The sequence below is a fragment of the Myodes glareolus genome, chromosome 9 (assembly GCF_982192425.1).
Source record: "Myodes glareolus chromosome 9, mMyoGla1.1, whole genome shotgun sequence".
In the NCBI taxonomy this organism is placed as follows: Eukaryota; Metazoa; Chordata; class Mammalia; order Rodentia; family Cricetidae; genus Myodes; species Myodes glareolus.
The window spans coordinates 61114340-61186428 of NC_142034.1; the positions used below are offsets into that span (position 1 = coordinate 61114340).

Below are 72089 nucleotides of genomic sequence, written 5' to 3' on the forward strand. Positions count from 1 at the left end.
CCTACTATTCTTGTCCTCCATCCCTCCCTTCTCCACACTCTTTGTTTCAGAAAATCCACCAGAAACGCCAAAGCTGCTTCACTAGAGGGTAGCTTTTGAGAAGAGGAATCAGATTCTTCCAAATTATCTTCCATTAGTGGTCTCTCATGAGTTGCCAAGAGTAGGAATGGGCTCTTGGATGACTTGTGTTGCCCAAAGTTCTTAAGTTGGCGTCTCAGCCTTCAGTCCCCTTGTACTGTTCCCATGCTCCTTTCTCACCGTACTAATTTTTCTGCATCCTTTGAATGCCAGCTCCTGGTTTAAGCTTTGCCGGACTCAAAAGCCTAGAGTGCACAGCCTTCAGCATGACTTGCACTCGGTTTAGCCATTTGTTCTCCTTCCCAACACCATTTGTATCTTTCTCTTGGTTTAATTTATTTTTATTATTTGACAGTTTCATGTTTGCCTATGAAGAATTTTAATAATTTTCTCCTCTCTTTCCCTCTCTCATCTCCCTCCCTCTTCCACTACAAACTTCCTTTTTTCCCAATAAATCCCCTCCTACTTTCATGTAGGGGGGCACACACCCCACTGGGTTTCAACAGAGTGATCTGCAAGGGCATGAGTGAGATGTCATTTATTGTAGATGGACAACTTACCAGTGTCTACACCACTGAAGAATGTGAGACACCTCTGTCCCCAAAAAATCATTTATTGGCAACAGCACAGCAACGATTAGGACTTGATGGCCTTCCCTGGTCCATGATGAAATGCTGATGAGCCCAATCTTGTGTGGATAATCATAGTCATAGATATATTTGGATAATGGGTGAGTTCATCAGTGCCATGGCCATGTCATGTATAGATGATGTCTTTTGTGACATATCTCATTATCCTCCTGCTCTTACAATATCTCTCCCCTTTTCTGTGATGCCCTGGACCTCAGGGGAGTTGCCATAGCTGTCCCACTTAGGGCTGATCACGCCACTATCATCTAGTCTCAGCACTTTGCCCAGTTATGAGTCTCCACATTACCTACCACCCACCGAATAAGAAACTTCTCTGGGGAAGGCTGAGAGTAGCATCAATCTATGGATAGAAACGTGTATTTGGAAGGCATTTTGACAATGTGTCCATTTAGCAAAATGATATTAGAAGGCTTTCCCCTTACAGACTATGATCTCCCCAGCCATGGGCTCTTCTTGTCCAGGTTTATAGTACTAAGCATGAATACACTCCTGTAGACAGGCCTCAGATCCAATCAGAAAGACTTGGTTACCCCATAATACTCATGCCACTGTTACTCTAGTGGACATAGGCTGTCTAGTAGGTTATAATTGTAGTGTGCAAAGTCATCCACTGGGTAAGATGGTTGATGAAGTTTTCCTTCTGTAATGGTTGGTTTTAACTGTCATTTGAACATAACTTAGAATCATCTTGGAAGAGTCCCAATGAAGAAATGTTGAGGGATCAGGTTAGCCCATGAACAAGTCTGTGGGTGATTATCTTAATTGCCTTAATTGATGTAGAAAGGCCCAGCCTGGAAGTGGCTGGCACAAGTTTCTCTTTGGGGGTTCTGGACTATATAAGAATAGAGAAAACTCGCTGACTACTAAGAATGCATGCATTCATTTCTCTCAGCTCTCGACAGATGTGATAGAACTAGCTGCTTCAAGTCCCTGCTTCCTTTGACTTTCCCTGTGATAATAGGTTGTAGCCAGAAATTGTGATCTGAAACAAACCCTTTCTCCCCTAAGTTGCTTTTAGAACATACAATTGCAACAGGTAAAATAAAGCAAGGACCTTCCCCCCAAAATCTGCCCTTTATCTTCCTCATTACTTTAGCATTCATTTCAGCTGTGCTAAAATCTACACAACAGAAAAGTTTCCATCTTAGCCATCTTTATGATGCAATTGTCACTGTCATCCATCCTCGGACAACTTTGACCATAAAAAAATTGTACACACCTCCCCCACAGATTCCATGGAAATTATCATTCTACTTTCTGTCTATTAAATTCATTGCTTTAGGTCCATCATATAAATCAAATAACACAGCATATGTCCTCTGGTAAGTGATTTACTTCACCAAGACTCATTGATGCTGTAGTAGGTGTTACAAACTTCTTTAAAGACTAATATTCCCTTAAGTGAGCATGCTGCATTTTGCTTATTCATCCATTGATTGATGCTTGGGTTGCCATCTCTATTTGGACTATCATGAAGATATTGTTTTAAGCCTCATGAAGACTTTGCACCACTTCTCAGCAGTGGGCTTTCAATAAATCCATTGAGGTATTTTCTTTTAATTGGAAACAGATGTTTTTTACGCAATACATTGATTATGGTTTTCCCGCTCCCCATATCTCCCCATTTCACAGTTCATTGATGTGGGATTCCCCTCTGTATGCAGTGAATACCACTGGTTAATAAAGAAACTGTCTTGAGTCTGTGATAGAGTAGAACTTGTTGAAGGAACGGTGGGCTGCGTTTCTGCCTGAATCCCGGCTAGCTTACCCCCGAAAGAATTACACGGAAACTGTATTCATTTATACACTGTCTGGCCCATTGTCTCCAGCCCCTTATTGGCTAACTCTCACATATTAATTAACCCATTTCTAATAATCTGTATATCACCACAAGGTCGTGGTTTACCGGGAAGATTCTAACCCACGTTCATCTCGGAGAGGAGAGCCATGGTGTCTGCCTCATTTCCCTTCTTCCCAGCATTCTGTTCTGTCTACACCACCCACCTATGTTCTGACCTAACAGGCCAAGCAGTTTCTTTATTAATTAACCAATGAAAGCAACACATAGAAAGAAGACCCACCTACATCAAGAACAGAGCTAAGTTGGGGAAACTAAACTGAATGCTGGGAGAAAGGAGGTGGGGTCAGGGAGAAGCCATGGAGCTGCCACTGGAGACAGATATGGTCAGAATCTTGCCCATAGGCCACAATCCTTGTGGTAAAATATAAAATAATGGAAATGGATTAAATTAAAATGAAAAAGATAACCAATAATAAATTAGAGTTAATAGGCCAAGCAGTGATTTAATTAATAAAGTTTCTGTGTTGTTATTTCGGGAGTCTGGGTGGCTGGGAAATGAACAAGTGGCCTCCTACATTTCTCATTCCCCATCTCCCATCTGAATTCACACTCTTAGTGTCTCTCATAGAAAAGTTAACTAAGGAATAATATTAAAATAAAATGAAATGAAAGTAAACAAATTGGAATAAGACAACACAATCAAACAAGAAAAAGAACCAAAGAAAAAACACAAGAAATGTATAGAGACACCAGGACACACATGTTCACATATACAGGAATCCTATAACCACGAGTGTCTTTTAATCCTAGTGAGAACACCATTGCTTTCCCAGTTGTTGTTGTTTTTAATGAATCTAATAAAACAATACCCAACACCCAGAGCTTCTTACAATATATAAACATGTTTGGTCAATTTCATCTCCTGAAGCACACAGATTTTCACCTTTATGCTTCTCATGTGAGATTTCCTTGGGAGACATGATATACACACACCTCCTCATTCCAGATAAGCATCAAAGGCAGAAAAGCAATGACTACACCCAAGTCCAACTTGACAAACTGATGAATTTATTGGGGTGACTTACAGGGGGATGGATGAGGCATTAACTTACAGGAGCAGAAGTGACTCAAAGGCTGCTTCATCAACAAAAAACCCACCCCATAATGGGTGATGGTTGACAAAACTGCATTCCTAGAGCTCTCTGAAAGAGCTGATGGCAGCCTAACAGGTCAGAGGATCTTTTCCTATATAGCTTGGCTGGTCCAGAGAGTCCCCAGGCAGTTCAGTTCTGCCTCCTCTTTGAGCCTCTCTCTCTCTCTCTCTCTCTCTCTCTCTCTCTCTCTCTCTCTCTCTCTCTCTCTCTCTCTGCATCTAAATTATGTCACAGAACTTGAAACCATCCTGGAGTGTGTATCAGAGATCATTCACTGCCTCTGAGTTCAACATGTTGTTACTCTCCCGTTGTGTGTTTAAATGGACACAGAACATGCAGAAGCCTCCTTAGCAGCTTCTGGCCAGCGCAGACTGTAGGATTTGCTTCTGTCTTGTGTTCTGAGACCAAATGTTAAGTTTTTTATATGCTCAGACTATAATCACATTTTTACATTCTCTTTGGACATTTTCATGGTTTAAAAAACATCTGTAATCATCTGGGATTTCTGTTCAAATACAATTAAATGCAGTCAATCTCCTATGTCTTCCTAATAACCAGTTCTGGACTAACCTGTCTTTCCTTTGCTACTAAGAAACCATTTATTGGCTCTGCACATACATGTGACAAAGTTTGGGGGCATTTCCCATTGTACTTATTAACCTACCTATCCCAGTTTTAATTGCCATAGTTTAAGCATATTGCCTCTAGAATAATCAAATAAATGTGGCCAGAAGGTCTCTTGGAAAGAGATTTCTTACCTTTATAACTTTCATATTATTACCAAGTATTTCATCTCTCACCAGCTAATGATTCCTGCAATCTATTTAATTTCTAAGTCAGTATTACCAGGACAGGACTTCTCCTTGTTGAAGAAACTTCCATAAACCCCTCTCTGTGTTTTCTGACTGTTTCTTTTTGTTCACAGCCCATCAATCCATAACCCACACAACAGTTTCCTCCCTCCCTGGAGCTTTGTTACCTGGTTGCACTACCCAAAGAAAACAGTTAGGCATTAGCAGGGACCCTCTTCATGTCTTTCTTGTCTGCTTCTGATTTTCAACTCTCTGTGGTCCTTGCAGAATGTGGCCCTGGCCCAGCACTGCCTGGAGCCACCCTCATCCCTCCTTCCACTATCACCTCAGATCTTCAATGTTTTATCTGGTGGCAGATTCTGTCTTTTGCTCTTCGCTTTACGTGAGTGTAAGTCTACTGTATACTCTTCACCCCTGGAATGGAACTGGGGAACCCTGTACATGGAGCTTGGCCTTTCTCTCTCCATATCTTCAGTGCCCGAGGGAGAGGTGACTTATCTCACAGCCCGTGCCATCCAGAATCTTCAGAACGTTTTCACAGCTGTGCCTGTGGCAAATCAACGTCCTCCCAGTCTGAAATCAACCACCTGCCTTCCTGGGGACTTGCCAAACAGTTCCTCTCCTTGGGAGGCCACCATCGTCCCCAACCCCTCTGGCTCACTGCCTCCTGTGAGACCCTTCTTTCTTCCCAATGTAATTCCACTAGAAGAGCCTTCCTTCCTACTTCCTGTTTATCAGAAGCCTCGCCAGCTTTCTGCTGCCCACTAGATAAATCCAAATGTCTTATTCGAGCTCCTGAGTGGAGTGCGTACACAGCACATATCCTACGCACTGTGACCTTAACCAATACTCACGTTAAAAGGGACTGGATTTTAATCCAGGAGGTCCTGACTTCGTAGTAGCCGGATGAAATTCAGACTCATTATTTAGAATCCTTCCCACTAAACCCAAAGACCTAGTGGTGTCATGAGTGGGATTTCCCACGTGTGTCAAGGACGATGAGCCTGCAGTGATCAAGGCTTGTCAAGCACAGAGGCCGAGCGGGACACATTGCACAGCAGTGGGCTGGAACCTGTGTATTGGTTAGTGTTTGTCAACTTGTCACAAGCTGGAGTCATCTGGGAACAGGGGACCTCCACTGAGAAAAGACACGCCGTCAGATGCAAACCTGTGGGGCATTTTCTTGATTAATGATTGATATGGAAAGGCCCAGCGCATTGTGGGTGGTGCCAACCCTGGGAAGATGGTACTGGAGTGTATAAAAACGTAAAAGTGAGCGAAGGCGGATCAAGCCAGTAAGCTGTGTTCTCCCATGGTCTCTGGTTGGGTTCCTGATTCCGGGTTTCTGCCTTGAGTTCCCCCCGCCCCGCCTGACTTCCCTCAGTGATGAACTGTAAGCTGTAAGATCAGATAAACCCTTTCCTCCCCAAACGGCTTTCTGTCACAGCAGCAGAAAGCAGACTAGGCCACCTAGAAAGTGAACAGAACTCTCGCTTTGTATGTCTGCCCTCTTGAAGGGCAGGATGGGTGCGCTTTTCTTCTTGGCTCACAGATGTCATCAAATTATTTCTTCTTTTCTTACTACCATTCATTGGTGACCAATAGAATTATGTAATTTCTTGGAATCATCCAAGTATTTATTATATTTATTTGCTAGTCTATAAAACAGTTTCTACAAATAAAGTATTGTATATGAGCCCTGTTTATTGGATGGAGAAAAGACCACTAGGAAACAGTGGGTCTAGGGTCATGTAGGAGCTGTCCTCTTTGGGCTTCAGGACCTTGAACAACTGCTCAGCTTGGCTGAGCTTTGGTACCTTAAGCTTCCACATGCAACCCTGGTACGTTCAATAGCTACTCACGCCTGGTGGCTGCCGTTCTAGACAGAGACGATACAGAACATTAGCATCAATGCAGAAAGCTGATGGGGAGCGCCAAGGGAACGGAACGCCACAAGAAGGGCTCTGCAGCTGCCAGTGACATCACCGACCAGCATTTATGGGAAATGCACAGAACAGAAGCCTCGCAGACAATAGACTGAAGTAAGTGGAGGAGACAGCCCAGCTCCTCTGGGATGTGCTCCAGTGTGCCTGTGAAATCAGATTAGCGGGATGCAGACGGATAAAGAAAGCATCTCACTGCGGTCAGCTCGGTCCGCGGACGAGAAGAAAGAAGAGGGGAAATTTACCAGGAAAAGGCGGCCCTTCTTGATGCAGCAGCCTCTAATGTTCAAAGATAGGAAGCAATTCCAAAAGATATCGTGAGGCTTAAGATTGGATGGGTTACTTTCAGATCTCTGTGCTGGAAAGGCAAAATGGGGGAGTGGCGTTTGGCTCGGAGGACAGGAGGAAGCACGCGAGACAGTTTATCCCAATCAAGGTTCTTTATTAGATGAATATCCAGCCTTCCCCTGCTTTTCCAATGTCCTTGATATCTCCATCGTGTTACTTTTGATAAGCCCTTTGACTGGATTGGACATCAGTAGCCCCACTCCAGGTTCCTTGAGGGGAATAAAGATGTCGTCTGTTATTCATATCAAGACTACTGTGGTAAAGCTGTAGAGCTGGCTCAGGAGTTAAAGGCACTGGCTCCTTGTGGTGGTTTGAATAAATATAGCCACCACAGACTCAAGTTTGCATGCTCAACCCATGAGTGGGGTGGCCATGTTAAAGGAAATGTGTCACTGTGTGGCAGGCTATGAGGTCTTACATGCTCAAGTACACCCAGTGTGGCACACAGTCTCCTTCTTCTGGTTTCAGATCAAGATGTAGAACTCTCAGCTCCTTCTCCAGCACCATATCTGCCTGCATGCTACCGTGTCTTCTGCCATGATGATAATGGACTAAACCTCAGAACTGTAAGCTAGCCCCAACGAAATGGTCTTTCTTTATAAGAGGTGCCATGGTCATGGCGTCTCTTCACAGCAATAGAAACCCAGACTAAGATACTGCTCTACCAGAGAACCCAAGTTTGGTTTCCAACACCCACATCAGGCAACTGGGAATAGTGTGTAACTCTTAAGTTTTCGGGAAAGTTGATGCCTCTGGCCTGCAGCCTTCTCAAGTGCCTGCACTCACAGGCACATAGCCACATGTAAATACACACCTACACACAATTAACAAATAATAGCAAATCTTTACAAGCCATCACAGTGGTCTTTAAGGAGTTTAGATTTATGTCAAGATCAAATTCCTATTCCGGGACCAGCTATAATTAAAGGGCAGTATACAAAAACAATTGGGTCTCTTTGCTTAAAATCCAGCAAATGATGGTGTCGTCTCCAGGATCTAATACTGCACTAGCATATAGAACAGAGCCAATAAAAATTAATTTGCTGGGAGAAAATAGATGGCTGAAATACAGTTTTCCATACAACACATCCTCAGAGAATTAGCTAGTGAGGGCAAGAGGATGTTGACTCTGGAGCGGAACATACCACAATTCCCTATGCAAGTTTAGTTCCACCATGACATCTGACTCAGCCATCCAGGGAGATGAGACCTATGGGTCCACTGGGTGTGACAAGCCTGTGCATTCTTAGGGATCTATATTGATGGTTAGCATGTTTCTCAGAGTCTTACTATTTTTTGATCTCTGCCTATAAGGACATAAGATAGACTCCAAAAAATAAGTCATAAAAAAGTGGGCTTTTAAATCTTCTTTCCTTCTTTCTTGCTCTTTGTCTCTCTCTCTATCTATCTCTCTCTCTCTCTCTCTCCCCCCTCCTCCTCCCCTTGCACCCTCATGATTCGGAGGATACTGTGTATGTGCAGATATAGATGCAGGTGTGTACTGGCCACAAAGTGCTTGTGCAGTCAAAGGACAACTTATAGGAGTCGGTTTCTCTCTTTCCTCCAGTGTAGGCCTTGGGATTGAACTCAGGTCGTCAGGTTTGGTGGCAAGCCCCTTTACTCTCAGCCGTCTCGCTGGTGTCAGAGTGGATTTTACAGTAAGAATGTCTCACCCATTCGTGGCAGGGATTAACTCTGAGGAAAGAGACACTAGGGTGGCGTGAGAATGAGGAGAGAATTTAGCCTCTGCAGCAACATATTTGCATGTTATTGTATTTTTGTTTTATTTTGTATTTATCTTTATTCACTCAAAAATTTTGTTAATTTAACTTCCACTATTATAAGAATAGTCTAGAAAATTAGAAGCACATAAGAGTAAAGACAAAACAACAACAAACAAACAAACAAAACCATCCTAGCACGCTGCCTCTTGAGATAAGCCTTTGACCTTGGTGTGACACTGGCTTCCGGCCTATTTCTTTCAACTTTGTAGTCCCTAAAATATATTTAAACATAAAAGTTAATATGAATTTCACCTAAGACCACTACAAAAGCCATTTTTTCTTATTAAAAATGTTCCGTAAGGTAATTTTTAACATTTGCATTTGTTCTGTTGTATACTTTGACTACCTATTTTCAAAGGAAAACATGGCTCTGTGCTATCTTACAACTTCAAAGAATACTAAAATACAAAATATAAGTTACTTAAGTCATTCTCTTGACCATAAGATTTAAAACTCAAACTGTTTAAAGTTAGAGCCTCCAAAACCAAATGTACGCATATACGTTTAAGATGTACAGAAACATATATTTTAGCACATCTAACTGTTAAAAGTAAACTACTCGCTGAGTGGTGTCGGTCATGAACTCACTCTCCCGAGCTTGTCACCACCGGACCTTGTAGACTAGTATAACTAACAACCACTGGGTTGGTTTGGTGATGTGTTCTCGCACTGGCAGAGTGTGTCGAGAACACCAGTCTACCATCGGGGCATCACCAGCTACCTGCTCACCATGGGTGCACCTGTACAGTCCTAGAAAGCTGCCTTTGCCTCCCAGTTCTTCAGCATCACCGGCTGTGACTTGCATAGAGTCCATCAGCCACTACGGATAGTCCAGGATGGTAGCCTGCTGGCCCTTGTACTTTATTGTTGCCTTGTCGTTTGTATTATAGAGCATCAAGCTCCCTTTTCTCTATAAATATAATTAAACTACACTATCAAGTTATTCCCGTTGGTGTAAATGTATGTGTATGGTGCTACAAGTCAGGTCATTTTTTGATTTCCAAGAACCATATACTTTAAAAGTTATTTTCAAAGGAAATCAGGACTGTGGGGAGGGGGGGGTGTTCACCCTCTGATACAAGGGGACTGATCGAATGAGAGCTCACCAAGGCCAGCTGGACTGGGACTGAATGAGCATGTGATCAAACCGGAGTCTCTAAATGTGACTGACATGGGGGCTGACTGAGAAGCCATTGCAATGGCACTGGGTCTTGTTTTGTCTGCATGTACTGGCTTTCTGGGATCCTAATCTGTTTGGATGTTCACCTTCCTAGACCTAGAGGGAGAGAGGAGGTACTTGAACTTCCCACAGGGCAGGAAACCCTGACTGCTCTTAGGACTGGAGAGGGAGGAGGAGAGGGAGTGGGGGTGGGGAAGAGAGGGAGTGGGGGGAATGAGAGGGTATGGGGAAGAGGGGAGGAAGTGGAAATTTTTATAAACAAATAAATTAATTTTTAAAAAGTTATTTTCATAAGTTTAGTTTGCCTAAATGATCCAATTCCCCCATTATCTAGTGAACTGTTTTACTAGTATAATGAATGAATACCACCTCGTATTACTTTGCTCAATGGGTGCAGTCTTGCACTTCAGGCCCAAGTTGGCCATGAGCGCTACGATTTAAAGTATGGCTGTCATATACAGCAGATCTAAGCTGGACCCCTCTACCCCACTGCTGTGCTTACACTGCTTTGTAAAATAAGCCTCTGAAATGATCAGAGCCGTAGTCCAGTCTTGGCCTCCCATCTCCCCTCGAGGGTCCTGACTCTACTAGAGCGTAAACAACTCTGAGCAGCAGGACACAGATGTCCCCGCAGCAGGACACAGATGTCCCCGCAGCAGGACACAGATGTCCCCGCAGCAGGACACAGATGTCCCCGCAGCAGGACACAGATGTCCCCGCTGAACAGCAATACATTCCCACATGGCAGTAACTGGCCGAGGCCTATAACTGCAACCTCTCTCTGTGTGGGCAGGCACTTCGATTGCGTTGTGGGTCAGGTGATCACAGTCAGTTCCTCATTGAGGGAAGGGACTTCACAAAGATGTGGGTATGGCTGTTTTCCCTCGCCTTGGGGAGCAGGGAAGCTTGCCCACCCCGCCCAGCAGTGTTACATGACACTGACGCTTTAATCTCTCACAGCGTCCTGTATGAGATGCTCTTGGGTCTTGAGAGATAAATCTCTCTCCTCTTCTCTCTCTTAAGTTTGGTCTGTCTCTGCATCACACATGGGATGTGTTGGGGTCAAGGAATGAGGACAGCTGACTAGTGATGATTCCATGGCTAGTCCTCAAAACCAGACTTTTAATATTATAAATTATGTAGGTTTCTCTAGAGAGCAGGTTCTCAGGCAAACAGGGCCTCCTTTTGTGGACATCAACATGATGCCCTATGTCTGAGTGACCACAAGGCTAAAATGTCATGATAGCTTTCAAACTTCGTACAGAGATAAATCATGGCGAAATTGGCCTTTACATTATAGGGAGAGGAAATGGTTGAAATGGGTGTCCTTGAGGCTCTCAGTCTGTTCACACATGGGGGTCGGGGAGGGTTTCCTGAGACTAGTGGTGAAGCCCGTTGGTCCCCACCAGGCTCCTTTCCATGAAACCATGATGCCAATGGTATTGATTTTTGATTTATGATGATTTTCTAAAAGGAAAAAGTGGGCAGCAGGGAGAGTCTCCTGCTAGCTCCTTAGCAAAATCAAACAGCGAGGTTTCAGGGGATGGACCATCCATCACATCACACAACAGAATCCTCTGCTGTTGATAAATAAGGTCCTGAAGAATCCTGAGCCAATTAGAGAAGGAGGTAACTGTGGACATTCCGCCCTCTGGGATGCCTAGATTCATAAGGGTCTGAGTTCTTACAGGGCCTCAAGATCTTTCTCAGTTCAGCACCCCACATAATCCTTGCGGATGGCCGGGGGTGATCCCCAGAGTGAGGTCAATTTGTAGTCCCTGGTGATAAGCTTAAGCATCTTCTCTCTTCCCCATGAGTGCATGAATAATCATCAGGTTAGTTTTCTGAATTCACCATCAGCACCAGGCAAGAGTGGCTAGTCTTGGCAGTGGGAGGCGGCGTGACATGCACCCCTGCTAGGAACCATTAAGGGCTAAGGTTAGGAGAGGGGAGGCTGGAAGACTTGGATCACAAGATAAACAATAGTTCTCCTGCTCTAGATTAGCTTGTATACACAGGGAAGGAGTCCACCCCTGCTGTCAACACACACACACACACACACACACACACACACACACACGTAAATAATCCAATTTAAAATCAGCCCCCACTGTTCACCTATTTATAGCCTGAACTCGGGAGGCAGAAGTGCCAGGTGAGAGGTGTCTATAACAACATTCTCCAGAGACAGAAGTGGAAATTACTAAAATTACAGGCAGCTTGGCTATTTAGGGGCAATTACACATATTTCTAAATTTGAATGGTGCTGGGGTAAGTGAATGCCTTGGGCACCCAGGGACCCTCCCAGAGTCATAGCATATTAAAAACGGGTTAAACAGATAAAGGCAGGTCATGAGATATAGATCCTCCAGCCCCGAGACTCTTAAACATGAGCGTCCACTCTGCGTCTGGGCTGCTTGAGGACTTCCACACTGCAGCAGCTGTAACCATGAAGCAGCTACTACGCTTCAGACTAAAACCCAAATGTTTATTTACAGAATTTAGTCTTGCCCACAGTTTACCAAAATAAGAAAACGAGGCCTTTTCTGTCTGGGCTACATTTTTTTTCTTCCCGTCACATTCTCGTAATGCCAGAAATATAGACCAAGTCAAAGAATGGTGGAAGGTGGTATTCTTCAAATTAAAAAAAAAATACAATTCATGGAAAAAGAAAGATTTCCCACAAACATAAAGCGACCAAGAGACATATGAGTTTAGGCTTATAAATAAGAGGGTTGTAAAACTCATTAAACTATGGCATTTTATCTAACTCAATTGCGAGATGATTTAGTGGCATTGGGATATCTGGTTCCATCAGAAGCAAAAGGAACAAAACCAAACCTATAATTTGATTCTAAAATGATATTTTGAGGTCACAAAGATAGCTGATGTACAGGCTTATCATGCGTACATCAACCCTTCTGGCATTTGGAAATGTTCTGTGAAATTAGCTAACCAATATTCTAAGGAGAAAGGGCAAGAAGCAAGACCGAAAGATGGGGAGGCGGGGAGAACGTGAATTCCGGAGTTAATGGACAATGGTTAAAACAGGGCAAGCACACTGGGAGGTAGAGGGAGACACCAAGAGAAAGAGGAGAAAGTGAGGCGTGAGAAGGCCTCTCTGCTGTGGTCTCCCATTTCAGAGAGTGGCAAAGCTGAGGAATGGCCGAGAAGGAAAAGATACAGGATAAAAGTCATTTTCAAAACTGCACAGTCATTTTTAAAACCGCACCCAATGCTCTTAGGCTCTCCAATGCACTCACTCCAGAGCTCCCTATGTGTGTCCCACCACATCCCAACTGCATCAACTGAGGACAAAGACAAACACACAGATCTGTGGGGAACATGCAGCATTGATAACAAGATTAGGACTCCTGATCTGGTCACTTTAAGGATAAAATACCCTTCATTTTCAGCCCATTCATATTACATACAAAATGATGAGAACCGTTCAAACCCTCCTGTTTACCTTCTCTAGGGGATTGACTACATTTCCTTATTTCCTCTCCATAACCCAGAAAGCCAATACACAGAAAATTAAGGTCTAGACACAAATGAAAGGCCATTCAAGACAAGGGTGTGGTGTGTTTCTATCACAACAACCCTTTAATAATGACTATATTCACACTCATTTAGATGCTGGGGTATGGCTTTGCTTCTAGCATTATTTTAGGAGTTTGAAAACCATTCTTCCTGGGGTCCCTAGCAGAAGCCAACCAGCCGGAGGGTATTGGGGTAGCTTTTGCGCATGCTCATGCATTTCTCTTGGTCGATGTACAGGGTGTTGGCTTTCACAGCCAGGTCTTGCTCCAGGATGGTTTTGGTGTGGACCAAGGACTGCAGGGTGTCCTCCGAGTCCCTCAGGCGCTGCTGCAGAGTCTGGATGGTGTCGTCCACCTCATAGACCTCGTTAACAAGGCTGTGGGAGGGAAAGCATAGTCAGCTTAGGCGGACACACTCCTGCAGCCCGCCCTCAGCTGCATTAAAGGCTTGCATACTCATTGAGTTCTCCGGGAGAGGCATCTGGTGCAACGACCCTGTCAGAAGTACTTTTGATAGTCAGGGAATCGGCATCTATGCGTGATTCCAGTATCAAGCCAGGATCACCCCCATTGCCTACAGCTGTAGTTCATAGTCCAAATCACAAGATAAACATATTCCTGGGGTCACACACACACACACACACACACACACACACACACACACACACTCCCCTCTATACTCTGACATACATACTCATATGCACACACATAAATATATGATAAGTACAATATTCTAAAAGAAGGACAATTATAAACATTGATATTTTGTAAAAACAAACAAACAAACAAAAAACTCCAAGTATGGCGTGTGGGTGGGGGGAAGAACCTCAAAACTTAGCTGGAACTTCTTACCTTTTACTTTAGCCTTGAAAATCCGTTAGAAAGTTGAGGAGAGAGAACCTTTACTATTTAGAATTCTGCCCAACCTGTTATCGTTTCTCAGTGAGAGGCATGCTCCAAATTACAATATCACAGCGAGGCCCTAAGTAAAATCCTCACAGATCTAAAGTTAGCGTACTGTAATTTTCCAAACTCTAATGCAACATGAAGATGATGGCATGTGACTGTGTAACTCTGCAAACTGTGACCCCGAAACTGTCACAAATGCTCTTTCTGTGTACGGATGAAAAGTAGTCATGAGGACAGACAGAAAAACTACAGCATCATCCCAACGTGGGGCAGCTCCTTCTCAAGGATGCCGTCGGTGCAGTCTCAGTCTTCGTGGTTTTACATTGTTCGCAGACCTTTCCTAAATGCCTGGGCATCCTTTTGCATTTGGTGTCCAAGCTGCCCATCACTTTGCTGCTGGAGTACTCCTCCTTATCACCGCCGTTTGCAGAAGTAGGCATAACAATTAGGCTTGCTTCTGGAAATAGCAGCTGTGTGGTTTTTGTCATTTGCTTTTGGAAAACAATGTTCCAAAGTAACTGTTTGTCTTCTCATTTTGTTTTTGGTATGTTTGCTATGCTATGTTTTGCCGTACATAAGATTTCAGTGTTTGGTGACCCAGTTTCTCTCTTACCCCCTTTGAGATTTCTTCTACCATGTTTATGGTTAGAAAGTTTTTTCTTCCCAAGAGTAATTACCCACTGGTTTGACCAACAGTATCTCAAGGATGTACCTCTGTGCCACTCAGGGGCGAAGGTGGGCATAGGTTATAAAAGGAGCAGTAATCATTACTGTGACTTGTAAGTGCTGTTCTGAGTGCCATTCCGGGCTGACCAGCTTGCTCTTCCTAAGGACACCAGAAGCATCTCCACTCTCAGGTGAATAAATGCAGACATTGGGAGCCACCTACCAGCCACTTTTAATTACTCTCCTCCCATTCCAGTCAGTTGAGAACATAACTCAGAGTACAGTCACATCCCTGTATCCAAGGGTCTGCACAGGCATTCAGTAAGTCACGAATTTAAAATATTCAGGGAAAAAAATGCACCCATGCTAAACAAATCCCTTTATCTCCTTCTTAGTCCCTAAACACTATACTATCACAGCCGTTTACATAGCATTGGCATTATAAGTAATCTATCCATGAGCAGAAAGTTCACAGGGGTATGCATAGGTTATATGCAAATGCTGCTTCATTTTATAGAAGGGATTTCATGTTTGTGGATTTGGATATCCAAAGGAAATCTTAGAGCCATGCCCCAGGGATCCTGATGGATGTCCATCAAATCCTGATTGGTGATGCAAAGCTGAAACTGTCTTGTCTTCAAAGTTTCACTTAAAGAGGCATGGATTTAGTTAAAATATATATATCAGAAACTTTTCTGAATAGAACGGTGCCTATGGTCCTCTACGCATCCCTGGAGAGGAGAAAGACTTCACCATGACAGAAACACATCCAAACTACCTTAACGCCAGGACACAACACAACTGGAAAAGGGACATCAGGGGTCGTCAGGCCCAGGTCCCTTGTTTTACAGACGAGGAAGTTGAGCCCAGAGGATTGATGAGCTATCCTGTGCCCAGGCACACAGCCCACACGTGTTTATAAGCAATGGCAGGCCATCCCGGAATCTGGGAAGGAAATATAGAGTCTGGCTGGCTCTGCTAAGGAACAGGGTCCCATTTCCCGTCCCCACCCTCTCTATTCCTAGTAATAAAAGGGCAGAAGCAGAGACCCAGGAGGGTGGCTTCAGGACACAGGGTTCCTATGAGATGACCCATCTCACTATCTTTTATTTGTAATCCTCACAGACAATACACAGGATGCCTGCCCAGCTGGACGTCAATGTCAAGTAAACAAGTAATTTTTAGTGCCAAGTATTTTTTTTAGTCCTGGCACAAAACACACACTGTAAAGTTGACCATTTTAAGCATATTCACATGTAGCTCAGGATCGTTAAGTACATTTACATTGTGTAACTGTCTCCACCATCCATCCAGATGGAGATCGTTACAGAGATTTACAACTGACCAACATCCAGAGAATCAGGGACCAACTAGTACGTCTGTAAGAAGACCTCTACGTCTCTGGCTCAGGTAAAAACAGAAGAGGGAGAAAGATCACAAGAGCCACAAAGCCAGGATCCTAGCATGTTGCCAGACTGTGTTCTCTAGGCATCGTAGGGAAAATGCACCCATGAGATCCCAACCATATGATTTCTTGAACAAGACCAGCATGATTCTAACACCAACTGACATGCCAATATAGATTGGGAAAATACCACTTGGTTCCACCCTAGATGAGGAACTACAGGTGGCTTCTGAAACAGGGTGATCAGTATCTACTGAGAGATGATTAGTTTCCTTCAGGTACAAGCTCCCACATAGCTTATCCAACCCCAATTGTTCACCCCTGAACACATGTACATATGAGCAAAGTTAAATGGATTTAGTAGGTTGTATATACATATATGCATATGTATACAAATACATACATGTAAAATATAGTAATTAAAGAAGATACTACAAATCTGGAGGCGCCAGGGAGGAGTTTGAGGGGGGAGTTATACAGATATAGTGCCCATGTATGAAGTTCTCAACTTTTGAAGACTATGTGCTGGACAAAGAACCCCACCATATGCTGCTGCCCGAGAAAGTCACAGTCTAGACCTCTGTTTGGTGACGGAGGCAGACAGCAGAGTGCCCTCCTGTGAGTTTCTCCTGGATAGGATGGCAGGTGGAAGATCTGTGTTTATTGTTTACAGTTTTACTTTCTGTACTATTCTGGGTCTCTACCATAAATATGGTGAACAGGTCAACAATCAAAACAAAACAACAACAACAACAACAACAACAAAACCCCACAACTTTTCCCTCCTAAAACCGGAGACAATCAGTGGGTTATTTTTTGTTTTGGTTTTTGAGACGGGATTTCTCCTGTCCTGGAACTCACTTTGTAGACCAGGCTGGTCTCTGACTCAGAGATCCACCTGCCTCTGCCTTACAACCACTGCCTGGTTATTAGTGAGTCCTTTATCGATAGACTCAACTAAGCTCAGATAGAAAGTGTTGTGCTGTTTTTTTTTTTAAAAAAAATTTGCTCCTTCCTGAATATTCATACCTACTTTCTTAACTTTACTCCCTAAACAGCACCATACAGCAGCTGCTTATTTTAGTACCATTTTCACTGGATTAGGCTAATCTACAGATATTTCATGTATGTAGAAGGAAGTGTTCATGGCAAATACTATACCATTTAACATACAGGACTTGAACACCCATGGATTTTGACTTCTCTGAGGGGGTCCTAGACCTAATATCCCAAAATATCAAGGGGTTGCAATTAGGAGAGATTTTTTTTCTACTCTCTTTGCCTTTTTTAGAGGGGTAACCTGAAGGGGCCTGGCTAACAGATGGCACACTGACGCGAACATCTCCATGTCAAATGAAAATGCTCTCACAGTTTCCCCAGGGAAATCCCACCACACCCAGCCTCTGAGCTCCCCCTCCCGCATGCCTGCACTGGCTGGCAACAGGCTTTGAGACTGGCTGAGGTAGGGTGTGACAGAGTTACAGAGGCAGGTCCCTGGGTCATTATGCGTCCTGTCTCAGGTAAAGCTAACCTCATCTTTTGGGGTGCTAGACTAAAAACTTCTGACTGACTTTACCCCTTCTTCATGACTTCACCACACTCAGTCATAAAAGCTAGCCTTCTTCATTGCCAGCCACATTCAGAGTGTCCAGTTTGATCACATGCTCCATCACTCCCAGTCCAGCTGACTGAGAAGCCAAGGACAATGGCAATGAGTTTCGATTCTACTGCATGGACTGACTTTGTGGGAACCTGGTTTGTTTAGATGCTAACCTGGATGGAGGGGGGAAGACCTTGGACTTCTCACGGGGCATGGAAACCTGACTGCTCTTAGGGGAGGAGGAAATTTTTAATAAATAAATAAATAAATAAATAAATTTTTTTTTAAAAAAAGCTAGCCTTCTTGTCTTCCATACAACCCCTCCTACCCCTCCACCCCCTTTCCCATTCCCCCACTCCCCACTCCCATTCCTTTCCTCACTACAGTCTCTGACCTCAGGGCATTTCTTAGCTATCCCCTCAGCCGGTGTAACTTTTATCTGCCTCTGGAGCTCTCTAATGAAAGCCAGCTCCCAATACTAGCGGAAGACACACTCCAGTCCTTGGGACTCATTTATTGTCCAGTGTTAGGTTATACATGCCAAGAGGCCACTCCTTCTGTGGCCTTGGGCACTTGGAAATGTCTTCCCTACAGACATCAGGAAGCAATGTCATTCACCCAGAATAGTTTTGTTTACACCTGCATCCTACAGGCTCTCCCACAGCTTATAGACATACCAGACATGTGTGTCAGGTGAGGATCAACGTCTACACTCTAGGTTGGTGATTCTCAACCTGTGGGTTGCAATCCCTTTGGGGCCAACCAAGTCTTTCACAGTGGTTGCATATGTCAGATATCCTGCATATTAGATATTTACATTATAATTCATAACAGTAGCAAAAGTACAGTTATGAAGTAACAAAAAAATAATTTTATGGTTCGGGGTCACCAAACACAAATGAGGAACTGCATTAAAGGGTTGCAGCATTAAGAAAGTTGAGAACCACTGATCCAGGCAGAGGAGGCAGCCTTGGGAGGCAGGGAGATGCCAAAAGTTCTACATCCAAAGGATGCATCAAGAGTAAGACCCAGACGCAAGACAGTAAGGACTCAAGGCAGGAAGGAAATGGAAGAACCTACTTTCAACAGACCTGCATCCAGTCTGAGACAAGGAAAACACCAGTGAAGGGTGCTCACCAGCAGGCATGTGGGCACACCCCTGTAATTCCCGCCCTATGGAGGCAGAGGCAGAGACAGAGGCAGAGGCAGAGGATTCAGAGATTGAAGCCAGCCTGAGATACACAATGAACTGAAAAACTAAGCACCAAGGTGGGAGTCAGTGGTAGAGCTCGCTGGTGTTGCGTGTGCACCTCTCTGAGTTCCATCTCTGCCGCTGCAGGAAAAAAAAAAAAAGGCCCACAGCAGCTGGGGAAACATGTTAACATCTCACATCCCCTTCACCTAGAGACCATACTGTTCTCCCTGCCAATGGCATTCAAGATCCAGGGGTCAGGGGATGATAAGCAAAGAGTCTGCGAACTCATCTGGTGCGAGAAGTTTTGCTGTTTACAGCATATTGGGTTAAAGACAGCTTCTGTTTAAAATCCTGGGTATAAAGTGTCACCAGCTCTGCCGCGGCTGCTGGAGATGGTTGGATGTGGGACTTAGGACGGGGCTGTTTATCATCACCAGGACTGCCTCTGCCTCTGCTCTCCCAGACCTCCCTGACTTCAAAAGGAATCCTGAACCCAGATGTGTCTTTACAGCCGAACGCTCATCCCCTGGAAGCTTACCGTAAGGAATGGTGAATATAATACCTTAAAGTACCACTGTCAAAACAAGACATGTAAGATCTGGAGAAGGCAGCCACCGAGAGTCCTCTTTCTTGAAACTTTGAGGGCACAGAAGGGGACAGACAGCCTTCCCCCAGCTGCAGCCATCAGAAATCCACATGACTATCAAGGACACACGTCACTTCTACCTTCCGTGGTCTCAGCTGATTTGGGGGAACTATTTTGCTGACAGCATTCCAGTTCATTGTTGTTGTTGTTGTTGTTTAAATTACAGACTTGAAAATCATTTTGCTTCAAATACAAACATATCTACCCTAGAGTTTATTTTTTTTAGAATCAAGATTTAAGTCAAGCAAAGCCTTCTCTGGACTTCTACCAAAGATGCCAAGAAGGAACTTAGAACTGCTTTTGAAGGAGCCCACTTAGAATATTTTAAATATAAATAAAGTCTCAAAACGAAAACAGCATTTTTTTTCTATCCTCAACCCCCTACCCTAAGTTTGATCTTTCTCAATCTAGACAGCCCAAGGGTTGCTTTCACAGTGATTAATTTTGAGGGGAAGTTTTTTTTTTTTTTTCAAATAATAATGGCCTCGAATACCTTTGGCAAGGCTTTCTTCACAAAAAATATACACAGGTTCTGTTCTAATGGAAGCAGAGGAAACAGGCACAGCACAGGGAAGCAAGAGAAAAGCCACGCATATTAGCTTGGAAGTTCAGCCTCTCAGAGGGGCCGTAAGCATCTCTCCTTGCTTGGTGACTCCAGAGCCACACTAGGTTGTCACTCAAAATCCTTTTATGTACTGAGGAGATGGCTCAGTAGTTAAAGTGTTTGCCCTGCAAGCATGAGGAACAAAGATTAGATAGCCAGAACTCACTAAATGCCAGATAGGAGGCGTGGATGCTTGCCTATCATTCCAATCCAGGAAGACGGAAGTGGGGGAATCCTCAGAAATATGGTCAGCCATATCGGCAAGCTCTGGAGTTGATTGAGAGACCTTGCCTCAATGAATAAGGTGGAAGAATGATTGAGGATGATTCCAGACATCACACTCACATGCATACACATCCACAAACGTACAGAGTACATGGGTCATACACACACACACACACACACACACACACACACACACACACTTGGAAAAGGAAACTTTTATGGTTGGGATGTGGTTTCATAATAGAGCATACAACATTTCCAAAGGTCCCAGGTTCCAATTCCATCATCTAAAACAAACAAAAACAAAACCCTGTGTTTATCTAATAGCAGTCTGAAGAATTTTTCCCATCTCCATTTTTGATGACTCTGCAGAAATTGTTTTGGATCATGAGACTTCAGCTCAGCTTCTTCTAATAATATTTGCATCCAGAGGGCTGAGGAGAAGGCCAGGCTCAGCAGGTAAAGTGCTTGATGCATAAGCATGAAAACGTGAGTTTTGGTCCCTGGAACCAACGCAAAAGACTGGGTATGGCTGTGCACTCCTGTAATCCCAGAGCTGGGAGGTGGAGACAGTCACTGTCTAGACAACCTGGGGGCACTGTCTATACAGCAATCCCCAAATGGTCAGCATCAGCTTCAGTGAGAAACTTCACCTCAAAAAAAGAAAAGAAAGCAAGAAAGCAAGAAAGCAAGAAAGCAAGAAAGCAAGAAAGCAAGAAAGCAAGAAAGAAAGAAAGAAAGAAAACAATAGGAGATATACTGCCAGTCTCTGGCCCCCACGAATGTGCAAATGAGCGTATCCCTTGCTTCTATGCGTGAGTAGACACCCTCATCTCCAACACACAGCATATTTGCAAAAAACCACAACTCACTAACTAATCCTAACTGGCCCATGCCCGTTCTCTGACTGCAGGTTCTTCTGAAGCGAGAGACACACTTCAGATGGCCACCCAGGGACCTGTCTTGCCTCTGGTGTGAAGGGCAATTTATTTCAGACAATGGATTGTGTTGACAGAGCCCATTCTGAAGAGCATGCAGCCTGGGTGGCCACCTGTGTATTGGAAGCCCTCCCCCAAAGAAAAACACTACACTACTTGACACACAATTAAACTGAGAAGGTTGTCTATGCATGGGTGCTGCCCGATCTTATGATGGGTCATGTCCTAATGAACACGGTAAGCTGGAATGTGAAACGTGGTTAGTATATCTAACCTATTGATCATCATGGCTCAGCCTCCCCCGCCTTAACCAGACACAGGACGTTGACAGTAGCAAAACCATCAAGCTTCCAGGACAAAGGCTGTTTTAAAATAACATGTTCAACATCCCCTGTCACCCACTGAGCACTGCATTGAAAGGCAAGAGCAACATGGGAATGGACACAGTTTATGCCACCATAAAGTACAAAAAAGAAAAATCTTAAGTCAGGGTCTGTGTATTCTAGTGTATGTCTCAAACGCCGTCAAGGTCCATGCTATATGTGGAGAGTGAGTACAGCAATGATCCCCAGGTTTCCGGGCTCTGTCCTCTGTGTGAGACAGAGATAAGGCTACAACACTGGCTTCATCAACTCATCTCATACTGACATGAAGAATGCCCCAGCAGATCAGGTATATGGTAGGGGAAAGAAAAAGAGCCACACAGCCTGAAAGATGGAGGACACAGAATCAAGCTCCTTGTCAGGCATCTCCCTCCCACACGTCATCTGCGGTGACTGTTGTGGGAGTAACTTCCGCTGCCTCAACCAATAATCACTGAAGCAGGAGCCCACAGTGCAGCGGGGAGCGACTTCCGCTCCGTCAGCCAATAGCTGCTGAAATACCAGCCCACTGGGGCGTAGTATATTTCTCTCTTAAAAAGAGAAGCAGTTCCGGATAAGGCCCTCTTGGTTCCGGCTCTTGGTTCCGGTGCTCGGTCTCAGCTGCTGCTCCCGGCTCCTGCTCCAGCGACTAGGCTCCCTTCCTGACGGTTTATGGTGTATGTAAGTTTTACCCCCCGCCAAATAAATAACCCCTTAAAACATAACTGGTGTGGGATTGATTCGTTAATAGGTGACCCAGGCAAGAATTCAAGCTCCGGCTGCCTCTCACTGCCAGGTGTGATCTCCGTACAGCTGTAGGTGTCAGCGAGTTTCCATGTCAACTTGACCCAATCTAGAGTCACCCCAAAGGAGGGAATCTCGATTGAGAAGATGCCTCCACAAGATCCTGCGGCAGGCAAGCAAACCCGTAGGGCATTTTCTTAATTAGTGACTGATGGGGGTGGCCCAGCCCATTGTGGGTGGGGACACCTCTGGACTGGTGGCCCTGGGTCCTATAAGGAAGCAGGCTGAGTAAAGCAAGAAGAACAGGCCAATAAGCAGCACCTCTCATGGCCCCTGCATCAGCTTCCGTCTCCAGGCTCCTGCCCTGTCTGAGCTCCTGTCCTGGCTGCCTTTGATGACGGACAGTGATGTGGAAGGGTAAGGCAAATGAAAGCTTCCCTCTTGCAGTTGCTTTTTGGCCATGGGGTTTTCACCAAGGAACAGCAGCCATGACTAAGACACTCCACAACCTGTTCCTGCCTCCTTTTCCTCATTCACCAAATGAAGGTGATGTAGGAAATACTGTAAAGAACACAGGACAGGGTCATGCATGGAGCAAGATCAAGGAAAAGTGACAACTGTTTTCATTACTATTTCATCATCATCATCGCCATTGTCGTCAATGGCATCGTCATGATCGTCATCAATGACAAGTGACCTTACAAGGAGTCTCCCTTGACTTTCTCTCTGAAAAGCCATCACTGAACCACTATTGCTTTCCTTGTGCCCACATGTGGTCGGTTCATCTTTAGAATAAAACCTTCATGATGATGAGACTCTACTGTGGAATACAAGAGAAGGCTCATAGCATCTCCCCATGCTCCCCATGCATCAGCCCACTACTGTCGACTTGATTTACTTTCACAGGGGGAGCCTTGTGGCCTAGACTAGCAACCTAAGGAAGGGCTCAGAAACCCAGACCCCACCACCCCGAATGCTCTGAATGAACTAAATGCTAAGGCTATGAGACGTATTGCTGTCGTTTTAACTGTTAACAGATATATGGTGTAATATGCACAACACACTTTAGCCACTGTGACGTGTTCCGTTCAGTGACAGTAAACACAGTCACACCATCAGGCAACCATCACCACCACCCATCTCAAGACTTTTCTTCATTGTCTCGAATTGAACCCCTTACCCATTTAACAGCTCCCACCAGTCACACTTCACACATTGAAAGGAGGCATCTTCGTGATGCGTGTCATCAGAGAATATCCTTAATCAGAGCCCAGCTGCATCCAGTTAGCCGCTCCCCCCGCCCCCCAGCTCTCCCCCTCTGCCCACCCTCACCGTAACTGAGCCGTGTCCCTGCACAGCTCGATGTTCGGTCTCCTTGTTCGTTCGTCCAGCCGGGTCTGCGCCACCTTCAGGAAGGCAGACTTTTCTTTGATGGCCTTTTTGATGGATTCTATAGTCATTTCGATCTGGAAGATCTCCTGCAGGGTCTGTGGCAATGAGAAGCAACTGCTGACATCCTGTTGCTGGTCCCTGAACCACCTGTGACACTCCCACCTCTGGCCCCTGGGCTTCCTCGACCTCTGGGAGGTGGAAGTAGATTCACTGAGAACCTTGCTCCTTCCACATTCTCCTCTTCTTGTGCTCGGGACACCCCGCCTTCAGTGACACCCAGCTCTCTGCTGCGCCTCAGTTCCAAACCTCCCGACTTTGGTCCTTTGGTGTGGCCCCTCTCCTAAGGCCTGGAGACAGCTCAGTTACTAACCAGCGCATTTTCCAAACGTGTCTTTTCTGCCATGATCCCATTTAGTCCCAGGGTCCTCTCCAAACCCGCCTGTGTTCCCTGCCAAGTATGTTTGCCCATGGCCTGTGATCATTCCCTCTGCCTCCCACCTACCCCATATTCAAGAGGCTCCTGAATTTGCTCTCATGAAAATGCCTCTCAAGGTCAAGGTCAGAGCCTCTTAAATCCTTCCCACTACTTGAAACCCTGGCCCAACTTGCTCTTTTAGCCAGCTGCTAGCCAAATTCCTGGCTTCCTAACTGTTCCTCATCCCACTGACAAAGGTTTATCCTGGGAAAAATTGCTATTATATCCTCTGTCTTCTACAGGGACCTTGTAAAAGCACACCTATTTAATGTCCATGTAATCCAAACCCTCCTGAGTCTGTCACTTAGACTTTGATCTCTCTCCCAAGCTTTTGCCAACCTGTCAAAATAGACATGTATGATTCTCACCGGAAGAGACAGCACTTCCTTCGGATAAACCTTTAACTCTCTGGTTCCAAGTGATTATGTCTGTGCCTTCCCAACAGACTAGCCATTTTCTCTCATGTATGTGGGGTGTATGTGTGTGAACCTGCATGTCTATGTGTATGTGTATTGTCTCACTAGGACATAAAACACCAGGATCACCGTGACATCCATGTGTCTGCTTAAGTGGAACTTAGAATGTATCTATTATGGGTTGAATTGTGTGTCCTTCCCCTAAAAGTTCATATCTTGAAGCCTTAACCCCCAGGACCCCAGAATGTGACTATACTGGGAGATTGAGGCTCTGCAGAGGTCATGTTAAAATGAGTCAAGAGAGTGGTCCAAGTCTTATAAATGGAGGGACCTTGGACACTGTGATAGCTATTCCCAGTTGTCAACTTGACTACATCTGAAATTAAATAAAACCCAAATGATTGGGCATAAAGGTAGGGATTTTTTTTCTTAAGTACATTATTTGAAGTGGGAGGATCCACTTTTAGTCCAGATGTTTGTGAGATGGGAAGGTCCACCTTTAATTTGGACCACACTTTCTGTTGGCAACCCAAAAATATGGAAGAAGGAAACTTGCTCTCTCGTTGTCTGCTTGCTCTCATGCTCGCTGCCAAGTTCGTTCCTTCACTGGTGCTAGAGCCTACTTTGTTGGGATTCTGGCACATGCTGAAGATCAGCTGAGACATCCAGCCTTGTGGACCGAACAGCTACTGGACTCTTGAACATTGTTAGACAGCCACTGTAGTGTTAGCTGGACCACAGCTCGTAAGCCATTCTAATAAATCCCTGTGTGCATGAGTGTGTGTGTGTGTGTGTGTGTATGTATGTATGTATGCAGAGAGAGATTCATTCTCTAAGTTCTATCCCTCTCAAGAGCCCTGACTAATAAATGTGTGTGTGCATGTTTGCGTGTGTGTGTGCATGTTTGCGTGTGTGTGTGTGCGTGTGTGTGTACACAGAGAGACTCATTCTCTATTCCTCTTGAGAGCCCTGACTAATAAATGTGTGTGCGTTCATGTGTGTGCACGTGTGCGTGTTCTAAGTTCTATCCCTCTTGAAAGCCCTGACTAATAAAAGTGTGTGCGCACGCGTGTGTGTGTGCACATGTGTGTGTACAGAGAGAGACTCATTCTCTAAGTCCGATCCCTCTCGAGAGCCCTGACTAATAAATATGTGTGTGTGCGCGCGCGTGTGTGTGCACATGTGTGTGTACAGAGAGAGACTCATTCTCTAAGTTCGATCCCTCTTGAGAACCCTGACTAATAAATGTGTGTGCGCGTGCATGTGTGTGCGCGCATGTATGTGTACAGAGAGAGACTCATTCTGTGAGTTCGATCCCTCTAGAGAACCCTGACTAGTACAACACGGATGCACACAGAGGAAGATGACACGGGTACATGGAGAGAAGAGACTGCCAGAGAGTGCAAGGAGGAGGCCTCAGAAGCAAGCAACCTTGTGACTTCTGGAGCTCAGGCTTCTACCCACTCAGACGGTGAGCACTTCGTAATGGCCACAGCCCTGGTGAACTAATGCAGTGGGTTTAAAACAACAACAAACAAAACAAACAAACAGAAAACACCACCTGCAATCCACCAGTGGACAAAGGAACTCTGTCACAACAGCTTTCTAAGGACTTTCAGCATGAAGCCCTGTGATGATATTGTTTGTAATCTGAGAAACAATTCTTGCCTGAAGATCAGAGTGCAGAGCTAAGCCACTAGTTAGCCATAGAGGCCACACAGTCGTGGCACACTCCTTTAATCCCAGCGCTCGGTAGAAAGAGGCAGACAGATCTTTGTGAGTTCAAGGCTATCCTGAGCTACACGAGATTGAATCTGTCTAGAAGAGAAACAGAGCTCACACAGAGATGATACAGCAGTTGGATCGCGTGCCTTTAAACCCAGCACTAGGGAGGTGGAGACAGGAGTGGGTGTCAGACAGGCTGGGTGGAGAGAGGTATATAAGGCGGGAGGAGACGGGAGCTCAGGTACAGTCTGAGGATTCAGTCTGAGATGCAGTCTGAGGTTTCATAGAGATATGTAGTTTGAGCATGCGGTCTGGGGATTCAGTCTAAGCACGCAGTCTGAAGATTCATAGAGATAGGATCACCCCTTCGATCTGAGCACAGGTCAAGATAAGAACTCTCTAGTGGCTGGCTGCTCTGCTTCTCTGATCTTTCAGCATTAACCCTATATCTGACTCTAGGTTTTTATTATTATAGCCAATTAGAATTTCACACTACAGAGCCCTACTGCCCTGACCCCCATCTCCCACCCCATCCCAGCAACTTCTGCAGTATGGTTCCAACCATCTTCCCAAGCTTCTCTCCTAGGATACAGCGTCTACGCCAGTTTCAACAGCCTCTCTAGACCTCAACGTGGCCACTTAGTCACTGCCTCCCGAGCCCTGTTTGAGGGATTGCCCCATTCAGACATTCATTTCTCCTTCCAACCCATGAACATGCAGTTATCATAGGCAATCAGGGTGTGTGACCTCCTACTGTTATTACTATCTGCTCGGGAACAAAAACTACATTTTATGCCTTTCCCTGCCCTTCACAATGTAGCACACCACCTGACTCAACTGTTGTTTACTGCATAAGTCAGGCATTCTGAGAAGGAAGGGTATATTGCTGCTGCCTGGGGTGGACATGCACCCTCAATTGTGAAATACTACCTTAGTGCAATAGTATAAGATCTTTAAAAGGAAGACAGGCTGGAGAGAAGATGGCTCACCAGTTAAGAGCATCGGCTGCTCTTCCAGAGGACCCAGGTTCAATTCCCAGCATCCTTATAGCAGCTCACAGTTCTGTAACTCTAGTCCTAGGGGGATTCTGACGCCCTCTTCTGGCCTCCATGAGCACTGCATGCACATGGTGCACAGACATACACGCAGGCAAACTACTCATACATAAAATACGTATAAAATAAAGGTAAAAATACTTTTAAGGGAAAAACGTGACACAAGATGAGGACCGTGTTCCATAGTACTTAGGAGCAAAGGCAGAAGTTCTTGTTTATCTTGAAATGTGACTTCTGCATCAACCTTTACTCAGTCATCACTCTAAAACTCCTACACTCACAGCACAGAGCACTTCACAAACTCAGGAATACTCAGCACTACCTTTTTGCTTCCTGCGTTTGGTCCCGTCGTCCAGAAAAAGGATCTGAAATGACTGACCCAAATGAACTCCCTCCCCACCATATGTTCTACTAAGTCCACGTCCTAGTTATAGTCAGCGATTCATTAAGCTTTATCCTAATGTTTTTGTTTCCATTGACTACTAAGAGTCTTTCCCTGTATAGTGCATTCTTTGTGTTCCAAGTACCAGTGAATTCCCATTTCCTTCTGACACCTGGCTGCAGGCTGAAATAAATGGTATGCTTTGTACGACTTTAATTTTCCTCAGTCTGGATGGCCAGGAAGCCATGCGACTTATGGAGCTTTTCTGGAGGTGGTGAGAGATTTGTGGCCACAGAGTGCCCTGCCTTGCCCATGGCAATGATGGGGAACAAATGATTGATTTAGTTTTTCATTTTCCAATCCTGGGGCTACAGCTAGTGGCCTTGCATGGGCCAAACAAACGCTTTACCCCTGAACTCTTCCCCCAGCATCAGGTATAGTTCCGAGACCAAGCTAGGTCCTTCCTTACCTTCGATAAGTGAACGTGGATCTTATTCTTAGCATCTGCAGTCTCGGCGATGCGATTGGTGAAAGCCAAGTTCACTTTGTTGAACTGATTCCACATCTCATTGGCTGTCACAATCAGGAGGTTCTCAATGTCATCCCTCAGCTTGGTGGAGGCTGCCCTCTCACTCTGGGAGCGGAGAATATTGTCATCTGTAAACTTGGCCCACGACTCGGGCACGGACACCCTGGAAATGGGAAGAGAGTCGATGGCGACAAAGATGCATCCGCCCAGATGGTCTGCAGGGACAGTGCATCCTGCAAGAGAAAGGCGCCAGTGCCACCCGTCCTAGACATGCTGCATGAGATGGAAACAACAGCAAAGCGTATTTGAACCAATAGTGAATTAATAGGCATGAAGTAATTCTTCTGCCAGACTGAAGAAGGATCACTGAAGAGCAAGATTATGTACGGTCTTCACAAATGTGTCCAGACCAACCCAATAAAGAGAAGCAAAAATATCAACCTTGGAAGTAGTCAAAGGTGTGCCAATGAAAACAGCAGGGCCCTGAGAACCCCTTTTCAGAAGAGTAAAAAGAGAAGCCCTCACTTACAGCGGTGATGTGTGTAGGAAGGCTGCTGTCTCCAGCTGGCCTGCAGCTGTGGTGTGTGTAGGAAGGGCTGCTGTCTCCAGCTGACCTGCAGCTGTGATGTGTGTAGGAAGGCTGCTGTCTCCAGCTGACCTGCAGCTGTGATGTGTGTAGGAAGGCTGCTGTCTCCAGCTGACCTGCAGCTGGTGATGTGTTCAGGAAGGGCTGCTGTCTAGCACCTGACCTGCACCTGACCTGCAGCTGACTTGCAGCTGACTTGCAGCTGTGATGTGTGTAGGAAGGGCTACTGTCTAACAACCGAGAATGTTAAAGTGGTTTGATCTTGCTAGGCAATAACAAAGCAACGCAGACTAAGAGTTTGTAACTCAGAAATTCCACTGTCCCAAGAAAATAATATTCCCAAAGTCAGAGATGGAAGGACATTCATTTCAGTAATATTTATATAAAGCTCAGGAAGCTTAGAAATGGCCTAAATTAATGAAAATGCAGGTTAGATTAATATGTGTGGAAAATCTACATGACATGCAAATTCACAAATATTTACTTCATGAATCTATATTAGCTTAGGAACACTAAACTCAAAAGCATCAGCATTGATGCAGCATGCAGCGAAAAGTTGGCTAGGCATTGAAAAGGCACGTGGGCAACACTATCCTTTAAGGTTACAAACGACCATCTGGGGACACAGAGCTGGACTAAGGACCCGTCGTCCACATTGGGTGTCTCTCGATACTAGATTTAACAACTGATATCTGTTTGCATGTTCTTATAATAACATATTGAATAGGACTCAATGTTGTCTATACCCAAAATAATGTCATGAATGTTCCTTGCATCTTGTAAGGGACAGAAAAGAACCTGTGCAAAAATGGGGGCCTTAAGAAGCTCTCAGCTCTCCTTGAGCCGAGTAAGGCAGCATTTATAGATTACACAGAACACAGGGTCTGGTTCTGATTCACAGCTGAACAGCAAACGTCCAAGGGGTAACTGATACTGTAGCTCTCAAGAAAGTCACTTTGTGGGACAAGGCACCCAGAGGACAAAATCAATTTTGGAGTCACTTTAGGGGTAGTGTGTAGGCACAGGTGTGGACGACACTGTGGGGATCCTTACAGGGTGGTGAAAAATCTCCATCTACGTGTGGCTGTGCTGCCACAGACGTTCAAATATGACAGAGCCACTGCCACGCACATGCAGCTCCACCATTTTATTCTATGCAAACATCACTCCATCAAACTTGGTTAGTTTTAAAAGGAGGTGGCAGTCTCAGCTAAGCCCTGCCCAAATAGGTATCCAGGGGTCTGGCAAGGAACTACCAGAATGGCAAATGCAATAAACAGTGATGAGAAAGGCATGCATGGCTCCCAGCCTGTGCCCACAGGGCCCAGGGCATCTAGGAACTGGCAATGCCTGGTTTCCTTTTTGTCTATGCTTTTTTTACATAAGAAAGTGCCATTTTCATGTTAGAAAAAATTATGTGTTTACAGAATAAAGAATGGTTCAGTTCCCAAGGCCTGGCTCTACTAGAATGAAATCTCATTGAAAACTGAGCAAGGCCAAGGGCGTCTCTCATCTTCAGGCATCTGGTCATGTTTTGTATAACCCATTTTAACTTGTAGTTACATGAATGCATTGTTGGGAAGGACAGCCTTTAAGTCAGTACCTCTCAACCTGTGGGTCACGACCCCCTCGGCAAACCTCTATTTACATTATGATTCATAGCAATAGCAAAATTAGTTATGAAGTAGCAATAATTTTATGGTTGGGGATCGCAGCATTAGGAAGTCTTGAGAAGCACGGCTTTAAGTGATGAGTGGGTCGTGAGGAAGTATCAATGCCTGTGAAAACACTCTTTACCTTGAGGTGCTAGGAACAAATGCAGGCAGACATACCCCTCACGGAGTCGCATCCCTGCCTGCATTCATGCCTTTCTGGAGAAAACGAATTCGTTCTCCTGGGAGCTGGTCAGTGTTCCAGAGTGGGCTATTAACGAAGTGAACTCGCCTTTCATTTCTGCAAATACTCATTTACCCTTCTGTTTCTTTGGCCCAAAACCTCTCACAAGAAATTGCCATCGTGGACTTTCAAGACTCCAGAAACGGGAAACTAAGAAGTTTCTGTTCCTTACAAATCACCGAGTCTTGGGGGATTCCGTGACAGTTGTAAAGAAACAACAAAAAAATGGAGTAAGATAACCTGTATGCCGCATCACTATGAACGCAGAGAGCATGAACGACATTACAATCTCAGAACCGCGTGTGCCGGCTTACGTTGCATCAACTCTCTCCACTCCCCGGAAGTAGCTGACGCCCTCCGAAGTGTTGCGCATGTCCTTGCATTTCTCGTCAATCCGGAGGGCTGTTTGTTTATCACTCAAGTCCTTCTCCAGCTCGTGCTGGGCTGCTCTATCTGAGCTACCACACACAGGGGAGAGAAGAAAGACAAGTTTCCAGCCAGGCAATGACTTCCCAAGCCACCAGGCATCGCCCCTCTAAGGTGGAACCTTCTACAACTCTCCTCCATCAAAATAATCAGCTCCCACTCCAAAGGAGCATCTGTGGAGATGGTCATGCACGTGAGTCATGAGGACCCACCCTGCCCCGCCTAGCCTCACCCCGCCCCACCCCGCCCAGCCTCACCCCGCCCTGCCCTGCCCCACCCCGTCCTTCCATGTTTCCTGTCCACGTGGTCTAGGCAAGTGGGCAGAGTTCCCGGTAGGACACTGGTTTGCAGTCATACGTCCATTTCTGTGCCTTCCTCTCTTCCCGTTCATTTTCTATATTCTCACTCCTTTCCCTGTGCTTTGAATATGATTTCCTCCAGAACTCATGAGACATACACATCAAAACCTCCCTCGATCCATTGGCGACCTAAGTTTGTGGCCATGTTGTGGCACAGATGTTCCCCAGGAGATATAAACTAAGAGTCAGAATCAGATTCTAAAGAGTGCTTGAAGTGAGGTGGAGGAGCTGGCAGATCACCCCAACATTCTGCCCCAGCAGCCCAGCTACTGGGAGAGAAGAGATGCTGGTAATGTCAGAGATAGTCTTGCCCAAATTCCAGGGAGAGAGACGACCCACAAGTCATGCCCAGAGCCTAACCCTGGAGGAAAGGTGGGCATGGGTGACAGGCGAAACATATCTTCGTTCATGGTCACTGTTCACTTAATAAATAATTTATATGTGAGTTTGAGAAATAGTGAACACAGCAGAAACTCTTCTCCAAGGAGTTTGTCCCTACCGTGAGCCCGGAGACAGTACATACACTGCACGGGAAGCTGCAGTGGCTAGAAGATCATGGTGAAAACCAAAAGAGGAACCAGGAACCCCAGAGCAGGTGCTGGGATTTTACACAGGGTGGGCAGGAGAGTTCTCATCAGATGGCACTGAGCCCCGGTGTAAGGACAACCATCACACACGTTGGATGGTGGACGCTGCAAAGGCCCAGGTTTTCTCCAAAGAGAAACCGGAGACCACTGACTTGCCATTTAGCTAGCTCATTCTGTTGCCGTGCTGAGGACCCGCTGCTGGAGACCTGAGAAGACACGCTAGGAGCCACAGCAGTGACTATGAAGGAGGGAGACAGCAGGGACTACGGGATAGCCGAGGAGGTGAGAAGTATTCGGCTTCTGGGTAAGTTTAAGAACCATGCCAGTCTCCCATGAGGTTGGACTTCAGGGAGAATCAAGAGCTCAGCTGACTCATTGGGGCGACAGAATTCCATCACTGGAGTTGGGCGACATCTGGGTGAGAAGAAGATCTGGGGGAGCCTGGGTGCTCCTTCCACCCCCAAATATAGACCCCAGTAGGCTGTTGACATTTGGGAAAGTTGAGAGCTGTTAGCATGTGGCCTGTGAGAAGCAGGACAACTGGATGATCAGTCACATCTATGCTTCTAGAACCATAATCAAGGCCGAGCACAGGAAGCGCTTGGTAAAGATTGCTTCCGGTGAAATGAACTGATGCCAGCAGCTTCCACTCTCTGTGGCCTGTGCCTTCAGACAAATCACTTCGCATAAAGCTTTAGCTTTTTTGTAAAGTAGAAATGAGGGCAGCCCCAGGCAAACTGTCTGTATCTTATAAATCTTATGGGAAAACACATATGCAAAAGATGCCTCCCCTTGACACAGCTGAGCCTCCAGCATTGGGTTATTATGTTGGGACTCTGGACTAGAAGATCTGTCTTGTTTGCGATTGAGGAAAGCACGTCCCATGGGCTTCCTCTCTTGGGATGACATCTTTGATGGGAGGGGAGCCTGTTAGTTCACCTGGGAAGGTATGTGAGGTGGTACCTCATTCACTTGTCACATAAACAAAGATGTCAAAAGCCTTGGATGCTGTGTTAGTGCCCAGGGAAGTTCCATTTTCAACTGATGTGCATTCTGAGAGTGTGACAGTCACATTCAAAGAAAATGTAGAGAGCACAATAGAAAAGCCACCCAGGGAGGTGAGGTCTGCACCACCCACTATAGATGTAAGCAAAGGCAAGCTCCTTAAAGGGTCACCAACAAAAATCCAAGCAAATGAATACACATGGTGAGGACCTTGTACAAGGGCCTGTGATACAACCAAGGGAGACAATCAGCAATGCCGACTTACAGAGAGATGTGGCCATCTCAGCATGGAACAATGATGCCCACAAAAAGCCAGAGGCACAAGACATAACAGCAGATTCTTGATTATGAATGAAAATGGGGATCAGGACAGACTCTCACAAACTTACTAAGTGTAGATTCTCAAATTCTTAAAGAAGTCATGAGTTCAGATCAGAACTACTTGTGTCCGTAGTCAAATCATGCCAGGCAGCCTCTGAAATTGGTTGCACACCTCATCAATTTCTGAGTAATAGAGCCTTCTAATGCTACCTCCAGAGGACCACAACATGTAAACCTCACCAACCTTTCCCGGGCTGACTCCAAGGCATAGGTTGGCAAACTAAGCAGGTAGTGATCTGATGCCTCTGTGACACTTGTTGCCTGAAGTGTATCACATGTCATCTTTGGTAAAGGCAGCATATATGTGGCCATCATTTCTTTGAGGGAGGAGCATTTTCAACACTGCTTCTTTGTGTAACCACAGCCAACACAGACCTTTTGAGGGCTGCTAGCCAGCAGGCTCAGCCAGTAACTTTTCTATTCTGACAGCTGTTACCATAACTTAAAAACTGCCTCTTCTTCTTCTCCTTTCCCATTCTTCCACCCTTGCCATAGAGTGAGTGCCTGAGAACCCAAGCCTTGAGGGAGTTTGTATTCTGGCAGAGAGCAGGAATAGTGCCTAACAATAGCGCTGTGGGCACAGCGAATGCCGTGATGATGTAATCAGGAGCTGTGGGTCTTCATGCAAATATGAAAACCAAGTGCCAGGATGGAACACAGGCCTCAAAGTAAAAGAGTCTTGAGTTAAGGAAAACATTGGCCATCCTTTCCACGGCATTCCCAAATTAGTTTTGAAATAAAAATCAAAAACAAGATCCCAAGCGCTCATCCTCACCTCTGAATAAAAATGTGTACATGTGTGTGTCTGTGTGCCCGGGTGTGTGTGTGTGTGTGTGTGTGTGTGTGTGTGTGTGCCTGTCCGTGCCGGTCCATGCTTGTGTATGTGTGCCTGTCCATGTGTGCATGTGTGTGCGTGTACGCGCTCTTAAGAAATGCTAAGCAGTGTGCAAAGGAGGCAGAAGCACAGTTCAGCGCTGGGCTTAAACTGGATAGAAAGGAAATGCTTACGCGAGTTGGGCAATCGCCTTATCCAGATGTCGCCTCATTCTTTCTTGACAACACAGAATGGCATCAACTTCCTACTCAATTGAAAAACAAAACCACACATTAACACTTTGATTGAGTATATCATCCAAAGTCATCAGTGTTCAAATCCGTCAATAAAGGAACTTTTTATTTGTTGAAAATCTGTGATGATAAGCATTAAAAAGAACTTTATATCTACTCATTTACCTGCATGCCCCATGATAATACAAATCAGTCTTTCCTTTTAGGGAAACTGCAATATGGATCAAGCTGGAACAGAGTGAAAATTTTAGTGTTTGTTTCTACTCTATCTTTGTCCTTAACTAAAACAAAACAACAATAAAAACCCTAAAATTCTGGTGATGTGAAAGACTGAACTTAACTGATACCTTTTTCTTCAACAGCTTTCCCTCAAAAGTAAAGAAAAGCAGTGAAGACCGGGCCCTGGGAATGTCTCTGTGGTGGTACATGCAATAATAATGGGTAAAGTTTTGTGTTTCAAACATGGAAATTGACTTCCACTCTGGAGGTCAACTACCTGATGCCATGCTGTGCCCCGTGGCTCAGTCCCTATACTTGAGCCAACACCCGTGTTAGCCATGCCACTCACTTGTCCAAATGTGTGCCATTTAGAGGCTACAATGATATATGAACTATTTCATAGTACACAAATATTAATTTCTCTCTGAGATTTTTCAGAGGGAAATTAACATTAGAAAATTTGCAAGCTCAAATAACATCCTTCAGACAGTTTTGAAAGTTTTGAAATTTTTATCATTTTCTCAAGTAAAAAGGGGTCATTTTAATACTTGGTTTGTGGCATTTTAAACTTGGATGCTCTCCCATGACATTAAACAATGCTGTGTGAACCATCAGTGTAAACATGTAGACACTGCCACGGGTCATGTCTGTTTTCAAGGCTTGGTAATTAAAGGAAAAATTCCCTTCCGCAAAGTTGCATTTATCTACAAGGATAAATGGGTCTGTCTTCCTTGGGCACACTAGGTAACCAGGTAGCCAGCTAGCTTCCAACTCTTGCCAATGTGACAGAACATGTCCAAGACAAACAGCCAACCTGCCTGTGTTTGCAGGCTAATATAAGGATGTATTTGATGTTCTTAGTATATTTAAAATGCACTCCTTAGCGACATGTGGTGGTAGGCACCTGTAGTCTCAGGCACAAGGAAGGCTGAGAGACTGAGGTGTTTAAGTCTAAGGCTAGCCTGGGTTACAGAGTACGAGACAAAAAAAAATCAATTCTTTTCCATCAGATGTGATATAATTTTATGCATGATGATTTTTATATTGACATGGTGTTTTTATAGTAACATAATTTCCATGATGCTAAAATCTATCAAAGAATTTTTTGGTTTCTGTCTCCGTTAATTTATGATGTTTTCTTCACTCTGAGATTATGACTCACCTGCAAGTTATCGTCTTTTATTGTTTACCTTAAAAGTATTGAATAAGAGGCTGCAGGGAGCGGAGAGCTGAGGCAGTAAAGCAATTCTTTTGCAAGCACAAGGACCTGAGTTTGATTCCCACAACCCATACAAAGACGCCAGACAAGATGGCCTGGGGAGGCTGCCACCAGCAGAGATCCTTGAAGCTTGCTGGGCAGCCAGTCTCACCTAATTGATGAACTCTGGGTCTATAAAGGCCCTGCCTTGAATGAATGAAAGAAAGAAAGAAAGAAAGAAAGAAAGGAAGGAAGGAAGGAAGGAAGGAAGGAAGGAAGGAAGGAAGGAAGGAATAGCATTCCAGAGAATGGCGGCTAATGTTATCTTCTGACCTTTACATGCATGCACATACACAAACATGTGCACTTCTATATACATATGAACATGCTATACATATGTTTAGACAGTACTGAATATGCTTAAAATATTAAACCTGCTGCCTGATTCTTAAGTGCCCAGGATGGGTGAAATCAACTAAGAGTTTTCTCAGCTTCCCTGTTGTAGCAAAGTTCTGCCTGTTCTTACAAACAGCCATGGGATACTAAGAATCTTAGATTTTTGTATTGTTTAATTTTCATCTGTCTCAATGACATGGAAAGAAGGGTGGAGGAGAAAGGAGAGAGAGAGAGAAAGAGAGAGAGAGAGAGAGAGAGAGAGAGAGAGAGAGAGAGATCAAAGGATGCATGGAGTCCTGCCTAGACAGCATCATGTATGTGCAGTGTGCTTTCACATACAATGCAAACAGTAGAATTTCCTGGGATTTCTGGTGGGAAAATGCATGTTATATTTTGATTTTTTTATCTTTAAACAGTAGTTTTTATTTGTGAATTCAAATAAAGTCAGACAAAGAACAGCAGATGGTTTAAGAAAGAGGAATTTACGTGAGCAAGGAAAGTCTAGAAATGGGACCTGTGAAGCTGTCCAGTGTTAGCTGACCTGCTAACACTGCATTCATACCTGCAGTGGCGCTGTGCCCAGTGTTAGCTGACCTGTCAATCTGCATTCATACCTGCAGTGGAACTACGCATGATGCAGCTATTCCTCCCCTGCCTTGAGATGAATGCTTACAGAAGGTTGCTGTGGGGCAATGATCTTGTACACTGTAAAGATTTGTCACTTACATTGCTTTAATAAAATGCTGATTGGCCAGTAGCCAGGCAGGAAGTATAGGCGGAGCAACCGGAACAGGAGAATTCAGGGAAGAGGGAAGAGTCAGTCTGCAGTCATCACCGTCACCCAGATGCAGAGGAAGCAAGATGAGAATGCCTCGCTGATAAAAGGTACCAAGCCATGTGGCTCACACAGACAAGAATTATGAGTTAATGTAGGATGAAAGAGTTAATAAGAAGCCTGAGCTAATAGGCCAAACAGTTTGTGATTAATGTAGACCTCTGTGTGTTTCTTTGGGACTAAACAGCTGTGGGACCGGGCAGGACAGAAATCTCTGTCAACAGAAGGTAGTGGGTATGTGCAGAAGGAAGAGGCCATGGAGGTGGCCCTGTTTCAGGGAGCACTACTTGTTTGTTCCCGGCCACCCGGCTAGATTAGACCCAAAATAATCACACAGAAACTATATTATTTAAAACACTGCTTGGTCTATTAGCTCTAACTTCTTATCGGCTAGCTCTTAAATTTTAAATTAACCTATCTCCATTAATCTGTTTATTGTCACATGGCAGTGGCTTACTGGCAAAGTTTCAGCATGTCTGACTCTGGTGGCTCCATGATTTCTCACTCTTCACCTTCCTTCTCCCAGCATTCAGTCCAGTTTTCCCCACCCACCTAAGTTCTGCCCTATCAACAGGCCAAGGCAGTTTCTTTATCCATTAACCAATAAAAGCAACACATAGACAGAAGGACCTTCCACACCAGTGGCCCAGGTCCAATGAGCCCATGACTGCAGCCTCTGGCATAGCATAGCACAGGGAAGTGGGCCTAGGACTCTGGACTCAGTCACAGGGAAGAATAAAGTCAGGAGACAAAGAAGTGACACCACACAGTGATCTGACTTCCCAGCGAGTCTCAAAATATCTGTGTAGTATTTGGTGACTACCTGGTCTCACCAACAGGACAGTGGGCAAAAGCCAAAGAGGAACTTTGTCTTGGTGATGGAGGAGCCTTCTCATTGAGCAGGTGAAACCTTCACAGTGCATCTCCCATCTCCTGCTGTCACCACCCGCTATGAACTGTATCCTAGGGCGGTGTTGCATGGAGAGGGGGTGTCAGAGTAGAGACTCTGCAGCCTTTTCCTTCCCGTCATCCTGAGTGAAAACATGTTGCCTCGCGCTCCCAAGTCTTGGTGCAACTATAGCTACACACCTGCTTCAATATCAGCCAGCACTAGTTCAGATGCCAGCGCAGCCCCTGGTTGACTCTGCCCATAGATGAGTTAGAAAGTAAATGTAAGGACTATGACACTTTCCCAGGCTGTCACACTGATAACTAAGTGCTTAGTCCAGAAATTATTAGACTTTTTCCGTTTATAACCTCCTTGGCCTGGGAGATTTTTAGATGCTCTTAAATCTACTTAAAATAGGTATACAGATCAAATACTCAGTGATAACAAATCAAACAGAAATTCATTTAAAACAGTCTTTTGAGCCATGCAGTGGTGGCACAGGCCTTTACTCCCAGCACTTGGAAGGCAGAGGCAAGTGAATTTCTGTGAGCTCAAGGCTAACCTGGTCTACAGAGTGAGTTCCAGGACAGTCCAAACTACACAGAGAAACCCTGTCTCAGCAAACCAAAACCAACCAAATAAAGCAAAAAACAAACAAACATAAAACCAGTTCTTGGGCATGCACATAATTTTGCAACTTATTTTAAAAAAAAAAAAGCACAGACTTGCATACTAATGAGATAATGAGCCTATTCACATTTACATAGAGTTAAGTCTAGGCCGAATATCTGACACTGAAGGACAGAGTGTCTTTGGGTGTCTTTCAGAGTTGATTTGGTGTCCTCTGTACCAAAACTTCTGCTTATATAAATACACAGAACAGAAGGGGGACGTTACATTCAGGGCCATTCCAGAAGTTGTTGGAAATTCTGTCTTAATTCCAAGCTAAAATTCATTTAACAACTAAAATATTTTTATGGAAACTAAAGTCAGCAATTTTAAAAACCAGACGTTTGAGTTATATGATGCAAAGGCACACTAGTTTTATACTTGTATCCTGAGGGATGATGGGAGGAAAATATTAAACGTCTCTGTTTCCTGTTATTCAACTATCATGTTTCTATAAGAACAGAAAATTATGTATAGAAAAACATTGCAATTCCTAACATACGATAGTCTCAACTCTGAGATGTGGTGTTTCAGGCAGCATTGCTGCAGTGTTGCATGCATGAATGGCATGCTGAGTGCAGAGTGCATGCAGAACCAAGGCTGCAGTGGAGTCACATGTTACAACATGGATGAACACTTCCAAAGACATCGGGATCCTTGAAAGTTTGGTTTTGGTTAATTTTGAATATTTAGAACTCTTGCACTACTGCCAAATGTTTATGACCCCCATAAATTCTGTTACACAGCCCCAGAGGGGACTGTGACCCACAGTGGAAGAAGTCGCAGCTTAGCAGACAGTCGGTGTTCGGGAGGCCAGAGGTCTTCTCGCACCTCTTTTCTCCAACCTTAAACATTCCTTCCTACACTGAGGAGGTAAGCACATAAAACCCAAGATGTAAACAAAACTTGCAAGGCCCCAGGCTCCTGAAAGTTCTGAGATCCACTAAGCCTCTGCAGAAGGTGACTCAAGCAGGAAGATTGTTGGGGAAGAACAGACATGGGCTTGGGCCTCGCTGCCTTCGAGTTGTGCATGGAGATCCAAGGATGTAGCTTTTGTGTATCAGTCACCCCCACTGGGCTAGGCTGTTCAGAAATACAGCTGAAAATCATCAAAACCAAACTCAGGGCACTTCTATCACCTGGACCCAAAAGGCAAGCACCTCTTAGCTGTCACCACCATGCTTTAGCCTCCCCTGAACCTCCTAGGCACCCACTGGCCTACACTGAGTTGCTAAAGAATTCTCTACTGTGGAAATTTCCATTAGGGCGTTTCCACTTTGGGGCTGTTCTGCATACTGTTCCTATACATACTCCCATGCAAGCTTTTCCCTCTCGGCTCACGTTTTCTTTTCTCCTTGGGTGGATACCTGGGAGTAGAGTTACTGGATTATGTAGTAACTCTAATCATTTCTAAAGTAGATGCATCGTTTTACATTCCCACCAGCAATGTGCACCGATTCTGACCCCTCCACAGTCTCAGCTTTTATTTTCTGTTTGGTCGTCACCATCCTAGTGGGGACGAATGAGTCTCATTATAAAGGTGATTTATATTTTCTTGGAGATGAATTGTGCTAAGTGGTTTCATGTCTTCTCCTCCTTGGAGAACTGACAACTCGACCATTCTTTAAAAATGGATTACTTGTTTTTCCCTAAAACTTTTAATCATTATTTATATAGACTAGATATAAGCCCATATCAGATTTATGATATGTGAAGATTTTTGTTAATGATAATCTTTGACGCACCAATTTTTCAGTTTTGGTGATGTGTCATATCTTAGTGTCATATTCTAGAACACTGTCACCTATTCCAGTGTCCAAATTATTTGTGCACGCCCTTCCTGAGCATTTGATCATTTTAACTTTTACTCTTAAGTCTTCCACCATTTTATGTAATGTTTTTGTATGTCATAGTTTATGGATCTGAGTGCTTTATTTTTGCACATGGATATCCAATTGTCCAAGGACCGATTTTCAGAAATCATTCTTTTCTCTTTGAATGTTCTTGGCATGCTTGTCAAAGACCAACTGATGGTCACTATGAGTGTCTGTAGCTCAGTACTCAAGCTCTGTCCCATTGATTTGTCTCTATATGTTACACTATTTTATACATTATAATGTAGCAATAAATTTTACTGGGAGGTTAGAATCCTCCAACTGTCTTCTTTTTTGATATTATTATAACCCCTGTGAATCCCCTGGACTTACATATGAATTTTAGGATTGAGGCTTGTTGACAATAGTTTCTGTCTTGCCTGGATCCCGCAGTTGTTAAATCCCAACACAGAGGCCTACATTAATTATAAACTGATTGGCCTATTAGCTCAGGCTTCTTATTAACTCTTATAACTTATATTAGCTCATAATTCTTGTCCGTGTTAGCCATGTAGCTTGGTACCTTTTTTGGCGAGGCAGTCACATCTTGCTTGCTCTGCATCTGGGTGATGACTGCAGACAGACTCTTCCCTCTTCCCAGAATTCTCCTGTTCTCATTGCCCCACCTCTACTTCCTGCCTGGTTGTCCCACCTATACTTCCTGCCTGGCTACTGGCCAATCAGCATTTTATTAAACAAGTACAAGAAACAAAACTTTGCAGAGTAAAACCATTGTCCCACAGCACTTCTCCCCCTCCCCCTTCTTTTTTTTTTTTTAAAAAAAACAAAAACTCTGAATTGAATCTCACTTATTTAGCTTTCTTCCTGACCATTATTCATACAACTTGTAACCAACACTCTAAACAAAGAAAAACATCCATAATCCATTTTTGGGGAATGCAGGCATAGTTTTCTAGGCTACTTCCTGCTGATTGGGGGTGCTGATAATTTTACAGGTATCTAAAGAAAATTTAGAATTAAGGTCAAGTCCTGACTGGAAAATTCTGTGAGGCTTGATCATCTCAGACTTGGACAGAAATCATGCTGAATCTGAACCCACTGAGGAAGTGCTGCCATCTCAACACAGTCAAATTGTCCCTTCTATGAACATGGTATGCCCATTTATTTAGATCACATGTGATTCCTTTCACATTTTTGTGTGTGTGGTACATGAGTGTGCCTGCATACATGTGGTTCATGAATGCATTTGAACACGTGTACACACACATATGGGCACATGTGCCCACATACTCACATACAGAGACCCAGGAAGAATGTTGAGTATCCTGTTCCTTTACTCGCCACCATTTCCTCTGGAGTAAGGGTTTCTCACTGAACCTGGAGCCAGGCTGGCAGACGACGGGCCCGGGTGATCCTCCTGTTTCTACCCATCCCTCTCTCACACTGGGGTTATTCCTGGCCTTTTTGTTGATGATGGGAATCCAAACTCAGTCCTTAAACTATGCAAGGGCTTTTGACTTTCACCCACTGAGTGTTCCCCAGCTCTTTTCAACATTTTGAGATGCTTGTTCTTAGCTATGCCTGTTCATTAAACTTGCCTGAGAATTTTTGTTTATTTGTTTTTTTTTTTTGTTTTTTCAAGACAAGGTTTCTCTGTAGCTTTGGTGCCTGTCCTGGAACTAGCTCTTATAGATCAGGCCTGCCTCTGCCTCCCGAGTGCTGGGATTAAAATCATGCACCACTACCTTCGGGTCTGAGAAATATTCTTAAAAATTAGTCTCCCCTCCAAATCTGAACCAGATATTGTGAATTCAGCCTAGACAATCAAAATCTCTAAATTTTCACCAGGTAGTTATAATGTATGCACATGTTTGAGAGCTCCTCCTACAACAGCAGAAACACTAAAATATGCCAGGTTTCAAAAACAAACAAAAAAAAAAAACAAAACTTCTTGAAAATACCAGTGTGTTTATTGGCACGCTGAAATTAAGCCATTAAAATAGGCTTAGAATTTACTTCCTTCGGGGCACCTCACAACAGTGAAAATAATGGGCCAAGTGACAGATCTTAAATCTCCATTCACTTATGGTGGCAAAACAATGACAGATTGCTTTATGAACTTTGATAGTCATCAGATACAAGGAAAGAAGAAAGTGCAGAGAAGGACCCATCATGGCAAAGTCATTCCTGATGCCCTGGTTCCTAATCACTCCTAGGCAGTGGAGGGGGCAGCGACTTTTATCACTCTTAATGTAATGATCAATTTAAAAGTCCAAAATGATGTTAAAGAGAGACACTGATGGAGTGTTAGGATAAAATCACTCGAATGACCTGACTAGCTCGAAACAATTCCTCACCAAGGACTCCTTTTTCTCTCAGGGATCAACAAAACAAAGGAAAAGCAGTGGGACCCTGAAGATCTGGTTTGGGGACAGAGAAGATGGGCCCATCACCGCAGAAATTCTGTGATTCTGAGAGGGAAACAGGCTGAGAAATTAAAGGGAGGCGGAGCGGAAGGTCCCAGTGAACTGACATCCTCTTGGCATTATCGAGTTGGGAATATCTCTCAGAAGAAGCAAAGAACTGGTGACCGTGCACATGGACCTAAAACACGGAGCAGAACAGTGTCTGGGAATTGCACGGGACTCGGCTTTCAGAGAAAGAGTTAGAGCTGATAGGAAGGTTCAAGGAGGCAACGCCTGCAGCCAAGGCCACTCTATCATCAGTAGAAAGAGGGAGGTGACAGTAGGACAGGTTGAGAATTGAGCTGGGAGGAAGGACAAGCAGATGCTGGGTGTGACCAATACATACTTGATCCTTATCATTATCTTCATCGTCATTGTCATCATCATCATCATCGTCATCATCATCGTCATCATTGTCACTGTCATCATCATCATCGTCGTCATCATTGTCACTGTCATCATCATCATCATCATTGTCACTGTCATCATCATCATCATCATCATTGTCACTGTCATCATCATCATCATCATCATTGTCACTGTCATCATCATCATCATCGTCGTCATCATCATCATCATCATCGTCATTATTGTCATCATCATCATCATTACACGTCAATCAAAAATTTAAAAGCTGTTTGCAGAACACTTGAAGTGGAGAACTAGTGCTTAATTCAATGTCTCAGCCAAAGAAAGAGACTGGAAGTAGCCTCAAGCACCGGAGGATGGAACCCTTGACAGACTGCAGAGGAGTTACTGTAGGTAGTGCAGAAAGGCGCGAGAATTGAGAAGGAAATCAGACTTAGCAGGTGGAAAGTGCGAGAAAGAGCCTGGAGAACCTGCAGAATGGCAGGGAAACATCAGCTCTAGGGTGGCGGCTTGGCTGTGGACCAAACTTCCCCAGATGTTTATGCCCTTTGACACTGTGGTGGCATCAGGCTACAGGAACCAGAGCCCGTGCCTTTCCTTGGAGACGGAGCACAGACTACCAAGTGGTGTGTGGGAGAAGGAAGTTACCAGACTTCTCAATACAGGGAGGCTGCGCTATGTCAAGAGGAGGCATCGCCACATTGTGAACGCTGGGGATTGAATAACCAAAGTTGTGTCCTACAGGGATATGCAGTGATAAAGAAAATGGCCTCGGCGCCATTTGAAATGAATAAAATTGTCTTCTCATTCACAAATACTGACTGAGAGCAATCTTGGAGACACGTGGATGTCAGTACTGTGTGACCCAGCGGTATCTATCTAAGCTTGATAGAATGACTCAAATGCTCCAAAAGCAACATGGATATGTGCCCTGTGGGACCACAAGCACCTAATCTTTCTTTATTCTTTCCTGTATTTTTTAAATTCTCATTCAACACACATTACTTATAAAACCAAGAGAATGGGACTTTGCTAGGCACTATATATTTACTTACAAATGACTATAGACAACACCGTGACTCTGATTTCTTCACTTAAACACACACTTGCAGCAAGAGCAAGAGGCTTGTCATTATTGAAGCATCCCCCCAACCCACGTTTACCGTCAGCAGTTCTTTTTCAGCTTCGTCATGAACTAGGTCGATTCCCATTCTCTTCTCGCGATGAAAGAGACACTCTCGGGCAACCTACAGATCCACAGAGCATAGAACACGTCACTACAAACTGACCACAGCAGGGGACAAGAAGGGCTAGTAACCTGTTTAAAATAAGTCAAGAGGAATTCCCTAGTTGGACTTCTCAAACCAGTTTGGGAGAGCCTAGCATAAGAAAGACCACAACAGGGGAAGAAACCTATGCTGCTACTTGAAAGGCTGGTGTCTGCTTGAGATACTTTGAAAAAAGTTGAAAAAAAATCCCAGTTTGGGAAACTGACAAAATGAATTACTACCAGTTAGCAACTACAATAAATACTTGGCATCAGTCTACTGAAGAGAAACAATTTTATTACATAAAACAAAGAGTTTGGGATATCATTTCTAAGTATTTTTTACTGGAAAAAGTAGACTTGAATGATTCATTTTCAAAATATTAAAATATTTGTGGAGCCAAATATCTAAAGCATTATCTTTAAAATCATTCGCCATTTTCCTAATTATAAATAATATGTTTTTACCTATTAAGAATTAAAATACAGGAAACGTGATTGAGCCATACCCATCACTATTCTATTGTTTGGCTGATTTTTAATAAACAGAAGCAACAATGTCCTTACAATTTTATACTATTTTTTTAAGGATCAAATTAAACATTCGACTGAGGTTTTAAAATGTTCTTTGAAGCAGAGAATGTTAATTATAACAATGGAAAATAGCATAAATTGCTAACCGTGAATTATGTCAGAGAGGTCATTATGTAGCTAACATGCTTTTTCCAAACCTTTTCCATGACATAGAACTACTGTATGATGTTCAGCTTTTATAAGCATAAAATGTGAGCCATATTAGAATATGTTATTGAACCTCAACTGAGCAAATTTCTACTTTTTAATAGTATAATTTACATTTACTGTATGAAGAGCTAGTGGGTTATGGGAACTGTGAGTATTTCAGTGGCTATTGCCACAGCGCTCTTCAGGACTCTCCCTCCGGTCCACGGCCCCACCAGTGACATGTCAAAGTGCACACACTCTGCCCTAGATGGTCATTACTGCAACTGTTGTATGCTAGAGACGGTCACCTTATTGATTTAATCACTGCTGTGTTATTAAAGTTTAACAATCTTTCTCCTGTTAAGTGGTTGTTTGTATTTTCTCTTTTGAAGTTTATTTCTGTGTAACACTGCAGTAATCAGGACCTTCTGATCCCATTTTGACTGTCTATGTTGCGACCCACAAGAACACTCGGCAGAAACTGCAGGAGAAAGCTCACATCGGAACCAAGTCAGGGGTTCGGGCATCAGGAAGGGGGAGTGAGGCAAGCAGCTGAGAGCCTTAGAGAAATTAAGTGGTAGGGTATGTGGTCATGGTTTTCAGGATATTTTCAATCCCAGAGCTAGGTCCCAGGGAAGGCACTGGAGGCCTTAATAACCCAGGGTGAATTAATCCAAAAAGATCCTATCTGAGCACCCCCAACCTCCCAGGGGATGGTGGAGCTTGTGCGCATTTATGTATGTATGGTTAGAGGAGAAAGGATGGGACAGAAGAGACGCTGGGCATCGATGCCCAACAGAGACCTCAGATCACTAGACTTGTAGCCCCTGGTCCTTAGTCTTATACTACAAATACCATGTGACCTCCTGCGAGTGCTCCATGTGGAGACAACTGGTGTTGGCTGCATTGGTTGAGATATAGACTAATTTATCTGCTTTCCCCGGTGTTAGGCATCGAATATTTTCTTTCTGTGGTGGTGGACATGATGGGGTGGGAGGACCCATTGTGTGGTACAAGGGTCATAGGTGACAGAATCCCACTCAAAGCCTAATCAGACACCAGCAGTGAATTGAGTCCTGCCTGTGTGACCATGACAACTGGCCTACGTTCGGTCTCATTTATCTAAGAAAAGAATCCTAAACAGATTTCTAACAGGGTCTCAGCTGATCATTTGTGCCCTGGAAGGCAATTACATCAACAAAGGGCTAACTTCATGACACAGACTGAAAATTTTTTAATTTTTTTTTATTTATTGATATTCATAGTTATTTATTTTGTTATTCTAAAATTTTATTGCATTGCATAGAAAATACTCTTATATGACATTTTAACCTTTTTATTTTTCTTAAAAAAGAAAACAATCTTTTTTATTTTACAGACCAATTCCAGTTCCCACTCCCTCCCTTAATTTTCTTTTTAAGAAACGTTATTTGTATATGTATGTGTGCATTTTTGGTGTGTGTCTACAGGTATATATATTTATATCTTTGTGTGTGTGTGCAGGCACACACAAGTGTATGTTTGTATGTGCAGGTATAGGTGTGCATCTGTGTGCATGTGTGTGTGTGTGTTTGTGTGTGTGTGTGTGTGTGTGTATCCAGGCCCCCCCACGGTGTGTGTGTGTGTGTGTGTGTAAATGTCAAGGGCCAAGGTCAACCTTGAGTGTTGTGCTTCCTCAGACACCATCAACATCATTCTGAAACAGTTTCTCTTTGGCCTGGAACTCACTAATTAGGTTAGGCTGGCTGATTAGTGACCCCAGTGATCCCTCTGCCTCCTCCTCCCCAGTGCTTGGATTGCCAGCACATAATGTCATTCCCTAATGTTTCCTACGGGTTCTGGGAACCAAACTCAGATCCTCCTCCTTACAAGGCAAAGGTGCACCAATTGAGCCATCTCCCAGCTCCCATTAAATTAAAATTTTCTAAAACGATTATTTTCTTAAATTTTCATCTTAATTTACAGCCTGCAGAGATTAGGCCAGCCTTTTTAAGAGTTAATAAGATCCCACATTCAGCTGAAAACACCGTATAGCCTAATGGTGTTTCTTTAGTCTGCTTCACTTTCTGAATTTGCTCAGAAACTCGCTATTACAGATTGATGGATGAGTTGTTTCTATAACAACTAAGCTGCAGTGCCTTTTGCCCCAACTTTCAGCCTTACCTGCAGAGGGGCTTCGGTCTCCAGCAAAGCCCTCTCCAGCCTTTTCTTCAAATCAGTAAGTGCATTTGTCTCTCCAATCATTTCATCCAACTCATGCGTGATTTCAGATTTCCAAAATGCTATGTCATTGACACGTTCTCCCAAGTTTTGGGTAGTGTCAACCTGGGTCTTCCGGATTTGCTGGTATTTGTCTTGAATGAGGCGAGATGTGTCCACTCTGAATCTCTCTGAATTATGACGTGAGCTATTGGACTCTTGGTAGTTGACTAAATTGGAGCGATACCAATCATCGGGAGTATACCTCGTGAAGAGGGTGGTTCTGTTGGACACAAAGGGGAGCATGGTGCTCTCACACACCCTCTGAGCTCTCGTGCAGTACGGGGACAACGTTGGGTAGCTGGAGGCCGTTTTGTAGTACGTGTTCGGTCTCCATGGAAGGCTCAAGCTGTGTGTCAAATTATGATGGGGAAAGCGGTCCCGATAGCTCGATGTCACGGTACCAATGGCTGGTAGGAAACTGGTTGGTGCTGGTTGAGGGTGGGCATAAGTAGCCGTTAAAGTAGAGCCTACAAGCTCCATGGTGCCCACACACAATTTGTGACTCTCTCCTGCAAAGGAGGAATGGAAGGACGGAGGGAGGGAGGGAACAAAGGAAGGAAAGAATATTACATAATTTAATCTTATATAACACGTCCATAAAAAGTGACATTAGACATAGTACCAGCTTTGGAGTGCCCGGGCTCATTAGATATTTGTTCTCATATGTCACCAGTACTTCTTGATGATACTTTCAGAAGTTTCCATCCCTGTGCCTCTAAAATGTATGAAGGTAGTGTGCTTTTATATCGGCCATTTGAATTTTTGAAATTGCAATGTTTTTTTAAAAACTAAAAATGTTGGGCGCAAACTCAAGAGTGTGACTTTGTATTTAAACAGATAGTTACCTATACATTCAGCAGATTCAAATCTTGCTGTATGACAATGACATGAGGCAAATTACTGAACCTTCGCCTGCCCTGTCGGCAGGTCCAAGGGATCAAGGCCAGCACTCTCTTCTTTGAATTGCTCAAGCAGCCCTGCAGGAAGCAGTTCCTTAGCGGCATGCCCAGTTCTGTCACACCCAGCATGTGAGCCGGGTGGCAGTGGGATGTCCGGTGTGCAGAGATGTCAATGAAAGCATGAGACACCCCCTCTCAGAGCCCCGGCAGAGAAACTATCAACCAGTCATGTGGCTAGAATGTGAAGGCCATGCTAAGTATTGGGCCAACTGGGACAGCATTGGGCCAATGAAGGTTAACTTTTAAATTACCAGTTGAAAGGAGTAAGGGGTGTCAAAGTCAGTCTCCCTTCTCCCCTCAAAGTCCACTAGCTACTCAGAAGGAGTCACTGTGAATGCTCGTTATTGATTGTAGCTTTTCAAATTATTCCATTCACATAGAGCTGTATATGTTATTTATATACTGTAGACATCTACCTATGCGCCAGTTACATGTGCAGAGCTTTTCAAAGGCAGAACACTGAGTTACAGAGTTATCATAATCACAATACATAGTTTTTTAGTCAATACCTATCTAGGAAGACCAGGACACTATAGACTATGACATACCTTTTGGAACTTAAGAATGATTCTGCTGGGGAGGTAATATCTCCCTATCCATAGACCTGTTACTAAAAAGAAAAGAATCAAGTCACATTCAATTTGATGCACTATGCAGATAAAAAGAAATAAGCCCCTCACTGATTAAATAGCTAGACATCAATGTCTTCTGACCAAAACCACAGAACAACTGATTTGCAGAACTGTGTTCAAGTTAGAACCCACCCAGACCACATTGTAGAATAGCTGCCCGTGCCAGTGTGGCCCAGGTACACTTGCTCCTCCCTGTTTTCTGAGTCCTTCCTTCCTTTTGCTCCTAATCACTTTATACTGACAACTCTTTACTTCAATTCTACTGGCAACTTTAAAGTTTGAAACTTTAAATATTGCTTTTCTTAAGAATAAGTTTGCAACTTGAGGTGTTGGGGACCTTAAGGCTGCCTTCCTTCCAACCTTGTCAAATGTGGAGATAACAGTTTTCTTCTAGCGAACAACCTTTCTGCTTGGTTTTGGTTAAAGCTTGGCAATAAAGGATCCCAAATCCAGAGGTCACTTAGTACTCCGACAGTGGTATTTGAAGCGCATACCACAGGGATTGTCCTAATAACTGCAAATGTTGGCATCTTGAGATATCACAATCCAGAATTGTCAAAAATGAAACCACACAGCCATGGAAATGCAGGCTTGTAAGCAACACAAGATACATGAACAGAGAAAAAAGCCACACACAGAGAACTTGGTTTTGGGGAAGGGATGGTCGAGGGTCTGGACTGAGGCCCAGGACGTAGAATTCATGTGTGGTGATGAGTTCCATGAGAACCAACTATGTTATAACGCCAGTTGGAGTTCCAGTCATCCTTTAAAGCCACCCAGGACGATGGAATAAAAGTCATCCCTTGGTGATGTTTTATCAAAGTTCTCCACTATCGTGCTGTTTAGGCTGTTATTGGTAAAGAAATCTGAAGGTATCATGGCCTAGGAAATGTTTAAAACTCAGACAGGATTCCTACCTACAACCATGGTAGGCTAGTCAAAACTGTACAGCTAAAAACCCAGATCCAGTATTTGGAACAGCTCCTCTCACACACTGGTCTACGGGCAACACGGGACAAAAAACGAGCCCTCTGATTGTTGCGCCATTGTGTTTGGAGGCAATTTCCAGATCACTGTGGGAAAAACACATGAAATGCACCAGAGCTTGACAGACTCTGTGTCTTGAGAGAGCGACTAGACTCCCGAGAGGCCTCAACAGCTAGAAGCTGTAAAGCAGGACTCGAGAAAACGTAAACTATGCAGAAACAGTTTAGAGGCCTGCACAGGGATGCACGTGAGCCTCTGATTGGGCATAATCTGCACGTGTACCCAGGGACCCGCCTCAAACTCTGCCAAATGCTGGGGGTGGAGTCGTCAGCTGAACTGTTGCTAGAGCATAGAAGGGAGAGATGCACTCTGATCTCAGCGAGCAAGATGAGACTCTATCACATTTCCAGGATGCAGTCAGTGAAGATGTCAGCATGAGGCAGAAATCCTGTAGTAAGGGAAACACCCCCACTCTAGTGTGTTTTCTGTTGCTGTAAAAACACCACGGCCAAAAGCAACTTGAGGAGGAAAGGGCTTCTATGTTCTGATTATAGTCTGTCATTGAGGAAAGCTGGGGTAAGAACTCAAGCAGGAGCAGAAGCAGGAAGGAACCACAGAGGTTACTGGCTTGCTCTCTCCGTGGCTCACTCAGCTTGCCTTTCCACACAACTCTGGAGCGTCTGCTGGGGACTGAAAGCGTCCACAATGGGCTGGACCATCTCACGTCAATCTCTGATCAAGACACTGCCCCACAGCCTTGTCTACTACAGGCCAATCTGACCAAGGTATTTTCTCAAGGCTTCTTCTTTCCAGATGGCCTGCACTTGTGTCAAACTGACAGAAACACACAAAACCTCATGAATATGTCCCTTGAAAAAGTGAGGCAAAATACAAGACTTTGAAACAAAAGTCAAAAGGATTCCCCAGCAAAGAATTTCCTTTACGAAGGCAAAGGGAATTATCCCAGACTGGAGCCTTGGATTCTACACAAATATGAAGAATGTCTGAAATGGCAAGAACGTGTGCATTGCTAAAACGTGTTCTAACTTCCAAGTTTCTTTAAAGGAGGGTTGTTTAAGGTAAAAGTAACAAAAATATTGTATAATTTATCAAATAGAAGTAAACTATATGACAATAAGAGCACAGTTTGGAGGGTCTGGGGGAAGTATACATTTTAAGTGTATGTGGTTGAAATGATGATAGGATTGAAACACAGACTGTGTTGTATTGAAATATGCACTGCGCACCTCAGAGCTGCTCTTCTCAGAAGGTAATTAAGGACAACAGGCATGCCTAAGCTTTCCAGCAGTGAAAACGGCAACATCATTTCTGTAGTTAACCCCCGGGGACAGCCACCTTCTTTAACCCTACACTCTCGGACGTTTCCCATGAAGCTTCCAGGGCTGGAGTCACATGTGGCATTACGACAGACTGAATGAAGCGCAACACTGGGAATTAAAGAAGTACGCCATAGTTATAAGACAGCTACACTCTTGCTAATGCCTTTGCGTCACACGATGATGTTTCACCGTGACATTGTGAGCACGTCTGCATATCTGAGGGCGGGCTGAGCTCTTCGGTGTCTATGCTTCCGAAGAGAGTTCTGGCCCAAACACTGAAATATCTGAAAATTGATGTCCTGAAGTAATCTCTGAAAAAAAAATAATTAAAAAAGAGTTTCAACTAACAAGTCAAAATGGAGAAGGAGGGGGAGAAGGAGAAGGAAAAGAAAAGACATGACTGAGAAGAGGGGTGAAAAATAGGATGAAGAAAAGCAAAATTATCAAGATGAGAGACAGAAAGCTAAGTATATTATAAATTATATTTATATTAAACAGCCTCCACATTGGTTGAAGAATGGTTTTAAATAATAATATTAATTGTATACTATCTAGAAAAAACATTTTATATAAAAATTATACAATTTAGAAATGAAAGTATATGAAAACATAATGTACATAGCAACAAAAAATTGAGTTTGCTATATTACTATCAAGCCAAGTAAATCTCAAGAGCAAAGGCATAAATTCAAAGAGAGATGTCAGGGAAAAATTAATGAAACAGAAAAAATTGCTACTAGAGGGAAGGGTATAGGTTTATTTGTCATAATGAGCTCAAATCAGTGATCTGTGTTTTAATTTAAGAAGTAAAAAGCAAAATAAACCCAAAGTAGGAGGAAGAAATAGCAAAGAGAAAAATTTATGAAACAGAAAAAAATGAAACTCTGTCAAAAAAATTAATAAATTGGCTTGACTTACCAAAATAAAAAGAGGACAAATTAGGAATTAGAGAGAAATATTGCCACCAAATCAGATATTTAAAAGCTAATACGGCATCAATCCTCCCAACTTTATGCTAACAGTGGACAGCCCAGGCCCAAGAAATGGCTCAGGTGATAAGGGTGCTTACAACCACCCCTGATGAGCTGGATTCAAGTCACACGTGTGTGCATGCACGTGGAGCCTGGCAGTTGATACTGACACTGGATACCCTCTTCATTTACTCTCACGGATTGAGAAGGGGTCCCATGTTGAACTCCAGGTGCTCCAATACCAACTAATCTAGATAGCCGGCTAGCCAGGACCCTCTGTCTCCACATGCCGCCATGCCCAGCACTGTAGGAACCACTCCACCTGCTCAGCCCTTACGTGGGTCAAAGGGATCCGAACTCTGGTCCTCGTGCCTGCACAGCAAACATTTACTCCACTAAGCCACCTTTCCAGCCCAAGTAAAGTTTTCGAAAGCTACACAGAAGACTGAAGAAGGGACTGGCAACCCAAAGAGCCCTATGGCAATCAAATGGAACGTATAATTCACAGTCTTTTCTCAAGAAACATTTCAATCCTAGATGGTGCCACTGGTGAGGACTGTTGTAGTCTGGATTGAACTGTCCCGCGTAGGCTTCCGTTTGGCCCTTGGTTCACAGTTGACCGCACTGTTTCAGAAGACTTGAAACTTTTAAGTAGTGGGTGGAGCCTCTCTTGAGGAAAGAGGCACTGGAGAGTTGACCCCACTGCACTTCCTGTGGGTGTCTGCTTCCTGAATGCATACAAGTGCAATGTGACCAGCTGCCACACGCTCCTGCTGCCATTTCTTCCTGGCACCACGGACAACACACCTTCAAACTGTAGCCCAAATCAACTCTTCCTCCCTTAAGCTGTTTCTGGACAGGTGTTTGGCCACAGACACAAGAAGAGTCATGACATCTATCAAACTTGAATTTGGGATTTTTTTTTAAAGACCAAGTCTGTTCTGGAACTCATGATTCTCCGGCCCCATACTCTTGAGTGCTAGAAGTACAGACACCACCATGCCCAACATCTATCAAACTTTTAAGCTGTGCAAGCTTTTAATCCCTGCACTCAGGAAGCAGAGGCAAGTGGATCTCTGTGATTCTGAGACCAACCTGGTCTACATAGCAAGTTCCAGGATAGTCAGAGCTCAAATAAATAAATAAATAAATAAATAAATAAATAAATAATATTCATTCACCACCAAAGAGCATTTGAAGAAATAAGATGCAATGTCAAACCCTGTTGGAATTGATCTATTTATTGTGTGATCAATAGGTACTAACATACTGAAAATGCTACAGTGGTCATCTATAAATAGTAATTTGCTAAAAAAACAAAACCAACCCCACAGAGGATACAAGTACTGAAGAGATCCATTTTCAACTTACAAGATGGGCTTGACTTGAATGGGCATATTTTTATCAACTCATTTTAGTCAAGCCTTTAGGGTCATAAATATTAAAAACATAAGCCTATAGAACATTACCAGAAGACCCACATGCAGAGACTGGATCGCTTTGCTTCACCCCTGACCTCAGGTCAGCGGCAGGCACGGATTGAAAGCTTCCTATAGCTTCCTCAGGTCCACTAGTAGCTAACACAAACCAGAAATACACAACAAATACGGCAATTAACAAGGGCTTCTCTTCAGGTCCTATAAACCTTTTCGCCTTTTAAACAAACAGCACAATTAGAAGCAATGACTTGTATTTCAGTATGAAACATTGCAACTTCAAGGTTAAATAAAGCATTAGGAAAAGCTTACTGATCTCTAAGCAAACAAAAAAAGAATGCAAAATAATCCTTGTCAGTAGCAGGATCTGGAACACTAGAAACCACATTCCAGTTACTTCTATTGCCACGACTGTACACTCAGAGACACCCATAAACAGAAACAATTAGAATGTCCAAGAATCCGTCTCCAGTATTTTTAAGGGAGCAAACTAAAGACCCGTGAGCACGAAGATGTATAGGAGACGTAAATTCACAGCACACTTGATGCAGAGTATCTGTTACATCTCATTACAGAAACTTAAAGCAACATCATGTGTTGGCATCTGGATAGATAAAAAGTATAAAATATGCAGAGTATAAGGAAACACTAAACTCTAGTAGCCGTGTGTCCTGGGGTAAGAAATGGGGTGTGCTTGTAACAGTTTAAGGGGTAGATGCGGTGACTTGGTACACAGATACTGCTCACTGAATTTTTGTGTGGAATGTTTTATTTGTTAAAAAAAAAAAGACTATTTTACCAGATTTCTCAAATACTTTATCTGTCAATAAAACAGCTTCCTGTCCGCAATAACTAAGCAAAGAATGTTCCCAGTTTCTCAAGTATTTGCTTATTACACCATAAGCACCAGGAATGGTATCGAGGGGGCTTGGTTTAAACCACCAAAATGGAAGGAAGATTTAACCCGAAAGTGGCTCAGAGGCAAGGAATGCCAGAGGACAACAGCCTTGGTTTGAATTTCAGGTAAGTGTCTTCCCCTTGGTCTCTTTGGTAGTCTGGACTGAGAAAGCATCAGGAGAAGGGCTGAGGACACAAGCATACACTCTGGAGGAGCAGGTGAGAAACACAATGGATGCCCCTGGCGGTCCAGGGCTGCCTGCGGAGGGAGGGTGAAGCAACCAGGACTCCTAGGCAGATAGATGCCACAGCCCTGCCACCCAGGGCACCTAGACCACTCACCTGGGCGCGCCTTCGACCTTCAGCCACCCTAGAGGCCGGCTCGTCCCGCCCCCCTGTGACATCAAACCGTGGACCACTCAACGGCAGCCAGGGTGCCCCGCAGGGAGCGGATTGGGCACCAGCAGGGAACACCCGCCCTAGGCGGTTGCTATGGACGCTCACGCGCACAGTAACCGTGCTAGGATAGCGGTGCTGGGATAGCAGTGCAGGGAGGGTCCGGGAGACTCTGGAACTCAGGTTCCATCCCAAGGCGCACTAGCTGCCTTTGGAGGCCTTCTCTCTGTTGTTTTCAGTAAACAATATTTCTGCAGGCACCGGCCACGTGTTTTATTTACTTGTCCATCGCTGCCACCTCCTTCCAAGCTCTAACAGAGTTCCTTTTACTAAGTGGGGGGAACCGAGGCTTGCCCTAAAATGCAGACCTGACGGCTTTAATACTCCCTGAGGTGGCGTCCCAGCTGTGCCAGCCCCAATAACTCACTCACACTGATAGCTGTTAACAAGAAAGAAAGCAAAGACCCTGGTTAATCACATTTGGCGTTTCTTGTGCATGCTCCCAGGATGAGGTAGCTCACCCAAGGGATCTTAAGACATGACATTAGGCATGGGGGGGGGGGGGCAGATCCTCAACTTTGCCCATTCAGAAACTTGATTGTTATCAGAAGCAGAGGCCAACTGAATGCATAAGAACCTGAAGAGGAGTCGCTAGATTGACACCAGCAGGGTGCACATTAAGCATCTCCCACTCTCTGACAATGGAAATGAGCCTAGGATGTGTTCCTCAAGTGTGTAGGGGTGTGACTACAAATAACACCTGAAGGTCCAGTGCTTAAGCACATGGAGACCCCATCCGCATATCCCACACAGCTCTGCAAGGTTAGCCTGCTCTTTCTCCAGTCTCCCTCCCTACAGCTAACTCCAGATCCTAACTCAAGATGCCTTTCTTCAATCTACCATTTTCGGTCTTTTCCTCTCAAGACGTAGCAAAGCATCCTTGATGTTCAGGACTCAGAATGGGCTTCGGTGATGCCGCCAAGCCGCCGCTGACATAGTATGTTGATTCTTGAGGTCAGAAGGCCAGAAATTCCTGAACCAAATTTAACTGAGACCTAGTGAAGATGGGACAGTCTTTATGCTTTGCATTTCCCCTTCTTTAATAGATCAGAATATGGTGCTGGCCAAATATTAGTCGCCCTGTGTCTGATTTTTAAATTAACAGGTGAAATCATAGTGCAACCTGATATTTGAAGTGATATGGGAGCATATAAATGTTATAAACCTCCTGGGTTAAGTTGGTCAATTTTATTCACAGAAAATAATGAATTTTAAAAACACAAGTCAGATACTGTTTGAACAACTGTCAAATGTTTGCCAGAATTAAAAGGTTGTTATTGTCCTTGCACCTTATCATGCTCGCCACAAAGGAGGCCCTTGGCCAATATTTGTGATCTGAAAGCACACATACGATGCGTAACCAAGGAGACTTACCAGAGGTTTGGACACAGAGAGGCGGTTGAGCTGACTGAGGCAACTTCGCTTCTTTGCTTGAGGAGCGCACTGCTTGAGGCCAACTATATAACTTCCTTCCTCTGTCCGGCTGTCACCAGACTTCCTTTCCAGTCACTCTGGGACTTCCTATCACTCAGTCATCAGCCACCACCAGTCTTTATCCAGAAGCTATCAGACCCACCCCAGCAGCACTTCCTCATCAGAAACCGGGGGGCAACTTTGTCTACTGAGATCCCGGAGGCTCCCTCGTGTTGCCTCCTTGCTTTCCCAAACGGAAGTGGCTATCCGTAGGCATGGGCTGCTCTCTCACTTGGCTACTCTTTGGAAATCTCTGCTTAGCCCTGTGTGTCTTGCTAAGTACCCTCCCAAAATTCCTGTTACACACCAGACCCTCTGTGAGAAGAAAATTTAGCTTCTAATTAACAAAATCACCTCCAAATTTTAGCACACCAACTTCCCTTGTCTGTGTTCTTTCCACAGAAAAAGATTTTTCTCACTAACGTTTACTTGGAAGTACAATGCATCCCACCAACTGGATGTGTGACGTAACCATCCCCTACTTTCCCATCACCCTTCTCTGCCCCTGGAGACCTTCCTTCCACTGTTAACTTCTGCCAACCATTCCCATTAAACCTGCTTCTACAAGGTATTAATTGACATCCCCTCCCTTCCCCTCTGCTCCCCTCCCCTTCCCTTTCCTTCCCTGTCACGTCTTACTAAGTGACATCTGTTCCTGACCTCACCATGAATTCCTGGCTAATGTCATGACAACCCTGCTAACTGAGGTCTGTTGTGAGTTCCTGTGTCCAAGTCCCTGACATAGTGTCTCATCTAACACAGTACTCTGCGAAGGACAGTCTCCTGCCGCTGTCACCCTGCATAATGATTTCCACAGACTGTAAGCTCCTTAGCCAGACAAACCATATCCACTCACCATCTCCTTCCATAGAGCAAAATCCCAATTTTCAGAGCAGAACACTTAAGCTCTTCCGTCATCTGCTTTCTCGTTCCCAGCTAAGGCGGAGTCACAGACTATGCATGCTCACCAGTATAATAGCCACCATTTATTAAAGGTTTACTACTGTGTTTGGGGACCTGGCGAAGACAGCAAGCAATGATGCCTGGGCTTGGCTTTATAGGATCTACGATCCCAGGAAGGTCTTAGGTGAACCCAGCTGTTTCTGCTCCTGGATTAAATGTCATTCAGGGTGCATTGAGCAGAACCCCGATCAACTCTTTTTGCAATTGGAGAAAATGAAAATTGAGTGGGAAAGGGTGGTCCAATTGTGGCAGAGGCAGAGCCCCTTGGAGTGAGAATCACCCTGTCAGAAATTTCACAAGGAAAAAAATGAGGACTTTCAATTTGGTTTTTAATTTCTCTTCTAAAACGACATTTAATTGAAAATGTGTTTATGGTCTGCAATGTGATGTTTTGAAATATGTATATGTTGCAAAAAGGCATTCCAGCTGTGGAATTGGACCACACATCTTGTGTCCAACTCTCCAGGGACAGACACTACATTGGTTAGTGTTTTCGGTTTTTTGTCAACTTGACGCAAATTAGAGTCACCTGAGAAGAGGGAACCTCGGTTGAGGAACTGCCTTTTTATGGAAATGTCTGTGTAGGACATTTTCTTGATTCATTATTGGTGTGGGAGGGCTCTACCCGCCGTGGGTGGTACTGGGTTGTATAAGAAAGCAGGCAGAGCAAGCCATGGAGGAAAGCCAGTGAGAAGCATCCCTCTATGGCCTCAGCATCAGTTCCTGCCTCTGAGTTCCTGCCCCAACTTCCTTCAGTGATGGACTGTTACCTGAAAGGCTAAGATAGGACAGGCCCTTTCCTCCCACAGTGTGTTATTACAGCCTTCCCTTGCTTCAAGCTGCCCTTCTGGGAAGCAGAGCACACTGCTCAAAGACAGCCCTGTAAGTTCATTAATTCCCTTCCCTCCCTCACGCATGCATCCTTCCATCTCTGACTCCTCCAATGCCACACTCCAAAAAGGTAGATAAATGCATCCATCCCTGCCGGTCTCCTGTGCCATCATCAGAATGGAAGCCACCACTTCTCCCACCTGAATTGTAGCCATGATATAGATCTTTTTGAGACAAGGTCTCCCCGCACCGTCTGGTCTTGCACCACCGTGACACCCACCCCTTCTAGTGCTCTTAACAGACTATTCTATCATGCCCGTTTTCCAGATATGGTAGTGGAGGCTTGGAGGGCAGATGACTTGAACAATATAATCCAGACAGCGAGAGCCGTGCTTTACTGTCTGGCTCTAACATCTGTGTTCTTTACCTCTACTCCATGACTGCACAAATTCACTTGAGCAAAAACAGAGCAGGACCAGGCTTCTGCTTACAGACACGTGTGCAGGCGTCTCAGCCAATTTTCCCTCCCGAGACCTGATTAGAAAGGGCACTACAGTCAAGCACTGAGTATCAGTGGAAGGAAAGGGGCACAGCTGTGGTTCACTCCCAGCCCCCGAGGGTCCCACAAGCTAGCCCCAGACCCTACTTGTCTGTCCCTGTGGGCTCCAAGAAGCCCCCCAAGGGCTCCAGCTACAACCTGCCTCTGCCACCCCTGAAGATCTCTATCTCCAATGGCAGTCTGGGATTCAACTACCACCAGCCTGGGGACAAGTTTGAAGTTAGCAAGCAAAACGACCTAGGAGGCTGCAACGGGACCTCATCCATGGCTGGAATCAAAGATTACTATGCCCTGAAAGAGAACGATCAATGGAAAACCCAGAACCAACACATAGATTTCGCCATGCCTAGCATTGCCCTTCACACCAGTGAATCCTCTGACTTCAGTCCTATCCTCTAGGGGAAGGATGGCATGTGCTCACAGCCAGAAAATGCTAACAGTCTGTTGAATTGGCTTATCTGAGATTGATGAGAGCAATTCAGGCTGATTCTGGGGCAAAGGTTTTTTGGTAAAAGGTTTTCAGGACAACTTTAGTCAGAATAATCCCCTTCAATAGGGCAGTCTTGGTAATAATGCCCTCAGTAAGGGAAGGGTGTGGCCCATACAGCAGAACTAGAGCTTGAATCGAAAGTGTCCTCTAAAGGTGCAGGTATCAAAAGGGGGGCCATCCTTTCATACTCCTGAGGTGGAATGGGATATCGAACCTCTTAGGCCTCGCAAGGGGAAGTTTGAGTACTGAGAGCGACCACTGAAGGCAATGCTGGGACTCCGGCCCCTTTCTCCTGTAGCCTTTGTTCAGTCCTGAGATGAGCAACATTGCTCCTCCACTTGCTCGTACTGGGCTACACTACCACCCTGGGTCAAAAGCAAGAGGCAACCGTGGAACTCTGAACCCAAACTGCACATTCCCTCTTTGACTGGCTCAGGTAATTGGTCTCAGCAATGGGAAGCTTATACAGAAGGCTGGTCCAACAGTGTAAACAAACCTTCGCAGGGATAGAGGACTGGACTTCTTCGGAGCCATGTCTGCTGTTAGCACAAAGTCAGACAGAGGTGAAGGAGCATGGGCTTAGGTGAGCGGACGTCGTCTACTACTGTGACTTTGTGAGATTTAAAGATCTGCGAGATTATAGCAAAGCAATGGATAACTTCTGCTCCTCCTTGGTGAGAGAGGGGGAACAGAACATGTGTGTTGTTCCAGCTCCACACACACCATCTTATCTCTCATAACTCATATGAGTTATATATATATATATATATATATATATATATATATATATATATATAGAGAGAGAGAGAGAGAGAGAGAGAGAGAGAGAGTCAGAATCCCTTTCTTTACTTCTTCAACAGAAGAAAAAAGAATTCTTGTTGATGAAGTATGTTTCCCCCAGCACCACACAATCAATCAAGATCAACCAACCAAAGGCCATAAAAACTCATAACATGGATTTACAGGTGAAGTAACTTGACCAAAATCACATTAGATGACAAAGCTAGGATATAACCTAGGACCATGTAGCTCCAAACTTGTGCTATTTCCTCTGTATCTGATGCTGTCCACTCCACCCAAACATCCTTCTAGTTATCCTCAGCATCCCCATGCTTGGCTCATGATGAACATCTAACATATGACTGCTTAATGAATGGGCACAATACCTGAAGGAGAGGGACCAGCATCTCCTTTGGCACTTACTAGCACTATATTATGGTATTATTATGGGATAAACCCCAGATCACCCCCAGATGAGCTAGAAGGAAGGGCTAATTGTATGTTATTACCCCAAAGGGAAAAACTTGACTAGATCCTTTGATGACAGTCTTGCCTCAAAAACAGTTAGAAGTTCAGATGTCCACGTAGAGCGACTCCGGGAGAATGGCACAGACTTCTGGATGGGATTGCAGTGGGGCTTGCTTTTTTTTCCCATGGAGAAATATAACACTGGGGCAAAGGAAGGAGAGAAGGGCAGTGAGTGGAATATTTGTTAAGCATGAGTGTGGATGAGGACATGAGCAGGGAGCCTGTGGCAGCATTTCTATCATGAAGGGAAGCCCCTATAGGCTGAAATAGAGTCAGAATCCCTTTCTTTACTTCTTCAACAGAAGAAAAAAGAATTCCTGTTGATGAAGTATGTTTCCCCCAGCACCACACAATCAATCAAGATCAACCAACCAAAGGCCCAACCAGTCGATCAAGAAGAGTCCTCTACCTTACCAGATCTGTGTGCTTCTAGCACAGAGAGGGTGAGGCAGGTTTCTTTAATGCCAGTGTTCTTAGGATCTTTAATAGGCCAGTGTCTCTTCCCATATCTCTCTAAATCGGAAGAACTAAGTATTTAGAATGTTTGCTGACATCTCCAGAAACACCAGTATTCCATCCAAAGCCTCTTAGCTCCATATTTTGTTGCTCTGTAGAAAGGGGAGCTGGAAACGTTCACATGGTGGAAGAGACAAGACATATTTGTCACCTGTATTTTAGACTATGAGTTCTCAAATTGTATTCATTGTCTCTGTTCTCAGAAATAAATTGCTTAGAAACAAATTTGAAGAATCTTATTCAAATTTACACCATCAGTATCTGGGATTTAATTCCCATGAGTTCTGAATTGCAAAGCTTTATGTTTCTGTAAATAGCAAACTCAATCTATAAATTGCATAGGAGATCAACATGGCTTTAAAATGCAGAATGGAGTAGTAACTGTCACAGAGAAGGGCTTCGTGGAGCATTAGACAGGACATCTGACTGGGTGTATGATGCATCCGTTGGGAATTTTTATCACTTCCAGCAGTGCTAAGGCGGCATCAGCAGTCACTGCTGTGTTTGCTTATGTTACTAGGCTATTTGTAAGGGTGTGTACTGCAGTCAGCTTTTTCAATTGGGTGGACTTTCTCACAGCATGAGATTGTAGGGCACACCCTACTGGAGTAGTTCTAGAGAGTGTAAGTCCGAAATGCAGTCAAGATGATGCATTGTCTAAGCCCTTTGTTTAGGAGACAGAAGAACTTGGGATAAAGAGCTCTCATGGCTTTGCTTCCAATCAGGTGGAAGGTAGTGAGCTAACACAGTGCCTGTCATTATCCACTGGCCATTTGCCTTCGCATAATGCCTTTCTCATTAAACTGAGTCCTGTAAAGACAGAGACAGTGTTCTTCTAGCCTTAGTCACAAGAACCCTTTGGAGCGCATGTGTGTGGCTCCACCTGCACACACACCATCTCACCTGTACTTTTCACGATAGCCCATAACATGGATTTACAGGCCAAGTAACTTGAGCAAAATCACGTTAGATGACTAAGCCTGGATATAACTTAGGACCATGTAGCTCCAAACTTGTGCTATTTTCTCTGTATCTGATGCTGTCCACTCCACCCAAACATCCTTCTAGTTATCCTCAGCATCCCCAACCTTGGCTCATGATGGACATTCAACATGTGTTTACTCAATGAATTGACACAATACTTGGAGGAGAGGGACTAGCATTTCCTTTGGCATTTACTGGCACTGTATTGTGGGATAAACCCCCAGGTGAGCTAGAACACAGGATTAATGGCATATTATCCACCCCAAAGAGAAGAGAGTTGACCAGATTCTCCATTGGCAGTCTTGTCTCAAAAACAGCTAGAAGCTCAGATGCCCACCAGAGTGTCTCCAGGAAAATGGCACAGTCTTCTGGAGAGACTTGCACTGGGGCTTGGGTCTCTTTTTTCCGTGGAGAACTATAACTCTGGGGAGAAGAAATCCAGGTTTGAAGTTATCAAGCAAGATGCATGAGGCAGCAATCAGCAACTGCCTCAGAAGTCGAGATGGCAACATGATTATCTTTGTTCCTGAAGACTTTCTTGTATGATCAAGGACTGCCCCGAGATCTCATCTTACAAAGTCCTGGTAGTTGCTGATAGTCCCTTGTCATAAATTACTCACCAATGACAGCAGCCAAAAATGACTCATCGGAAGCTTTATAGCTGAAATTCTAACAATCTGAAAGAGATAAAGGGACATGCCTAGGGAGGGGAGGAAAATGATTTAGTTTAATGTTGTGAAAAGTCATAAAGGGGTAAATGTTGATTATGGATAGTATTGCACTGTATTTTGTAGTATATATTAAAAATAAATTTTTAAAAACAGATTAGGCTGTGTCAACTGTGACATCGTGGTTCTAAGATCATTGTGTGATCTGCTGCCTAGGCTTCTGTAAAAACTGTAAATGAACATGTGTCTCCAAGTAGAGAGACATCAATTGTCCTAAGACACCAGAGATACACTGTGTCTCATCCACATGTGTCAACGAGATCTTCACTAGTTAGAGAAATTGGTGTCTGTGTTCTGCTACCAGTGGGAGGATGTTGGAAATTTGGTAAGATGGAGATAGAGTATCAGGTCACATCATTGAATAGTTTTTGTTTTGTTTATTTTGTTTTGTTTTAGCCCTCAGCAGTATGTGAGGCAATAAAGCCAGACATAGAATGCTGGAACTGGCCCAGAATGGCTTGAAAGAGGATCTTGTTAAATGCATATGGTTCTTCTAAGTTGATTGTGAAGCACTATTGTTATCAAAAACCAAATTAAATGAATTTATTATTTAATCAGTTATATTGAATCCATGGTGATGAATACTTGAAATGCCTCTCCTCCTAATTAGTTCTTCTGATCCTTGAACTTATTTTGATCTGTTGAGTCCTCATGGTGGACATACTACCCAGTGGTATTGTCCTTAATACTCCCAAATCTGAATTCAGTGGCTTTTCATTGGTAGCTTCAAATCAACAGAGGCAGCAGTGTTTGTACAAGGAAACGACATCACACTTTTCTCCACCAGGGAAGCAAAGGGACTCACACCTGTAATTTCAATGCTTGGACTCTGAGACAAGAGGATCATGAGTTTGAAGCCATCCTGGGCTATAGACAGACTCTGTGCTGCTGACTTGAGACACACACACACACACACACAGAGAGAGAGAGAGAGAGAGAGAGAGAGAGAGAGAGAGAGAGAGAGAGAGAGAGAGAGAGAATGGGAGAACATGCATTAACCTAAGTGCTTCGTGTCTATAGTCAATGAATTAGTTCCTGTATTTGAAAGGAGTCATCTGATTCTGTAAAGAAGACACTCATACCATCCCATAATACATCTAATCACATGCCTACTTCATTTAAACTCAAACCCATTCATTCCAAAATACGCCTTCATTTTGTCTTGTTACCGTGAATGAGTATAACAGCCCGTTCATGTTGGAGTTTCTTTGGTTAATTAACTGCAACTACACCTAGGAGGTGATATAAGAACTCATGAGGATAGTCTGTGAAAATCAATTCACTACAGGGAATGAATGATAAGGGATATTAAAATGTTTTATTATTTATAAATTATGTGCTATAAGATCATTAAAAGAAGTTTAGTGTATAATAAATATGTGTGTGTGTATTCCCGCCCTCTCTAGAATAGGTGTTAAATATTTGCATCATTGGGAGTGGATCCCTTCTCTGTTCTTAGAGATTCCCCACTGGTGAGTAGTAGGTAAACTGGACAGTGTAGGCTCCTGTGTGGACACAGATGTCTGAATGAACCCCACCTCTGAGGAGTTCTCAAGTGGGACAGCACCCCTGGCCAGGAGCCCTAAACTGTTCATTTCCAGGCTGTGCAGCAAAATCTTGTAGCTCTTTAAGCTGATAGAGTTCCTGGCAACAAAGTAGAGTCAAGTAATGATAACTATGCCTTTTTAAAAATAAAATATTGGGCATGATAGTTCTCAGCAATTTAGTGAGAAAGTTGGCTGCCTCCTGCCGTCATTGTTAAGATCATTTATGTGTTGTGCAAAAACTGGGAACAGCCAGGGAATGATTAGTGCTAGCTCGAGTCTGACTTGATGGCTTATGTTTGCCTCAGCCAGCCCTTTCTGAGCAGTGGGACTTGAGATGAAGGTGGTACCTACAGATCTCACTCCCCACAGCCTGTGCTGAAGCATCACTCCAGCCTGGCATCGTAATCAGCTTACCCAGGGAGCACTACTTAGCTTTAGGTGTCAGCCGTGTCTGTGACCTTTGGTGGAGGAAGCCCGTCTGGCTGTCTCCAGGTGGCTGTGGTCAATACAGTCATTGCCCCAACTCCTGTCCTCTGGAATCTTAGGGCCGTTTTCCAGAGCTTGGGCTCCCAAAGATGTGTCATTCTTGACAGTTGACCCCTGCATCAGTAGAAAGAAAGATGGTCTCGGAATGTCAACACCAATTCTGCTGACACAAAGAAAGCCGAAAGCAGCTGGGAATTTGTGCCTCAGGTCAACCCTTGACCAAAGATGAATGAGTCCAGGGCATAAACACCCTAGTTCGCCTGTCTCTGACTGGCACCACTCAGGAATGTGACAGACAGTGTCTCCACAGCTCTTTCTGGAAGAGATTCAAAGTCACTTCCTGCTTCTTCTTACTTCCCCTCTGCATCCACATCCCCGTTTCTCTTTCTTTCTTCACCACATATGCTGATGAATCACTTTCACAGGGACTCTGTGGGTTACGCTTCTGGGGAGCTCAACCTGAGACAGTGACCATGCTCAAATGCCCACTTACGGCCCTCTTGAGTCACTGATTGGTGAACACCTGGCTCCAAAGGTAGTTCATAGGCAGACTGACCAGCAGATAGAGGTTGCCCAGTGCAAAAACAAATATAGACAGTTCCTTCCTTGGGAGGGTTGATCTTGAGTCAGAGAGACTGCCTGAGTCATTACATTTGATGTTGCAAAAACTGTCATTGAGATTCATAGGCATGTTCCATCAGAGTCACGGGATATCCTTGTCACTGGGAACCTAGTTTACTACACCCTAAAGCCTTGCCCCTGTCCAGGCACCCTCCCATTTCCAGGGTGCTTAGGTCCCACTCTCCTTCTTTTCCGTGAATTTTTTCTTCAAGGTCACGAGGCTGTCCTGAGTTTTCCTGAATATTAAACTAGCTGGAACCGCCTGCCTGATGGGCAGAATTGTCTGGCCATTCATTGCTTCATTCTTAAGAACACAGGACTGAAAATTTCAAAGTCGATCATAGCAGTTTGTACAGAAGCAGCACAGAGCTGAGTTAGATCCAGTTACACTGGCTGGATGAATCCAGAAGGAGCTCTGCATTAGCAGTGAAGACACTGAGAGGGGGCGGACTAGTGTGTTCCCAGTGTCCTAGAAATGGCAGCTGTGTCCCCTTTTGTTTCCCACAGGCTAGAACCCAAGAGCACAGCACTACAGGACCAGGTAGAACAATCTTCAGTACTTAGACTGGGGAGGCTGTGGATCAGAAGGGTACCAGCATCATCCCCTCTCTGTACTAAAACTGAAGTCAATACTGTATAGACTCAAGCCAATGTCTGCCACTATGATGTGTGTTTGCCTGGAATCAACACCATCTCTCCCTCCCCCTCCTCACAGGTCTCTTCAAGGCTTGTTGAGATCTCAAGCGCATCTCCAAAGCCAGTAATTATCTCATGGGAGTCACAATCTGCAAACATTCTGCTCTACTGATGACCCAAGTGCCATGGATGACTCATCCAGATCTCCCTGAGAACCCTCGCCCTGCACATTCACTGTCTTCCCCAGACTCAGGACGCTGGCTGCCAATCTGTATGGATGTAGGAAATGTTTTCTTGGATTTGAGCAATGATAATCAGGTCTGAAAATTTTGTTCGGATGGAGTTTGCCTACACCAACCTTGATTTTATAAAGACAACAAAGCAAATCTGTGCATTTCCTTTGAGATGGGTATTTGTGTGTGTGTGTGTGTGTGTGTGTGTGTGTGTGTGTGTGTGTGTATGCTTAACCTCCACTGAAAAGAGTTACCAAGAGTTTGCTTACAAATGAAGTTTTCAAATTTTTGTTAATTCTTATTTATGGGTTTAATTTAATTTTCAATTTCTCCAGTTCTCCAGGAGAATGCATCGAGATTCCCATGGCACACATGCCCTTGGTAGTGAGTTTCAGATAATTGAGGTGGATGGAATCCCATGAAGTGAAGGCTATGAGGCGCTCTTCCCCCACTCCCCACCTGATCAGCCCCTCGCTATGGATGCTCCATCCACAAGGAGCTAGAGGCTACGCTTAGAAAGCTATTTCAAGACAAAAACATACAAACAAACAAAACAAAACAAACTGCAAACACCCAGAAAGTTCACTTGATCGTCCCCCAAAAAACCCTAATATCCTGTCAGTTACCTCAGTCTTTGGAACTTGCTTATACCCATGTGTTGCTTATAGATGCACTGTGGCTGTGGTGTGGAAGTGTCTCGCAAAGATGTCTGTGTGTGGGGGGGTGATCCTCAGGTCACTGAGAGGTAACAAGACCTTTAAGGGGTGGGGCTAGTGTAAAGAAGTTAGGACACTGTGACTGTAACCTGAAGAGGAAGTATTGGAATCCCAAACACTTCCCATTCCTGTCTCTGCTTTCTGGCTACCAGGCAGTGGACAAGCCTTCTCCACCAAATGCACAACATAATGCATTGTGCTGTCAGAGGCCCAACAACAGAGATGAGTAACCATGGGTTAAAGTCTCTGAAATCAACAGCCGAAACACACCTTTCTTCCTCTTAGCGCGGTTCTCTTGGATACTCAACGACAGTAACGGAACACTAAATAGCATAATAACCTACGTATTCTCTTCTTCATACTTAGCAGATGTATAGACACATATGTGTACACGTATTTTTACTTGTATAAACACACATATGTCTATACACTCTCTTCTTCCCTACAAGCTACTTCTCTGAGTACAAAGTGAAAGTTACTAACTGCGTGCTATATTATTTCTTCTTATCTCTTTCAGTCTGGCCTTTGGATCATTAGAGATATAGCAAGCACAGTGAACAAGCTGTGATAAGTGGGCACTCTTGTGCCATCTCTCGCTCTCGGGGACAAGAGGCTTTACTCACAGCTGTCCACAAACGTCCTCTTGCTTTCACCTGCCCGTTGACGTCACGGGTGCATCGAAAACAGGCGCCGTGTCCTTGCTGAGACTACAAAGAGCTGGCCTGTTGTCCCTCCCCTGAAGAGCGCCAGGCCTGCCTGGGCCCACACTACATTGTGGTTGTTCTTGTAAGACGGCATTAGACGGGCACGTGCCCAGGAATGTGCGTGTTCACAGGTAATTGGCGGAGCCCTCAGTCCTTCAGCAGTCAGGTCACCATTGTGCCCTTTGCTTCCAGACTCCTGTCAAATATATGATTCCTTTTCCTTCTGGGTCACAAAATGCTACATCTGCACCTGCCACATGCCCTGGAGACTGTGGTTACCTACAAGACAGCTTCCCCAGTCCCTATCTGGGGCCCTCACCATCACTATAAAGCTGCATGCTCCAACCAGGAGAATGACAGATGGGCTTTTCTATCTACAGTGGCCTTGGTGACATGCTGGGAAGATTACAGGTTTAGCAATTGTGATGCTTAGTCATCATTGTCAGCTTGATTGAATCTCGGCTCTCCTAGGAGACATATCTATAGGAGAGTCGGGGAAGGCATTTCCAAAGAGGCCTAGCTAAACATGGACGCCTATCTGAAATCAGCCCCACCTCCCCTTTCCCCACCTCAAATGTTTCTAAACATCTTGACAATATCATAATGTTTCTTCAAAGCCTTCCTGTAGGCTGGGGTCCCAAGCTGAATAAAAAGGAAAAAGGAGGGGAAGACAAGTAGGGTGCTTCCTGGCTGTGGACAGATGTGCCCAGGTGTTTCTCCCTCCTGCCACCAGAGCTATGATGGGCTGCACTCTCACACCCTCACTTAGGTTGCCTCTGGGCCAGTGTGTGGTCCCAGCAACTGGTGAAGAAATTAATACAGCAGAGAAGCAGATGCTGGCAGCTAGCCTAGGCTTGGCCCCTCACCTGCACAATGCATTGAGTGAATCATAGGCCTCTCAGCGGCTCACATTTCCTATGAAGTCAGCATGCAGACTTCAGCCTCACAGGTCGTGCACGAAACAGAAGGACACAGGTGAAATCACAGCCCTCTTCCTCCCCACTCAGTGTAGCATCGCTCCCGTGGAACTAGAGAAGGTTGTATAAGGGAACCTCTGTGAACTTGCAAAGCCACACACGGGAGGACAGATGTTCCACGTGGTCTTGCAGCGGAACCTCCACAGGTTGGAGCCTAGTTACAACAGGGCTGTGTCCATGCTGGATGACATCATCTGCTCTTACAGAAAAGGCCAAGGGCTTCTGAAAGGTGACAACTATTTTTAAAGAACTCTTAAAAAGTGGTTTCCTCTCCCACCTCACGACTTCAGGCAGGCTGGCCCAGCATCTAATTTAGGTCATGGTGTATTGTGAGTCATGTAGCTGACCTTCTGTGGTTCACACACTTCCAGCCGTGCAGCTTAGGAATAACAATAGGAGCAAAATTCTTGATTCCTGGCAGATATCCACCCAGGAATTTCAAGGACTTTTTTACACTGGTAAGAACCTGGAGTAGCGGGCCCTCTCATACACTGTTGATAGGAGTGTAGATTAGTACCCCCATTAAGGAAATAGTATGGAGGGTCCTTGGAACATGAAGATTAGAACTACCACATGATTGAGCAATCCCATCACTGGCACACAGACCAAAGATGTGAAGTCAGTATGTCAGACAGCTGGAATCATGGACGATGTCAGCAAATAAATGGATAAAGAAAGCCAGGACTACATACATAATGAAATATTATTTAACTGTTAATAAGGCAAAACGCTTTGTAATATGCAGTGATATGGACAAAACTGGAAGATTTCCTAGGAGGAAGTGCACCAGGCCAGGTATGATGTGGCAAAGACAGGCAAATCTCTGAATTTGAGGCCTGCCTAGCAGTTCTAGGTCAGCCAAAGCCATATAGTGAGACCCTGTCTCAAAAAAAATATATTAGATAGATAGATAGATAGATAGATAGATAGATAGATAGATAGATGACACAAAATAAGATACTACATATTCTCATTTATATGAGGAAGCTAATATTGATTTTTAAAGAACTCAAAAGAGTAGTGGTTGCCAGGGCCTGGGAGGGGCATGGGAAAGGGAGGTGGAGAGGGTGGTGTCTGCCCATAGCGAGGCAGCTGGGCAGAGAAGTACCTCCTAATGCTGAGCAGCGCAGTGGGGAACTGTGATTGACAATTCCTAGAACTTCTCAAGATAGCTATTAGGAGATTTTGATTAGCACATGCCTTTATTAAAGCAACCCAGAGCAGTCAACGAATGTTTAGTTACTCTGCGCCTGTTTAAAGCCTAGCCATGAAGCAACAATCACCATTTTTCCGTGACTGTACTCTTTTCGGAGTATCCAAGCCAGAATTGCAAAGGAAATGCATCAGTCGTGGCCAGTCCAATGCCTTCTGGTGAGTTTTCTAAAACCTGAACACAAGGTAGGGAGCTGTCTACTGAGTCCTTCCTGGCAAGGGAGCTTGTTATTTTAACCCACAGCTCACGGAGGGTCAAGGCTAAGGAGTGTTACTCTCAGTCCCACTTCCTGACCTTCTGAACGCGGTTTCTCCAAACCCACCTCTGTAAATAGAAGGCATTTGGTGGAACTGACTCTGAAAACTGGCTCTGATTAGCACCAATAATTTACAGGAATGTGTGATAAGGGTTCAGTAAGTAAACACACTAATGTTCATCAATCTGATTGAAAAGTATGTAAATACTAACATTTTGCTTAGGGACTTTATAAAGCAACATATTCATTTTAAATTTCTCATTTTTCTTGCAATTATTTTATTATGCTTCAATAAGTTATATATGTTTTATACTGAATATTTGAATTTAACCTTTTGTTTAGATTTCCTTTTCATCTTATATGCGTGGGTGTTTGCCTGCAGGTTTGTGTGTATGTCTGGTGTCCAAAGAGGTCAGAAGAGGTTATTAGATGCCCTAGAACTAGAGTTATGGATTGTTGTGAGCCACCATGTGGTACTAGGAACTGAATCTGAGCCCTCTGCAAGAGCAACATGTGCTCTTTACCACAGATCTACACCATATCTCCAGCCCTAAGATATTTAAATTTTAAATTAGTAAAGAGGCATTATTTAAAAGCTTTTGCTTAAAATTCTATATACAGATTAACTTTAATTTTTCATTTATATGCATATTTTATTCGACAGAGATGTGTAATGGGGTGATCAATGGGAGAGTTTCGAGACTAAATATTAAAGTAAGATGAGAAACATTGGGGAAAAAACAGAACAAGAATATTGATTTAAAGAATGATGTCAGTGTTTTGCCCATTAAAAACTAATTTTTCTGCCAGGTGGTGGCGGCACATATCTTTAATCCCAGCACTCAGGAGGCAGAGGCATGCAGATCTCTGTGAGTTCAAAGTCAGCCTGACCTACAGAGTGAGTTCCAGGACAGTCAAAGCTACACAGAGAAACCGTGTCTCGAAAAATCAACAACAGCAACAACAAATAAACAAACAGAAAACTCTTATTTATCTTTGTGTGGGTGACAGTGTGACAATGGCTATTCTTTATTCAGTCTGAAGGATTTAAAAAATGAAAACAATAAATGAAACAACTTTTTAAATACCAATGCCTGTAACGTATGAAAAAGTATTTGTTTGCAATTACTTGAACTTATAATAATTTTCTAGACTTATTAATTTTTATTTTATGT

General features: G+C 44.2%; 1 protein-coding gene across 4 annotated transcripts; it reads right to left on the reverse strand.

The window, feature by feature from the left end:
• Positions 1–13328: 13328 nt before the first annotated feature.
• Positions 13329–55686, reverse strand: Tekt3 (tektin 3). Of its 4 annotated transcripts, none has more exons than XM_048448247.3 (9): positions 55560–55686; positions 49503–49564; positions 47897–48504; positions 44907–44990; positions 34809–34879; positions 31357–31500; positions 28501–28723; positions 23919–24073; positions 13329–13669 (listed from the first exon to the last, which is right to left on the reverse strand). In XM_048448247.3, exons 3-9 carry the CDS (start codon positions 48473–48475, stop codon positions 13453–13455), a joined length of 1473 nt encoding a protein of 490 aa, XP_048304204.1. In that variant the 5' UTR covers positions 48476–48504; positions 49503–49564; positions 55560–55686; the 3' UTR covers positions 13329–13452. The 4 variants fall into 4 exon arrangements, with proteins under 4 accessions (XP_048304204.1, XP_085551232.1, XP_087766647.1 ...); XM_085695106.2 differs by having other exon boundaries at positions 49503–49558; positions 55560–55642; XM_087910521.1 differs by lacking the exon at positions 55560–55686 and adding an exon at positions 54354–54450.
• Positions 55687–72089: the final 16403 nt, after the last annotated feature.

Bases quoted from the DNA above. Each gene is read 5' to 3' on its own strand.
- Tekt3 (XM_048448247.3), bottom strand. From the start codon at position 48,475: ATGGAGCTTGTAGGCTCTACTTTAACGGCTACTTATGCCCACCCTCAA. The intron at 34,880-44,906 runs GTAAACGTGGGT...TCAATTGAGTAG, and splicing joins CTGAAAAAGAACTGCTGACG to GAAGTTGATGCCATTCTGTG. The intron at 31,501-34,808 runs GTAAGCATTTCC...TGTGTGTGGTAG, and splicing joins AAGGCGATTGCCCAACTCGC to CTCAGATAGAGCAGCCCAGC.